A 71,876-nucleotide genomic window follows, 5' to 3' on the forward strand; every position below is an offset into this window, starting at 1 on the left:
ACTCCCTCCGGCAGATCGTTTGTTGTTTCAGACTCTGGCATCTGCAGTCTCTGCTGCCTCCAGGATGATTGAGTGGACGGGATTGCTCTGCTAGGTGCTAGCATTTACACAACAGGCCGAATGGCTTCCTCCAGCGCTGTAACAGTTCTCTTGTTTCACGCTGCTGGAGTAGAGAATAGGAAGGGTCCCGGAATGTCAGGATTGGGAGCTTTGCCCAGGAACGGTGAGGGCTCTCTGATCACACCGCTCCCCCGCGAATCCGTGGGTCAGTGGCTGGTACCTGGGCGACCCACGTGGCGCCTTCCTCCTCAGGCCATCCCGGCTGCATTTCACGCCCCACACTGCCCATGAGCCTGGGCTGTGCGGCTGCTGTGACGGAGATCGGTCCTGAGGATGGGTTTCTCGCCACTGGACGGAGGGATGGGAGGGACTGGAGGGACGGAGGGATGGGACTGGACGGAGGGGTGGGACTGGACGGAGGGATGGGACTGGACAGAGGGGTGGGACTGGACGGAGGGGTGGGACTGGACGGAGGGATGGGACTGGACAGAGGGGTGAGACTGGACGGAGGGATGGGACTGGAGGGAGGGGTGGGACTGGATGGAGGGATGGGACTGGAGGGATGGAGGGATGGGACTGGACGGAGGGGTAGGACGGGATGGAGGGATGGGACTGGACGGAGGGAGGGATGGGACTGGAGGGAGGGAGGGGTGGGACTGGACGGAGGGATGGGACTGGATGGAGGGATGGGACTGGAGGGATGGAGGGATGGGACTGGAGGGAGGGGTGGGACTGGACGGAGGGATGGGACTGGACGGAGGGAGGGATGGGACTGGAGGGAGGGAGGGGTGGGACTGGAGGGACGGAGGGGTGGGACTGGATGGAGGGATGGGACTGGAGGGACGGAGGGATGGGACTGGAGGGAGGGGTGGGACGGAGGGAGGGAGGGGTGGGACTGGACGGAGGGAGGGATGGGACTGGAGGGAGGGAGGGGTGGGACTGAAGGGACGGAGGGATGGGACTGGACAGGGGGCTGGGACTGGAGGGAGGGTTGGGACTGGAGGGAGGGAGGGATGGGACTGGACGGAGGGAGGGATGGGACTGGAGGGAGGGGTGGGACTGGAGGGATGGAGGGATGGGACTGGACGGAGGGGTGGGACTGGAGGGAGGGAGGGGTGGGACTGGACGGAGGGATGGGACTGGAGGGACGGAGGGATGGGACTGGATGGAGGGGTGGGACTGGAGGGAGGGAGGGGTGGGACTGGAGGGAGGGATGGGACTGGAGGGACGGAGGGATGGGACTGGAGGGAGGGATGGGACTGGAGGGAGGGAGGGGTGGGACTGGACGGAGGGAGGGATGGGACTGGAGGGAGGGAGGGGTGGGACTGGACGGAGGGATGGGACTGGAGGGACGGAGGGATGGGACTGGAGGGAGGGAGGGGTGGGACTGGACGGAGGGGTGGGACTGGAGGGACGGAGGGATGGGACTGGACGGAGGGGTGGGACTGGAGGGAGGGAGGGATGGGACTGGAGGGACGGAGGGATGGGACTGGAGGGAGGGATGGGACTGGAGGGAGGGAGGGGTGGGACTGGAGGGAGGGAGGGGTGGGACTGGACGGAGGGATGGGACTGAGGGAGGCGCGGTCGCCCATGCAGAGCGTCCCGAGCCTCATGACCACCCGGCTGAAGCAAAGGTACGACCCCTCTCCCGCGGCCCTGTGCCAAAGGACGGCGGCGGGATTAACGTGAAGGCGTCCCGCTGGAATCTGGAGCAGCTCACAGCTCACAGCCTGCTGTGGGGCCACATCTGAGAGAGGGAAGGAACTCCCAACCTCTTGGATCAAAAACCCCCGCGACAGGACTGAGAGCGGTGGGGTGCGGGGTTGGGGGGATGGCCAGTATAGAGAGAGCGAGAGGGACTATTGGTGATGGGTGGAGTGAGGGAAGGCAGGCAGGTAGAGCTGGGTGGGGAGGGGGAGGGGAGGAGAGCTGGGTGGGGAGGGGGAGGGGAGGGGAGGGGAGTAGAGGGGAGGAGAGCTGGGTGGGGAGGGGGAAGGGAGGGGAGGGGAGTAGAGGGGAGGAGAGCTGGGTGGGGAGGGGGAAGGGAGGGGAGGGGAGGAGAGGGGAGGAGAGGGGAGGAGAGCTGGGTGGGGAGGGGGTGGGGAGGGGAGGAGAGCTGGGTGCGGAGGAGCGCTGGGTGGGGAGGGGGAGGGGAGGGGAGGGGGAGGGGAGGAGAGCTGGGTGGGGAGGGGGTGGGGAGGGGGTGGGGAGGGGAGGAGAGCTGGGTGGGGAGGGGAGGGGAGGGGAGGGGAGGAGAGCTGGGTGGGGAGGGGGAGGGGAGGGGAGGGGAGGAGAGCTGGGTGGGGAGGGGGAGGGGAGGGGAGGGGAGGGGAGGAGAGCTGGGTGGGGAGGGGGTGGGGAGGGGAGGAGAGCTGGGTGGGGAGGGGGAGGGGAGGGGAGGGGAGGAGAGCTGGGAGGGGAGGGGAGGGGAGGAGAGCTGGGTGGGGAGGGGGTGGGGAGGGGAGGAGAGCTGGGTGGGGAGGGGGAGGGGAGGGGAGGAGAGCTGGGTGGGGAGGGGGTGGGGAGGGGAGGAGAGCTGGGTGGGGAGGGGGAAGGGAGGGGAGGGGAGGAGAGCTGGGTGGGGAGGGGGAGGGGAGGGGAGGGGAGGAGAGCTGCAGCTGGGAGGTTGAGGGCAGGTGAGTGGTAGGTGGAGGTAGACAACCAGGGAAGAAAATGGAGGATCTCTGGGAATCAGGGGCACCCATTCCCTGAAGGAAACCCCAGCCAGAGGGACATTAGCCTGGCCATTGTTGCAAACTTGGATCCTGATGGCGGGGTGAAGGGGTGAATCTCCACTCTCCGCTTATCAGCACCCACACCAAGTGGAACAGACTCCAGTTCCATAGCACGCACAGCAGCTGTGATCAGTTCTTGTTCCCCACTCTCGGCAGGTTTTATGCAATCCATTTGTAATTGTAAATTTCTCCCAGTGTGTAGAACCTGGGGGGGTTGGTGGCAATGTGGAGTGTAGGCGGCTGGGTGGGGTGGTGACCTTATAAACTCATGAGGGATTGTGATGAAGCAAATAGCTTCAGACAAGAGAATCCTCCAGTGATCTAAACGGATCTCCCCAAGATCAAGATGCACGACGTAGGAGAAGAAAGGTGGCCAGAACGGTCAGAAACACTTCCTGTAGCACCAGCGTCAACTCCTACATCCACCAGGGAGGCGGTCCCAGAACCTGAAACTGTTTCACAGTCACAAGTCTCTCCTGCCAAACAGAGGGTCAAGAAAGACATTATCCCACAAGAGTAAGACAGCCGCCTCAGAGATTAAATCTTTAGGCCTGACTGGGACAAATTATAATTTACAGTACTCTGCTGTGGATGTCTGTATATAGTATTTGTATTATACAATACACTGTGCATATAGTTGAAATGTATTCTCTATAGATTTGGCGTTTAAGCAGGGAGAACATAAGAACATAAGAAATAGGAGCAGTAGTCGGCCATCTGGCCCATCGAGCCTGCCCCGCCATTCAATACGATCATGGCTGATCTGGCCATGGACTCATCTCCACCTGCCTGCCTTTCCCCATAACCATTAATTCCCTTGCTATGCAAAAACCTATCCAACCTGGTCTTAAATATATTTACTGAGGTAGCCTCCGTTGCTTCATTGGGCAGAGAATTCCACAGATTCACCACTCTCTGGGGAAAGCAGTTCCTCCTCATCTCCATCCTAAACCTACTCCCCCGAATTTTGAGGCTATGTCCCCTAGTTCTAGTCTCTCCTAACAGCGGAAACAACGTTCCTGCCTCTATATCTTATCTACAAACAATCTGCTATCTTATCTATCCTCTTGTGTTAGGAGTGTTGTGTATTTAATATTTCAATAATATTTGAGCAATCTTGTAAATAAGTTGTTGCTTAAACATTTTTGTTTAAATAATTCATTACAAGTAACATGTATAAATAACTGAATTGCACATGTGTGGTGGTAGAGGCAAATTCATTAGAGATATTTGGATAGACTCATGGATGTGAGGAAGATGGAGGGATATGGACATGGTGTAGGTAGGAGGGATTAGTGTTTGGATGTTTTTGATTTGCTTTTTAACTGGTTCAGCATGACATTGTGGGCCGAATAGCCTGTCCTGTACTGCTCAATGTTCGATGTACCAATGAAAAGTATGTGCCTCGCTCAAAGTAAAGAACAAACTAAGACTCTCGTTTCAGACACTCTGTCTTTTCATTTTAATTAGTTTCATGTTTTGACATTACAAAAGGTAGCAGTCACAGTGGAGGAGTCTAAGAGCAGAGGACACAGGTTTAAGGTGTGAGGGATAACGTTTAAAGGGGATCTGAGGAGCAACTTTTTCACAAAGACGGTGGGCATACAGAACGAGCTGTCAGAAGAACTAACAGAGGTGGGAACGGTTACCCAAATACATGGATAGGAAAGGGTTAAGGGCATGTAAGCTAAATGGAGACAAACCTCAGGTCTGTATCCTGGTTGGTATGAATGAATTAGGTCAAAGTGCATGTTTTGTATAAATCTAGGATTCTAATGAAAAATGGGGTGATCAATTTCAGATTAGTGTAAATGGTATGAATTTATGGGCTGAAGAGCCTCTTTCCATGCTGAATATACTTTCTCCCCTCTCCCCCTCCATCCTCCCCACCCCTCTCTCCTTCCCCCTCTCTCTACACTCTCTCCCCCTCTATCCCCTCCCTGTCTCCCCTCCCCTTGTATCTTCCCCCTCCCTCCCATGTCTCTCTTTCTGCCTCTCTCCCCTTCTCGCTACCCCTCTCCCCAACACCTCTCTCTTCCCCTCCCCTTCTATCTTCCCCCTCTCTCTCCCTCTGTGACCACAATTCATGCCCACTTCTGTGACTTTTGCCACAATTATAATCTCACACTTTATCATTTACCTGTACAGCACTTTCCCTGCAGCTGTTACACTTTATTCTGTGTTGTTATTGGTTTTCCTTGTACTACCTCAACGCACTGTGCAATAATCTGATCTGTAGCCAAGAAGGTGGCGAATCTATGGAATTTGTTGCCACAGGCAGCAGTGCAGGCCAAGTCATTGTGTGTATTTAAGGCAGAGATTGATAGGTATCTGAGTAGCCAGGACATCAAAGGTTGTGGTGAGAAGGCGGGGGAGTGGGACTAAATGGGGGAATGGATTAGCTCATGATAAAATGGCAGAGCAGACTCGATGGGCCGAATGGCCGACTTCTGCTCCTTTGTCTTATGTATGAAGTCTCCAAGACAAGTTTTTCACTGTGCCTCAGTACACGTGACAATAGTAAACCAATTGCAATTCCAACAAACCTTTAAAGAACAGGTTTAATTTAGATTACGAAGACACGCAGTCCTTTTTTATTGTCATTTAGTAATGCATGCATTAAGAAATGATACAATATTTCCTCCGGTGTGATATCACAAAACACAGGACAGACCAAGACTGAAAAAACTAACAAAACCACATAATTATAACATATAGTTACAACAGTGTAACAATACCATAACTTGATGAAGTCCATGAGCACAGTAAAAAGTTCAAATTCTCTCAAATGTCCCACATCTCACGCAGACGGGAGAAGGAAGAAAAACTCTCCCTGCCATGCCGACCACAGTCCGACTCTGAGTCATCCGAAAACTTTGAGCCTCCGATCAGCTCTCCGACACCGAGTACTGAGCGCCATCTCTGTCCGAACGTTTCGACCTCAATCTCGGTCGCCAACAGCAGGCAAAGCCAGGGATTTTGAGGCCTTCCCTCCAGAAGATTCACGATCGCGCAGTAACGACAGCAGCGAACGGGCGTTTCAGAAATTTCTCCAGATGTTCCTCTGTGCTTTCACGTCCGTCTCCAACAAATCAGAATTTTCCACGGCCCCTATGTAACGGATATGGTATCATTTTCACCGGAGGGCTGCGCACGCAGTCAATGAAATGTCAAATGGAAGTCTAAGCACTGAGTTACGATGGTAATCCATCGTCATTGGATTTCGATGGACAACCGAAGATCAGGACGGAACAAACTGGGTAGAATCATGGGACATCAGTTGGGGAAAAGTGGATCAATTTTCATTGCTTAGATGGTGGGGAGAATTTGCCATAATTGCCATAAACCAATTTCTGGCAGGATCAATAAAACATATCTGCTATGAATTTGCTATAATTTCTCCCTGAGGGGATGAAGGAGACGGGTCAAGATCTCCCCCCATCACGAGAGACAGAGGGAGTTCCCACCTTCTCCCCATCCCAAAAATTGCGTGATTTATAAATTGGTAGCAGAGCAAGATCTTAAACTTGTACCACACTCTGTTCTAATCGGCCTTCCGTCTTTTACCTCCAGATGATTGAACATTATTGCCCAGAATAAATCCTACTTTTTATATAGTTGACGTGAAGTATCTCATGACTTGTTTCTCATTACGTAAAAATCATTCAGTTTAATTGATATTATCCATTTCCAAAACTGTTTGCTCATTTCAACATTTGCATATTTCCAGCAATTCACCAATCATTGAGTGAAAACGGAAAAGGCTTTGAATGGCTTATTCTATTGCCAATTTACACGCAAGTAGCATCACCGATATTTAATGGGACACTAACCTCACCTTTTTTGTGATTGTCTTCTGGTGACAGCTCTGACCAGCTGAATGGCGAGACCCTGTGGTGTGCGGATCAGCTGATGTCAAATGTTGCTGAGCTAGTTAAGCAATACACTAAACTTTAGACCCCAACCCGCGTTCCGTGGACCCCTTGCTTAATGGTATTGGCCCATGGCTTTAGAAAGGTTGGGAACCCCTGCGAGCGCAGGCGAACTGATGTCTTGCTGTCATTCGGAAACTCCTTGCCGAGTTTCGGCAGCGATTGTAGGTCCACTCTCGCCTAAGCTGGGCAGGAGTAGACCACCCGGTCACTCAAGTGGGCTCAACCATTGACTATGATCATCTCAGCTCGTCTTCTGTGTCAGTTTCCATAACCCTCAATTGCCTAAAACAAAACTTCAGTGACTGACTCTCCATTGTCTGGAGTACTGTATAGGATTACAATAGACAATAGGTGCAGGAGTAGGCCATTCAGCCCTTCGAGCCAGCACCGCCATTCACTGTGATCATGGCTGATCATCCACAATCAGTACCCTTTTCCTGCCTTCTCCCCATATCCCTTCACTCTGCTATCTTTAAGAGCTCTATCTCTTTTTTGAAAAAATCCAGAGAATTGGCCTCCACTGCCTTCTGGGGCAGAGCATTCCACAGAACCACAACCCTCTGTGTGAAAAAGTGATTACGGTGATTTCCCACCGGCCGTAGGAAGAAGTTGTTAAGTACCTCATATTGTAAATAGCCGGCTGCTAGTGTAGTGCCAGGCGCACCGGCGAGTGGGAGCGGTCCCGGGTTTGAATCCCGCCGGCTCCCTGCACGCTTTCCACACGCACTAGGTTCCGCGTCGAGCTACAGACAACAGGCAAAGGAAACGGCGCGGGTAGGACCACCACAAATAATCATTTGTAAATAACCGCCTCCTCACCTTGTAACTAAATCCCATCACATTCAAAGAGCACTTTGACAGCAGAACATATAGTAACATTTTTATTTTTTAAGAAAATACAAATTCACAGAAGCAACGTATTGATTTAAAAAAAAAGCAGTAAGATTTTTTTTGCTGAAGAAGACATCTTTCAGCACCCAATCAATCACCATACATATTTAATTCTTCCGCCACCCTCACAGCACGGCAGTTTTACTGTGGCGTGAACAACAATCTCAGTGCCTTAGTAAGTGTTTTAAAAGTGCAATTTAACAAATGAACATGTCTCAGCTGCTGATTGTGTGAAATTTGGGATTAAAGATAATTTGACAACAGGAAAGGAAAGAAGATCAAAAGGCAATGAAAACTCACGGTCAGTTATTACAGTTGGATTTACATTCACTGAAATGGCGGCGGAGGCGGACTTGCAAAAGGGAACTGAACAAATAATGGAATTGGAACAATGTGCACATATCTACCTGTAGTCAACCAGGAGACTAGCTCTGTCACATAGCCACCATGAACACATTGCCCTTGCAGATGCTGTGACAGTGCAGGATGGATGAGTTATAACAGCAGTGATGCCCCCACTGAATGAGAACCACCACCCTTTAACTGAAGAGAGAAACTCTCCTTGTGCTACCACACCACTACCTTTAAAGGTCTTTGACCCGAGGAGGTACTTCAGGACCAAGCACACTGATAGCTCTTCAGTTGCATGTAAACCAAACCAGGTAAGGACTAGATAGGTTTCCTCCCCAAATGCTCATTAGTGAATCTGAAGGATTAAATGACAATTCAATAGTTTTATGGCCATCATGACTAATTCCAAACATCTGTTTGAGTTTTCCTTAATTACTGTTTATTTCTTACTTGAAGTTTTCAGTGGCCACTGTGAAATTGGATCTTGCACGATTGGCTGAAGAGCCTGATTCTATACACCTGGATCAATAGTCCAAGCCCCCAGTCGCTAATCTGGTAACATGGACAGAGTGGATGTGGCAAAGTTGTTTCCCATGATGGGGGAGTCTAGTATGAGAGGGCATGGCTTAAGGATTCAAGGGCGCCCATTCAGAACAGAAATGCAAAGAAAATTTTTTAGTCAGAGGGTGGTGAGTCTATGGAATTTGTTGCCACGGGCAGCAGTGGAGGCCAAGTCACTGGGTGTATTTAAGGCAGAGATTGATAGGTATCTGAGTAGCCAGGGCATCAAAGGTTATGGTGAGAAGGCGGGGGAGTGGGACTAAATAGGAGAATGGATCAGCTCATGATAAAATGGCAGAGCAGACTCGATGGGCCAAATGGCCTACTTCTGCTCCTTTGTCTTATGGTCACTACGTTAACTACCGAGAGCAGGTGGCGATCACTCAGGCCCCAGCTGACTGCCACTTAGTACAATCACAGCTGAACTTCCGCAATATTTTCCTCACCGAACCCCTCCATTCTTTGAAAGTCTCACAGTCCGTCAACAGCAGCCTTAAATATTTTCAATAACTGAGACATCTGCAGTTCCCCAAGGTTAAAAAAAATCCAAAGTTCTTTCAGTAAATGTATTTCTCAGCTCATTCAAGAAGGTTCAAGGTTCACAAAATCCCAAAGATTGGCACCACTTCTCGACTGTCCAACAGATGAATCAATATCATGCAGTTACTGTTCAAATTCCTGGACTAGCAGCCAAGGTCTGGAACTTTGATCTAGAGACTCCAGTTAGAATCCAACCACATTAGCTGGGGAGGGAAGGGAAGGGTTTAAACTGTCATTAAATAAATGGGGAATTAAAATGGCTAGTTTCTGTAGTGGGAATGTGAAATAACCAGAGTGGTATAAAACCCTAGCCTACATGTGACCTCAGACTACCAAAACAATTGACCTCAGGCCTTAGTTCAGGGGTATTGACGGTTGGATAATTCCCAGTATTGCCAATGCTGTGAACAAGTTAAAAAGAAAAGCCCTCTCTGAACATTACATTGCACTAAATTGCCTTTGCTTCATGGGTATGCAAGTTCAATCCTCCCTCCATCAGCAGCCCTTTCCCATGGAAATCAAGGAGCTTGGATTCACTTGTGTAATGCTAAGTGTTGATGTCCTTGGGAATGACGACCATAACCAAAATGGTGGCTCCAGCACAGTCTCACCAATGCGATGTAGCCTAGCTCCTACCACAATAAATACTGAAGAGGAAAAGCTGTAGCTAAACCCAAGATAAAATGACATGGATGAATGGGGGATGGGGGGAGGCGTCTAATAAGCTGTCAATTTTAATGTGGAGCAGAGATTTCCCAAATCTTTAGTGCACCATTGGACCAATACGCTGTTCCCAACTCGGTGAGAATACCAGATGGGAATCATGCACACACTCAGTGAAGATCTCCAACTCCCCATTGCAGCAGTGTAGATTTCCAGAACCTACGTTAAGGCCTGGGGGTGGAATGCCCCCGGCCAGAGCTGCTCTCTGAATACAACACGAATACCATGGGGAGCTATTGCAAATAAAAAGATAGCAACAAATCCCAAATCCTGGAGCACAGTCCCAACCACTAGGTTGAAGTGGATAGAGGGGCACAGGAGGACATACAGGAATAAAAAAAAATAACAAGGAAAATGGCAGCTCAACTGAGAGCCTACAACTAGTATCGTAGACCAAGTTCGTGGCCAACTTCTCTGGCAAAGATAAACTAAGGTGAGACATAATATTTGTAAGTATGCAGGTCTCAGAGGCAGACATTGGAAGATGAATCCAAAATTGATGGTTATAAACACCAAAAATAAAATGAGGAACTGAGAAGGAACGAAACTTCCCCAGACAGAAGTGGAGTGGTGGAACTTGAAAGTACGTGGGCAGGGAGTAATGAAGACCTTGCGTTTAACAGCAACCAGAATTACATGAATGAAGTGAAGGTTTTGCGCACAGTGTTAAAAGAGTTCGAGTGGGAGGTACCGTACCCGGTGGTGACTCTGCCTCCAGCAAGACTAGCTGTTCCTGTGCTGAGAATGCTCACCCAGAGTATTCAAGGGCTGGAGTGCTTCACTCTGCCACATTTTAACTATTAGAAATGCAAACTTCTCGGTTTTTATCGATTTGTTCCAGGAGTGTGGATGTGTGGAAACACAGCACCATTTATTACCCATCACCAAGTGCTCCTGAACCGAGGGGTTATGAGTTAACCACTTAGGTGTCACGCTCCGGCTGTGCCGGGTAAGAAGAGCAGATTTCCTCTCTGGACATCACTAATGTACCAGGTGGGTTTGTATAACAGCTCAGTGGCATTACCGTCACTGTCAATGATATTAATTCAAAAACCAATGGATCCTGATGAAAGACCTCAGCTTGAAAAGTCAACTCCATAGATACTGCCTAACCCCTCTGAGTTCCTCCAGTATTTTGTGCGTATTGTTCTGATTTCCAGCATCTGCAGAATCTCTTATGGTAAAAATCAATATTTATTTATTTTGTTGAACTTAAGTTCCCAAGCTGCCACCGTAGGATATGAACTCGTAGCTCAAGCTCAATGTTGCAGAGGTCTGGCTGCCAATCCAGTAATTTGACCATGAGGCTACTGTCCTCTGGAATCTATTACCAAGTTTAGTTTCACTACTCGAGGGGCTTAGTTTTTCAAAGGTACAGTCCTGTTGACACAGGCTGACTATAATATTCCAGTGGAATCAGGATATCTGGTTTTGAGTGATCAGAAGATCCTTGTTAATAAATTGCATGCTGTTAAAGAACAAATATCATTCCATCCCAATTTTAACATGTTAAATGCTTCACCTACCATCCAGGATGAAGGATGAAGCAGCCTGCTTGATAAGAGCCCTATTATAGGTCTATGTCTGGAGACCGATCCATGTTGGGCTGAACAGCCTGCAACAGTGCTGCACACTTTTACCTGAGAGAATGGACAGTCAATGGCCAAGACATCCACACTGACTGTTTAACCCCTAGAGTACCAGAAACACCATAATTGAAGGAAAACTACATTAAAAAATAGACCATCAAGAGCCAACAGGATAAGTAATCCCTTCAGAATTTCCCACCTAAGCATAAAATATGCCCAATTTTCAATGAAATGCACAAAGAGTTAAAGACCAGATCCTCAACAGCGGTTAATGCTGTTTCATGGCGGCCAAGTACAGGCCTTGGGCCTCCTGTTGCCATGGTGATGGAGGCTCCTTCACAGCAGTAGTGGGTAGTCTCTGGGCCTTCTGTTTGGTTTGAACTGGTCTTCTGGATACACGTAGAGCATTACCACTCCGCTTGGGTTGATAGTGACAGTGAACTTGGTGTCAAGCTGCAGGCCGTGCTGGACGCGACCTGTGTACACGTCCTGTGCCTAAACATGGAGGAGACAAAACACGACAGATCAGGGCAACACAAACTGGAGGCGGTGCTTAAAGCTGTTCATTAGGCCCTGCTGAGGGAAAGAAATGTTTTCTAAAAACAGAAATAAAGTCTTGCATCAGTATTTTTAATCAAATGTCCCAAAGCAGCAGAGATACCCAGGTTCGATCCTGACCTCTGGCACAGTCTGTCTGGAGTTTACACAATCACCCTGGGTTCCCCTAGGTGCTATGGTTTTATCCCACACCCCAAAGATGTGAGGGTTGATAAGGTAATCAGCCACTGTAAGCTGCCCCGTGTGTAGGTGAGGGGAAGAATCTGGGGGAATGTGAGGAGCAGACAGGGCTAGTGCAAGTCAGGGGTTCCCAACTTTTTTTAATGCCATGGAGGCTTACTGTTAATGGAGAAGTCCATGGTCCCCAGGCTGGGAATCACATGTAAATGGTGATTGATAGTGGGCCACAAGGCCTGTTTCCAGCCATTCAATGACAGGTTAAGATTGATGAAGTATTTAAGAATGTAGTGAATGAATCTAACAAGATCAATGACTTGGAACATTTTATTAATCAATGCCTTCCTTACCACCAACTCAAACTACAAGTTAACCTTTCGGAAATCCTGCACTAGGGCCCCCAAATACCCTGCACCTCTGAATTTTAAATTCACTCCCCTTTTAGAAATAGTTTATGCCTTTATTCCTTCATTCGAAGTGCTGGACCATACACTTCCCCACTCTGTATTTGATCTGCCAAGTCTACGCCCATTTTCCTTATCTATCCAAGTTCCTCCGTAACCGTTTCCTCAATACTACCTGCCAATCACTGAAGTCAAGCTAACTGGCTTATAATTTTCTGTTTTTGCCTCCCTCCCAGAGTGGAGTGACATTTGGCATTCCTCCAGAATCATTTTACAATCTAGTGATTCTTGAATGATCAGTACTAATGCTGCCACAATCTCTTCAGCTACCTCAGTGGGGTGTAGTACATCTGGTTCAGGTGACATATCTACTGTCAGACCTTTCAGCTTTCCAAGCACTTTCTTCTTAGTAACAGTACCTACACTCACTTCTGACTCCTGACATTCTTGAATTTCTGACATGCTACTGGTGTCTTTCGCATTGCAGACTGATGCAAAATACTTAATTCAGCTCATCCACCATTTCTTTGTCCCTCATCGCTGTCTCTCCAGCAACATCTTCCAATGGTCCAATGTCCATTCTTGTGTCTCTTTCACTTATCAGAGAAAAAAAACTTTTGGTATCATCTTTTATATTTGGCTAGCTTACCTTTACCTTTCACCTGTTTTCATCATTTCTCTCCTTATTGCTTTTTAGCTGTTTTCTGCTGGTTTTAAAATGCTTCCCAATCTTATATCTTCCTAGTTGTATCATATGCTACACGCACAACACGCTGGAGGAGCTCAGCAGTTCGGGCAGCATCCGTGGAAACGCATAGTCAATGGTTCGGGCTGAGACGTTGACTGTTCATTTCCACGGATGCTGCCCGACCTGCTGAGTTCCTCCAGCGTGTTGCTTTGACCCCAGCATCTGCAGAATGTTTTGTGTTTATGTATCATATGCTCTCTCTTTTGCTTCTGTGCTGTCTTGTCAGCCACGTTTGTCTCATGTTCTCTTTAGAATGCTAATTCTTTGGGAAGAACTGATCCTCTGTCTTCTAAATTACTCCCGGAAACTCCAGCCATCGCTGCTATACTGTCATTCCTGTCAAGTGTCCCCTTCCAATCAACTTTGGCCGGCTCCTCTCTCATGCTTCTGTGCTTCCCTTTACTCTACTGTCAGACCAATACATCTGATTTTAGCTTCTCCCTCTCAAACCGTTGAGTGAATTCCCAAACAAACTTCATCCCATTCTTGAGCACCGGAGGTGGTGTGGTACAGCATCCAAGCTGGTGTCGGTGCTGCCCCCCGGTGTTCATGTGGCAGAAGACTGCAGATTTCTGCAGTGTTCATAGATTCAGGGTCTCAGGCTATATATATTTTTCGTGTGGCTGCATTTTACTGATATTTTATGTATCTTATATGTGCTATACGTGTCTTAGGCTGTGTGTGACTGTTACTGTGTTTTGTACCTTGGCCCTGGAGTAAATTGTTTTGTTTGGCTGCATTCATGGGTATTCATGTATGGTTGAGTGACTATTAAACTTGACTGTCTATATATTTCAGGTTAATAAAAAGGATTTAGAAAAGGTCAAGCTACATCATATGAAAGTGTTGAATAAATGGCCTCCAAGTCTCTTCAAATTTAACCAAAGGATCAAAAGTGACACTTCTGATTTTTTCTAAATTTAAACAAGATATAGTTTGGGAAAACCATTGAAATATAGTAGGGGGATTGATCTCTTTCCACTGCAATAAAATGGATCTTCTAGCCATTAATGTAACAAATGCAATCATCCAACGAGCTGAAGAGGTTAATTAACTATGTTCCGTCATTGGTAAACCAAAAATTGTGGTAATAGGATGAGGTTGTAAATCAATACACAAAATTGTTGAAATAATATCAAAGATATCTTTCCAAAATTTTTTCAAAAGAGGGCAAGACCAAAGCATATGAGTCAAAGAAGCTAATTCAGAATGATATCTGACACAAACAGGATTTATATGAGAGTAAAAACGAGCTGGTTTATCTTTAGACACGTGGGCCCTCTGTACCACCTTTTCCGAATCCCTTTTATTAACCTAAAATATATGGACAGAGGAGCGGAGTTAATGACATTAATGATTGTATTCAATGTAATATAATACATTTGCTTTGTTTAGTTCGGTTTTTGGTTCAGTTTAGTTTAGTTTCTTTTATTTTGGGTTTTTTTTCTTGATATTTTTTCATTTTTCTTTTTATCATGTTTAATTATATTAAGAGTTTGGGAGGCCCAATATACTTGTATTATCTGTAATTTTTACTTGCATATGTCAATTACCAATAATGTAACCCCAATCTCTTTGTATTAGTATTGTTGCTATGTTTATGAATTTGAAAATTAATAAAAAGATTAACAGAGTGGGTGACGTAGTAGCGGACGACAGAGTAGGGAGGCTTTGGCTCGAGAGGCTTCGGCGAGCAGAGGCTGAGGACGAGCCTGCTCCCAGTGAGGCAAGGCCAGGTAAGTTCTTTTATTTACTCTAATTAACTTAGGGAAGGAGGGAAAAGAGGAGAGCAGTAGTGATAGGGGATTCGATAGTTAGGGGGACAGATAAGAGGTTCTGTGGGAGAGATCAAGAATCCCGGATAGTCTGTTGCCTCCCTGGTGCCAGGGTCCGTGATATCTCAGATCAGGTTCTCAGTATTCTCAGGAAGGAGGGTGAGCAGCCAGATGTCGTGGTCCATGTGGGGACCAATGACATGGATAGGAAGAAGGAGGAGGTCCTGCAAAGAGAATTTAGGGAGTTAGGTGCAAAGTTGAAGGACAGGACCTCCAGGGTTGCAATCTCAGGATTGCTACCCATGCCACGTGCTAGTGAGGCTAGAAATAGGAAGATAATGCAGCTAAATATGTGGCTAAGGAGTTGGTGCAGGAGGGAGGGCTTCATTTTCTGGACAATTGGGCCTTGTTCCAGGGAAGGTGGGACCTGTTCCAACGGGACGGGTTGCACCTGAACTGGAGGGGGACTAACATCCTTGCGGGAAAGTTTCCTAGTGCTGCTCCGAGGGGTTTAAACTAGATTTGCAGGGGGAGGGGAACCAGAGTGTTAGAGCAGATAGTGAGATGGAGGAGGATAAAGGTCATGAGAGAACTGCAAGTATAGTGCATGGAGTAAAGCCAGATCTAACATATAAAGAGGCTTTGAGGAAAGGGAAACAGAATAAAGGGTGTAAAGGTAGTAAGGTAGAAGGGCTAGAGTGCGTGTACTTCAATGCAAGAAGCATCAAGAACAAGGTGATGAACTGAGAGCTTGGATACATACATGGAATTATGATGTAGTGGCCATTACAGAGACTTGGCTGACACCAGGGCAGGAATGGATTCACAATATTCCTGGATTTCAGTGCTTTAAAAGGGATAGAGAGGGAGGAAAAAGGGGAGGAGGGGTGGCATTACTGGTCAGGGATACTATTACAGCTACAGAAAGGGTGGGTAATGTAGCAGGATCCTCTTTTGAGTCAGTATGGGTGGAAGTCAGGAACAGGAAGGGAGCAGTTACTCTATTGGGAGTATTCTATAGGCACCCTGGTAGCAGCAGAGATACAGAGGAGCAGATTGGAAGGCAGATTTTGGAAAAGTGCAAAAATAACAGGGTTGTTATCATGAGTGACTTTAACTTCCCTAATATTGATTGGCACCTGATTAGTTCCAATGGTTTAGACGGGACAGAGTTTGTTAAGTGTGTCCAGGACGGATTCCTGTCACAGTATGTTGACAGGAAAACTAGCAGGAATGCCATACTAGATCTAGTATTAGGTAACGAACCAGGTCAGGTCACAGATCTCTCAGTGGGTGAGCATCTGGGGACAGTGACCACCGCTCCCTGGCCTTTTCCATTAACATGGAAAAGGACAGAGTCAGAGAGGACGGGACAATTTTTAATTGGGGAAGGGCAAATTATGAGGCTGTAAGGCTAGAACTTGCAGGTGTGAATTGGGACAATGTTTTTGCAGGGAAATGTATTAAGGACATGTGGTCGATGTTTAGGGATCTCTTGCAGGATGTTAGGGATAAATTTGTCCTGGTGAATGTAGCCTCCACGGCCACCCTCAGGGTCGCTCGGCTTGCTGTCGTCTAGGGAAACAGCCTCGGCCCCGGCAAACTGGGTAATTCGTTTGTGTGGATGCTGTGGGAGGTACCCACCCTGCCCAGCACCTCGTCCATCCTCTGTCTCACTCTCCCGCCTTCTGCTCCAAAACCCCGCGCATACAGTATCTTCAAATACACCAAAACCATAACTATCCCAATTGGTTAATAGCACTCTTATCACACTCAAACAAAAACAAGCCGCTAGTGCAAACTTTCACAACGTTTAACACAACAAAGCCGCATTCCCCAGATTAACATAACAAAGACGCCATTTTAATTAGCCTCCGCAGTAACATAAAAGTCGAAACCCCCTTACACTCTCCCCCCACCAAATAAAGTCATGTCCCTCATGACTTCTAAGTAACTCGCCAACCAGTCCCGCAGACACACAACACACACATACACAGATACACACAGTGACAGTGCTCCCCAAACAGTGGACCTTACTCCCGTCCCATGGGCGCTACATAGGCCAACCTATCTGGGAGCTTCTTAACCCTCCGAGACCTCCGTGCCCCCTCACCTAAACCCAAAAGGCTCAGACACTACTAGGGATACCTCGGGCCTGCTTGCCAATTCCTCTCTCACTCAGGCCACCACTACAGCTCGGAGCCCCCTGTTCCGTGTCCAGGGCCCCGCTTCTCCTCCTTCCTGATCCTGCCGTAACTCAGACTGCCCACAGCTAGCCCTCCCCACTACACCTGACTCAGTGGGAGAAGGGCCAAAGGTCTCTTCCCCAATCATGGAGAAGTTAGCAAAAGGCAGCATGTACCACATGTGCAGCACATCATCCTTTGAATCCATATCCTTCCTCATTCCCTCGATTGGTAGCTGCTGTTTGAGTTTCTCCAAACTGAAACATTTAGCCGGGGCTACCCCTTTAGCCTCCTGTAGTCGAGACGTCAGCTTCTTCAGGGACTCCTTCAACTCTCGCCACAGTCTCAGCAGTTCTGACTCACGCTTCTTGGTCATCTCAATCTGGGACACAGTTACCCCACCAGCTTCTTCCACCCTGACCTGAAAAGCAGCAGTTAAAGAATGTTCAGCCTCCGGTTGTTTCTTCCTGAGGGCATCTCCCAGGTCAACTTTCAGTTTTTCCATTTCATTTAAACTTGCAATAGTCACCTTCAGGTTCCTTTCAAACATCCGCCTCCCTTTTCCCAGATCTGTCCTCCATTTCTTTACCTCCTCGGGAGTGTAGTCAAACTCCCCTCCCTGGGCTCTCGGTTTTCTGTTGATCTTAGTCAGAACACTTCCTTGATCTTCCCCAACTTGCAAGTCTTCCAATCTGTTCTGAATCGACGTCTTGAGTTTCTGTTGATCCCTTCGAAGGTGGGTCATTGTTTCTTCTCGCTGGATTAATTCATCAGTACATGACCGCAGTGCGGTGCAAATCCCCTCTCTTCCCTGTGTCTCATTCAGGTTGATGACCTGGGTTTCCATCCCCAGGTCCACCACCATCTGTCCCAACACCAGGAAGTTCAACTGGTATGTCAGGTCATTTTCCTCACATTGCACCAAACTCCTCCGGCCAAAAACTCCTCCACATTTGACACTTCGCTTCAGTCGCCCGGGCTCAGCCACTCGCCTCGCCTCATAGTCCCCCCAGGCGAATCCAAGCTCTAGGCGGTCATCCACATACGTCAAAACTCCACACACCTTCACTTCCCCCATGGTCTTCCTCATGCCCCGCGGGAAGGATGCAGGGGCTCCGGATATGCCCTTGGGCATCTTTTCGGATCGGAAGAATCCTAGGGAACTAGTAACGGCCATCTTCAGCTCAACAGCTGCACTCCTCGGGATCTGGCAACATCCACCCCTCAGATGCAGCACATTAAACCACATCGCATAATCCACACACACGCTGCCTTCATCTTCCACGCCGCTAGGGTCCAGTTGCCGCGACCTCTCTCTCACTGAGGTGTCTTCAGCGGTCAACTCCCCTCCCTCGTGGTAGTTCGGAGCATCTACTAAGAGGGTCTCACCCTCAGCTACTTTCCCCAAGCCCTACCACCGCTGGGTCTCGTTTAAATTCGGTACCGGCTCAAGGCTGCTACACACGTCCTCAGAAGCAACTCGACAGGCTGGGTGCCCAGACGATGCCCCCATGAACTCCAGGGTCATTAACCAATCATCGTCTTCTGGATAACTACTGCCACTAGTACCCAAAGTCTCCGGTGCCTTTGCGGTTGTCAAGGATAAATGCTTCAGACACCGGTTGTAAAACGAACTGTACAACAACTTGATCTGTGCCCCGGGGTCAAGGATAGCTTTAGCATCGCTTCCCTCTATCCATAACGACACCCTGGGGCGTGGCCCCTCTAAGCCTTCAGGAATAGAGTCTTCTTTCGGAAGTACATTGGTACATTGCTGGGAACGTGCTTCCCCAGAGACCCCAAGCCGTTCCCCCACTGGGCCTCCACTAAGTTTCCTGACACCTCTCTGATCAGCTGAACCACTGAAGGAGGGGCTGATCCCCTGAAATGATCCCCCTGGCACTGCAAGCAATTTAGCCGCCCTCCTAGCCAGAGAAGACACACTGAAAACTTTCCCCCCTCTTTCAAATAACTGACAGCTGTCACTACGGTGTAAGTGAACCTGACAGCTCTAACACTGTCACCAGCCTGCCTACTCAAACCTTCAACCAATCCCTGTCGCTCTCCCTCAACTGAGCCTGCCACTCATCTAACAACTGAAAGATCCGCTCCACCCACGTCTCGCACGTCTCCACCCCTCTTGGGGTGGACACTATCCCAAGTGCCAGGCGGAGCCTGCCAGAGCTAGAACATTTATTCGCAGACCCTACCTCCAAATCAGACCACTCTTCCCTCTCTCTCCCAACCGCATGGGCAGCCCCAAGTGCCACCTCCAACTCGTCAATGCCAGCCTGAACTCGAACAAAGACCTCACCCACCACGCATACAGCAATCACCAGCAAATAACCCACAGAGACACACATTACAGATTTAAACAGGGCACCCACACAGCATACCAGCAGACTCAATCCCGGACGAGCCCCCACAATGTAGACCCCCTGGCCACCCTCAGGGTCGCTCGGCTTGCTGTCGTTAGGGAAACAGCCTCAGCCCCGGCAAACTGGGTAATTCGTTTGTGTGGATGCTGTGTGAGGTACCCCACCCCGCCCAGCACCTCGTCCATCCTCTGTCTCGCTCCCCCGCCTTCTGCCCCAAAACCCCGCACATACAGTATCTTCAAATACACCAAAACCATAACAACTATCCCAATTGGTTAATAGCACTCTCTTATCACACTCTAAAGCAAAAACAAGCTCCTAGCGCAAACTTTCTCAGCGTTTAACACAACAAAGCCGCATTCCCCAGATTAACATAACAAAGACGTCATTTTAATTAGCTTCCGCAGTAACATAAAAGTCGAAACCCCCTTACATGAGGAAGATGAGGAATGGTAGGGTGACAAGTGCGGTGGAGAATCTAGTCAGGTGGAAGAAGGCAGCATACATGAGGATTAGTGAGCAAGGATCAGATGGGTCTATTGAGGAATATAGGGTAGCAAGAAAGAAGCTTAAGAAGGGGCTGAGAAGAGCAAGAAGGGGGCATGAGAAAGCCTTGGCGAGTAGGGTAAAGGAAAATCCCAAGGCATTCTTCAATTATGTGAAGAACAAAAGGATGACAGGAGTGAAGATAGGGCTGTTTAGAGATAAAGATGGGAAGATGTGCCTGGAGGCTGGAAGTGAGCGAGGTCCTCAATGAATACTTCTCTTCGGTATTCACCAATCAGAGGGAACTTGATGATGGTGAGGACAATATGAGTGAAGTTGATGTTCTGGAACATGTTGATTTTAAGGGAGAGGAGGTGTTGGAGTTGTTAAAATATATTAGAACAGATAAGTCCCCGGGGCCTGACGGAATATTCCCCAGGCTGCTCCACGAGGTGAGGGAAGAGATTGCTGAGCCTCTGGCTAGGATCTTTATGTCCTTGTTGTCCATGGGAATGGTACCGGAGAATTGTAGGGAGGCGAATGTTGTCCCTTTGTTCAAAAAAGGTAGTAGGGATAGTCCGGGTAATTATAGATCAGTGAGCCTTACATCTGTGGTGGGAAAGCTGTTGGAAAAGATTCTTAGAGATAGGATCTATAGGCATTTAGAGAATCATGGTCTGATCAGGGATAGTCAGCATGGCTTTATGAAGGGCAGATCATGTCTAACAAGCCTGATAGAGTTCTTTGAGGAGGTGACCAGGCATATAGATGTGGGTAGTGCAATGGATGTGATCGACATGGATTTTAGTAAGGCATTTGACAAGGTTCCACACGGTAGGCTTATTCAGAAAGTCAGAAGGCATGGGATCCAGGGAAGTTTGACCAGGTGGATTCATAATTGGCTTGCCTGCAGAAGGCAGAGGGTCATGGTGGATGGAGTACATTCAGATTGGAGGGATGTGACTAGTGGTGTCCCACAGGGATCGGTTCTGGGACCTCTACTTTTCATGATTTTTATTAACGACCTGGATGTGGGGTAGAAGGGTGGGTTGGCAAGTTTGCAGATGACACAGAGGTTGGTGGTGTTGTGGATAGAGTAGAGGATTGCAGAAGAGACATTGATATGATGCAGAAATACCTAACAGTTCAGCATCCAATATGTAAAGAAAATTACGTAAATATTTTTGTAAGAAATATCTAAGTTGGAGATATTGTAAAAAGTGTGAGTATGAAAGAGAATATCTATCAACTAATTGTTCAAAGGACATCAGTCTACCTTCTTTAAATAAATCCAAAAAAGAATTAATACCTTTATTTTTCCAAAGTAAAAAAATTGGATCACTCAAAGAAGGCTTTAAAAAGTAGTTTCGATAAATTAAACTACAAAGCTTAAACTTTTTAGGATTAAAAAAATTGCAGAACGGAAGCCAAGTTTGTAAAGAATGCTTAATCACAGGATACAAGTTTAAATTAGCAACTTTAGTTAATTGTATAGGCAAAGCAGCTCCCAATAAAAAAGGCATCCGTTAGTCCTGAGAGACCATGGATCTGCGCCTGGAAAGTCTTCACTCTCCAGGGCGCAGGCCTGGGCAAGGTTGTATGGAAGACCAGCAGTTGCCCATGCTGCAAGTCTCCCCTCTCCATGACACCAATGTTGTCCAAGGGAAGGGCATTAGGACCCATACAGCTTGGCACCATGTCATCGCAGAGCAATGTGTGATTAAGTGCCTTGCTCAAGGACACAACACGTTCCCTCGGCTGGGGCTCGAACTCACAACCTTCAGGTCACTAGTCTAATGCCTTAGCTACTTGGCCACGTGACGAAGTTAAATAAAGCTGTTTCACAGCTTTCAATTCCAAATCTACCCAGATAGGCCGATCCTTCTTATCAACCCAATATAACCAAAAGGACATGTATCACACATTAACAGCCCAGTAATACATTCTTAAATTAGGCAAAGCGAGACCTCCATCCTTTTTCAATTTTTGTAAATGACATTTACTAATTCTTGGTCTTTTATTTTTCCAGATAAAAGATAAAATAATAGAATCAATCCGGTCAAAAAACTTCTTAGTCAAAAAAACAGGGATATTCTGAAATAGATATTTACAACAGAAGATTGGACGCGGATTCTGAAGCTGGTTAATTCTTCTTCTGTCTGTGCTAGTCATTCACTGATTCAATTTAAAATTGTATATCGTTACCATTTGACGAAGGAGAGATTGTCTAAAATATTTCCTAATGTTGATAGTTATTGTGATAGATGTAAAACTGAGACAGCTACACTGACACACATGTTTTGGTCTTGCTCTATACTGGAACAGTTCTGGAAGTCAGTTTTTTCGACAATTTCTAAAGCACTTAAAATTAATTTACAACCTAACAAATTTACTGTGTTTTTTGAATAATTCCTCACAATATCCATGGTATCTCTGTGTCTGACCAACATGTTATTGCATTTGTTACATTGATAGCTAGGAGGGCCATTTTGTTGAAGTGGAAGGATACATCAGCTCCCACTTTGTCACAATGGTTCTCTCAAGTGATGCTATGTCTTAGTTTGGAGAAAATTAAAAGTCGAACCTTTGAACCTATGTTTGATTTTGAGAAAAGACGGGGTTCATTTGCTCATTATTATCATTTGAGTTAATTGATGGATTCTCCACGATCTAATTGTAAATTTTTTTTGGTACTGTTTTTTTGCTGGCAGTTTGATGTTTATCTTTAGAAGCTTTATGTACGACGCATGGCTCTGGGGTTGAACACCTAATGGGATTTTTCTTTTTCCCCCACTTTTCTTGCTTAGTAGGGTTTTTTTCCCCATCACAAAATTTTTTCAATCTTTATATAATGTTTTCTTTTCTTGAGACATTGTAAGTGTTGTTTACTTCGATGTACTCGTGTTTATTTTGGAAAAAAATAAGAAGATTTGAAAAGAAAGAAGATAAGATGCAGAAGTGGGCTGAGAAGTGGCAGTTGGAGTTCAACCTGGAGAAGTGTGAGGTCGTAAACTTTGGAAGGACAAACTCCAAGGCAGAGTACAAAGTAAATGGCAGGATACTTGGAAGTGTGGAGGAGCAGAGGGATCTGGGGGTACATGTCCACAGATCCCTGAAAGTTGCCTCACAGGTGGATATGGTAGTTAAGAAAGCTTATGGGGTGTTAGCTTTCATAAGTCGAGGGATAGAGTTTAAGAATCGCGAGGTAATGTTGCAGCTCTATAAAACTCTGGTTAGGCCAATTTGGAGTACTGTGTCCAGTTCTGGTCGCCTCACTATAGGAAGGATGTGGAAGCATTGGAAAGGGTACAGAGGAGATTTACCAGGATGCTGTCTGGTTTAGAGAGTATGGATTATGATCAGAGATTAAGGGAGCTAGGGCTTTACTCTTTGGAGAGAAGGAGGAGAAAGGAGACATGATAGAGGTATACCAGATATTAAGAGGAATAGATAAGAGTAGATAGCCAGCGCCTCTTCCCCAGGGCACCACTGCTCAATACAAGAGGACATGGCTTTAAGGTAAGGGGTATGAAGTTCAAGGGGGATATTAGAGGAAGGTTTTTTACTCAGAGAGTGGTTGGTGCGTGGAATGCACTGCCTGCGTCAGTGGTGGAGGCAGATACATTAGTGAAATTTAAGAGAGTACTAGACAGGTATATAGAGGAATTTAAGGTGGGGGGGTTATATGGAAGGCAGGGTTTAAGGGTCGGCACAACATTGTGGGCCAAAGGGCCTGTACTGTGCTGTACTATTCTATGTTCTATTAAAAAAAGACTATTAAACTTGAACCTCCCATTCCTTTCTCCCTTACATTTATCCAGCTTCCCCTTTCATGTACCAATTGCACTCTGTCTCAATTAATTCACATGCTAGAAAGACTCAAATGGGGAAGGAAAAAAATGGGGAATTTCACCAGAATTCCCCATTGGATTTAATAGTTTAGTAGTTCCAGTTAATATTGGAGAATGTATACAATAAATAACCTGAAATTCTTGTTCTTCGCAGACATCCACAAAAAACAGAAGAGTACCCCCCAAAGAATGACAATAAGTTAGAACCCCAAAGTCCTCCTTCTCTCCCGTCCCACGCACAAGCAGCAGCAAAGTATTGACCCTCTCTCCCCCCCAATTCAGCAAAAAGCATCAGCATCCTCCACCCACCAAGCAAACAAAAGCACAGCCCCCAAGAAAGACCATGATTTGCAGTTCAACTAAAGCTAATCGTTCAGCCAGCAATTTGACAAGCCACAGGCCATCTTCAGTTATCAACTCTAGTTTTGGACTATTCCGTACATCACACCAATCAAATTTTCAGAAAGCATTAAGTCACCTCAGCCCCCTCTTTCTGGAAAGTGCTCCTGTTTGTGGGATCTTCCACAGCACCCCCTCGAATGTGAGCTGACCATTTGAACTTTAATTTGCACCTATCTCCTTCGCCGAATCATTTTCAGCCTACAGAGAGGTAGCCCCCACTCACCGAGAACACCTTTGGGGCCGTGACGTTGAGCTGGATCAGAGACGTGGTATACCGGTAAGGCATGTCAGTGCGCTGGCTGAAGAAAGCGAACGCCATGGTTGAGGAGGACAACACTCGCATCCAGACTTGAATACTATTCTTCTCCTGGCGCAGAAAGTGTGGGAAATATAACACAGACATTAAAAACACAGCAAGTTGATACTTGCTGAAATAGACAGACATGCTAATGATACATTATTAGCCAAATCAACTTCAGGCTGATTACAAAACTCACTTATTGTTGGATGTCAAGCCAACCCTTTCTTAGTTTCACATAAACTGTGTCTCCTCTTCCCTCAGTCTGCCCAATAGTTACAGAAGTTTCTGGATTTCCACATCAATTCACCACAAGGCTTTGAATAGGGCAAATAACCAATCTTGTATGGTAATTGTTACTGCAGAGAGGTTATCTTCCCTGACCCAAAAAAAAGATAATCATTGAAGCAGCAGAGTTCCCTAACTTTAGGCTGACTGTCTCAACAGAGTTTTAAATATGGAAGTGAGAGGGGCCCTTCTCATCAAATCCTTCCTGTATAGTCAGAGTCTCTCCCAACACATGCAGCCTTTGAGGAAATGAATATCCAGCTCGTTGTGGACTTGTGTTTGCGAAGGTCTGGAAAAGGTTCGCAAGGGTTGTCAAAGTTTACCCTGAGCAGCTGCGTAACAGGGGACTCTGTGATCCAAGGTGGGGGATGTTTCCTGAGGCAAACATCAAAAGTGCTGCTGGAAACTCAGTGAAAGACACATTTTGGTCTGCTCTAAGCTTGCTGGTCTTCCAGTGCAAACTGATACTGCCGACTGGCACAAACCAGGGAGCAGGAGTGTGTGCTGAGGGACACAGTGAAGCTCGCTGCAGTCACCATCGAGGCTCTGTGAAGGAGCACCTACAGTCACTGGTCACTGAGGGGCCAGGCCCTGCATTTACCGTACATATTCTTGAAGAAAAATGTTCACTATTGTTTTAGGTTTGGCTCATACTCAATGGATGAATTTATCAAAACATATGAAATTGTGGAAGGAAGTTGGTAAAGTAGATGTTGACAGAATTTCTCCCCTGATAAGGATAGTGGACAGACTGTATGCCAAGCTCTTGCACCTATTTCTTTTAAGTTTATGCAAGAATAGAGCAATGGCCGGAAGTTTATTTAGTTGTAGTGAGAAAAGATTCAAGCAATTTGAGTTTCCTCAGCAGGTTCATAAAGCCGTTGGAGATGAAAGTCATCCCAACAAGTTATTGTAATCGTGCAAAACCCACAAACCCACTGTCCTGTGACGCACATAAACATGATCACATGATGTACAAACACATGCCCCTCATTACAAACACAGGCCTCCACCCCCTACCCTTGCTGCAGCACACACACACTTCCACAGCCTCTAACCAATCACAGACATTGACCTGTGATTTTTCAATCCATGTAGTTTAATAGCACCTGGACTTCACATATTTTGGTTGCCTGGAGGGCCCCAATCTTACATTGTCTACTTTGGTACTGAGTCCAAACCCCACTACCCTTCGTATGTTCATATTTCCTTGCAAAGACCATTGAATCAACGTCAGCTCGCATTCCCCCACTAACCTCTCCATTAACTATTTTCTCTCCTATGCCTGTCACCAGTCTTACCCTTTACTCCATTGATTACCTGCATTATCATACGGCCCTGAATTCCCAGTGGATCTTGACTAATCTTGATCAGCAGCTTGTTCTGTAGGATCTCAACATCTGACCTGGAGATTGTCCGCAGGTCATTAGACATGAAGAGGGGAGCTGCAAGAATGGCCCAAAGGGCCATCTGTGACTTGGACTCCTCAATGCTCAGGCCAAAGTCGCCAATGATTAACTGGAGAGAGGATTAAATAAAACAAGAGGATGAGATTAGTGCACTACTATGACAATCAACCTGCATTCTTTTAAATAGGCTTTACTTGTCACCTGTACATCGAAATATCAAAGCATTCAGTGAAAGTGTCATTTGTGTCAATGACCAACAAAGTCCAATAATAAAATCTTCCCATGATGCTGCCCAAAATATATGGACTCAGGCAATCCCAATATGCAGAAGGTAAAATATTTCAAAAGGGGTAGAAAGAAATAGGGAGTTTTGCAGAGGAAATCTCAATTGGTGTCCAGACAGTTCACCAATTATGGGAGATGGAAAAGCCTGAGCTGGAAGAACACAGAAATATCAGGAAGGGATGAGAGAGGTAGCAAGGGAAAGGTCAAGGAGGGATCTGAAAACAAGAATGAGAATTTAAATTTAAGTTGCTGAGGGACTGCGAAACGGGTACATTGGTAACTGCAGGAATGATAGGCAATAGGGACAGTTGCAGGAAAGCAACATCCATCAACAGGGGCCCCCACCACCCAGGTCATGCTCTCTTCTCGCTGCTGCCATCAGGAAGGTGTGCAGGAGCCTCAGGAACCTCACCACAAGGTTCAGGAACAGTTATTACCTCTCAACCATCAGGCTCTTGAACCAAAGGGGATAACTTCACTTGCCCCATCATTGAACTGTTCCCATATCCTATGGACTCACTTTCAAGGACTCCTCATCTCATGTTCTAATATTTACTACTTGCTTATTTATTATTATTCCTTTCTTTTTGTATTTGCACGGTTTGATGTCTTGTGCACACTGGCTGAATGCCCAAGCTGGTGCGGTCTTTCATTGATTCTGTTATGGTTATTATTCTATTGTGGATTTATTGAATAGGCCCACAAGAAAATGAATCTCAAGATTGTATATGGTGACATATATGTACTGTGATAATAAATTTACTTTGAACTTTGATAGGACACAAGTTTTGATTTAGCTCAACTGAAAGGACACTATAAATTGGAAGATCAATGAGTTCATTGGAATAACCAACACCAGAGTAACAAGAAAAGTTTCAGAAGTTGGGCTTGAGCAGAGACTATGCTAGAATATTTCATAGAAAATGCTGGGATCTTTTTGATCAATAGAATACACGGTCAGGAGCTTTGCATAGAGTCCGAGACTCTGCAGCAAAGTCAGAACAGTTTGGCTCAGACTCGGGCTATGATATCAGAAGGAGACCAAGGGTGTGATTGGGACCAAATGAACATTTACTGATTGAACGTTCCTTGAGATACCCCATGCAAGAAAGCACAAAAGACAATAGTCCAAATGAATAATGTTTCTGTTAGAAATGTTGCCCCGTTGATGTTTCATCTTATTAGTCAAGTTTCCCAGATTCCTTGGGGAAACGTCTTAACCTCCTGCTGACGTTCAGAAGAACCAGCAAGGAGATTTTCAATATTTCCACTGTGTGTTCCATTAATTATTAGCCCCCTGCTACCCCCTCCGCCATGTCTCACCTGTACTCACTTCTCCTATTTCATATCCAAAATTTGCTTTTAGATGCTAGTGGGACTTGGTCAATTTTGGCTCATCTACCCATATCAGGCCTTGAAGGTGGTGCTGAGTTGCCATAGAGAACTACTGAAGTGACAGATGCTGCAGAAACGGAATCCCATCACCTGCTGGCTATAGGACTATGTAGTCAACAGCTGGCACATGCATGTCGGTATAAGGCAGCAGTTCCCAATACCATTAACGGGTCTATGGACCCCAAGTTAGGAACCCCTGGTATAAGGGCACAAAGAAGCTCATGCTAAGGCAAAGTGTACTTCTTAAAATCTAATTTCACAACTTCAAGACAACTCTAGGAAGCCTATCGTCTCAACTTCGAAACTGCAGCAATGAGATACCGCATAATACAACAGCCAAGCACTTGATTTACTGCCCCTCATACAAGCCATATTCCTGGCAACGCAACACTGCCTTAGAACTGGAATGAGACGTCAGCCCACAATTTTGTGAAGGGAAGTCAGCAGTTCCCATTAAAGTTATGGATTCAGAACTGTCCAAGGAAAATATAACAAAGGGTGTGGAAACTGTAAAGTGCCTGTAGCCCATAAACCTGAATCTTTTAATCTGAAGGGCAGATTGGCCCCATGAGGGGAAGGCGCAGAGCGATGAAGCAGTGTCCACATACCATGTCTGGGTCGTTCCATCTCCCTGGGCCGGCCGCCGGCTGCAGGACATCTTGGTGCTTCCCGTACCAGTTGATGATGCTCTGAACGCTCTCCCATGAATCGCTGATGTCGTAATAGTTCCTCCAGAGATTGCAGATCTCCCCCAGCAGAGTGTAGTTCACCTGCAGGAAACCGATTCGGATAAAGAGTCAGAAGTGAAGTCCCAGCCGCCAGTGACAGCTCTTCATTCTACAGAAATAGATCCACTAAAACCTGAATCATAGTGCAAAATGGTGGTGGGGGGGCGGTCGGAGTATACAGAAAGGATTTTATATAAGCATCCGTTACTCTCGTGAGACCATGGATTTGCACCTTGGAAGGTTTCCAGGGCGCAGGCCTGGGCAAGGTTGTATGGAAGACCGGCAGTTGCCCATGCTGCAAGTCTCCCCTCTCCACGCCACCGATGTTGTCCAAGGGAAGGGCACTAGGGCCAATACAGCTTGGCACCGGTGTCATCGCAGAGCAATGTGTGGTTAAGTGCCTTGCTCAAGGACACAACACGCTGCCTCAGCCAAGGCTCGAACTAGTGACCTTCAGATCACTAGACAAATGCCTTAACCACTTGGCCATGCGCCAACACGTGAAGAAAGGATATGACAACAGTAAAAAGGAGCACAAGTGTGCATTGTGTATTTAATATTTAAGTAATAGTTGAGTAACCTTGTAAAAATATTGTTCAAGCATTCTTGTTCACTTAAATAATTTATTACAGATTATATCTACAAATACGTGAATTGCATATGCCATCAGGCTACCACATGATACGTGCGCTTGAAGTAAACTCGAAGTTAGACCCGTAACTCGGACCCCCGTGTCTTCCTTTGAATTAGTTTAATGTTTTGAAGTTAGCAAACATAACAGTGCACAGTGTCGTTCAGAATATGCCAAAGTGCTTTTAAGCCCCAGATGTGCCTCTTGAAGGGTTATCAAACCAGACTCCCGTCCATGGACTCTGTCTGCGCTTCTTGCTGCCACCTTCAGGGAGGGTGGGGTCCTTAACTAATCAAGCACCTCACCCATCCCAGACACTGTCTTCCCCAAACCCCCCACCCCATCGGCCAAAAGATACAAAAGTCTGTCAATGCATGCTACCATGCACAAGGAAAGTTTCTATCCCGTTGTTATAATACTATTGAATAGCCACTTAGTACAATAGGATGGACTCGTGACCTCACAGCCTGCCTCCGCGTGGACTTGTATTTTATTGTCTGCCTACATAGCACTTAGCTTTTCTGAAATGGACTCTTCCTACCTTAGACCATGAACTTATCAATCACCCCTCGTAAATCCTTTAATATAACGAGCAACAACAGAGCAGTGCTATCATTTCCATTCTTTATTTACCTGGAGCACTGCAAATTATTCTCTCCCACACTACCCTTCAATTTCCCTTTGATTCTTTTTGCATTTAACTACACCAAGGAATAATTTACAATACCTAATTAACCTACCAGCACATCTTTGGGTTTTAGGAAGAAACATGTACAATCACAGTGCGAATAATAATGATGAACTGGTAAAAATTGGCAAAATAGTGGCAGGTAGGTAGAATTTAATCCTGAAAAAATGGGAGGCGTTACATTTAGGAAAGAGACTAGGATATACACAATAGTAGGACCCTAGAACTACTGAGAACCCTGTTGTCCATGTCCAAGGGAGGCAGCAGCACAGGTGGATAAGGCAGTTAAGAAGGCACATGGGACGGTTGCCTTCTTTAAGCCAAGGCAGAGAATAAATGATCAAATGAACAATATATAAAACATCTGGAATACTGGCTGTTCTGGCTGGCACACCACAAAAGCATGTTCAAAGTAAATTTATTATCAGAGTACATATACTGTGTGTAACCATATACAACCCTGAGATTCATTTTCAATAAGAGTAATAACCATAACAAAATCAATGAAAGACCAAACTAACTTGGGCATTCAACCACTGTGCAAAAGACAAAAAACTGTGCAAACACAAAAATAAAGAAGTAATAAATAATAATAAATAAACAACAATTATCGAGAGCATGAGATTAAGAGTCCTTGAAAGTGAGTCCATAGATTATAGGAATATTTCAATGATGGAGCAAGTGAAGTTATCCCTTTTGGTTCAAGAGCTTAATGGTTGAGGATTAATAACTGTTCCTGAACCTGGTGGTGAGAATCCTGAGGATCCTGTACTTTCTTCCCGAGGGCAACAGTGAGAACAGAGCATGTAACACCTCTCACTTTTCAGGATTAAATTCTATCTGTTACTGCTTTGCCAATTTATCCCTGATGAATGGATACTGCTTTCCTCAGGGTGCAGAGGAGACTCAGCATGTTGTTGTTTGGGAATGGTGCATTTGAATTATGAAGTAAGATGGGACAGGTTCGGTGTGTTTTTCTTGGAACGGAGAAGGTCAAGGTGGAATCTGATTGTGTTACACAAACTTGGGTGTGGCGTAGATAGGGTAGATAGTAAGAAACTTTTCCCCTTAGCAGAAGTAGCAGTAGATTTAAGGTATGGGATAGGAGATTTAGAGAGTATTTGAAGTAAGATTCTTTCACCTAGGGGGTGACTGAAATCTGGAACATATTGCTTGAAGGGGGCAGAGGAGGCAGAATACTCCAGTAAAATGTGTGCAGACACTAGCCTGCAGAGTGAGGTTGAACACATAAGAAAATAGTAGACAACCAGGCCCCTCAAGCCTGCCCTGCAGACAGTAGGCATTCAGTCCAACTGAATTCTCTTCCCCTTAATTGCATAAACCCGGAACCTACCAGCCTTCTCCTTCCCACCCTCTCCCCACCTTCCTTATAGGGCCTCTGCCCCTTCCCTCTACAGTCCTGACGAAGGGTTCCGGCCCGAAACGTCGACTCATCGTTTCCTCGGATGCTGCCCGACCTGCTGAGTTCCTCCAGTATGTTGTGAGTGTTGCTTAAACTAAACCACTCTACAGATTTTAAACCACAGCCCAGGCTTCCTATTGGGGTTGGCTTCCATTTATTCATTTTCAGGTTGGGGGTGTCACTGGTAACATCAGCATTTACACCCCATTCCCAGGTGCTCTTGAGAAGGGTGAGGTGAGTCACTTTCTTGCATGCCTTCTGCTCCCACAATGCTTTTGGGTAGGGAGCTTCAGGATTTAGACTCAGTGATGAAGAAGGAACAGTGAGATATTTTCAAGGCAGAGGGGATTAAGAACAGATGCAATAGAGGTACATTAAATTATAAGGGTATAGCTAGGGTAGATTGCAGGAACATTTCCCATATCAGAGGGAGATGAAACTGGAGGATGTAAGTTTAGGGTACGGATGAAAAGATTGAGAGAGGTTTTGAGGGATCCTTCTTAAATCAGAGAGTGTGAATATTTGGAACGCACTGCCTGAGGAACCGGTTGAAACTGAATCATTGACAGCATTTAAGTGTTTACCTGAATTGCTGAGTGATGGAATAAATGTGGAAGTGATTATTCAGTCCATACTGTCAGCACGGACAATTGGACCAAATGGCCTGTTTCCATGTTGTACAATTCTATGAAAATAGCAGAGTAGCAGAACCATCAATCTCTCAGGTAAGAGAATCTTATTGCTGTCATTGTCAAATTTTGCACCCTGCAGCGACATTCTACCAAAGGCTACTTTCGTGTCACATCTGCAAGTCACTCAAGGCTGCTTAAAGTTAGAAAATAACTACAGAATCTCATTGAGCATTGACGTTTGGACCCTGACAGTATACATATTCAGGCTTAACATGCAAGTCTCTTCTCCCTACAGGACAAGAGGTTAAGGAGCAATGTAAAGGAGCACTTGAAAATTACAAGAGGGAAAATTAAAGAAACATTTCCACTTATGGCTGATCCAAAACAAGAGATCACAAGGGATGGTAGCACAACACTTTATAGTACAGGCAAACAGGGTCCAATTCCCGCCGCTGCTTGCAAGGAGTTTGTACGTTCCCCCCGTGACCGCGTGGGTTTCCTCCGGGTGCTCTGGTCTCCTCCCACAGTCCAAAGACGTACTGGTTGGTAGGTTAGTTGGTCGTTGTAAATTGTCCCATGATTAGGCTAGGATTAAAATGGGGGATTGCTGGGCATTGTGGCTCAAAGGGCCTATTCTACACTCTATCGCAATTAAAAAATAATACAAGAGGGGAAAATTGTCCAGTTCACAAAGAGTATCCCATCAGTCTCAACCTCTAAAAATGTCACTGAATAGGGGTGGGTGATAAACACCAAAGGGTTAGGTTGAGGGAACTGGATGGAAGGAGGAGTATAAATGCCAGCCAGGACAAATGGTCATATTCTCTGTGATAAACTCTTTGGCCACAAGAATCAAGATATCTGTTGAACCACTCATCTTGAATTTCTGTTCTTTTTCTATCCCAAGTGAGCTGAGGATGCTGTGACATTACCCGAGGTGGTAAACCTCCTTCGTACGCTGGCCAGCTACAGGAGAAGGCAATCGGACGCCCTGTGGCATTCAGCGCCTTTGACATCAGTGGGTAACCTAGAAAAGGAAGAGCGACAGAATTTTAAAAAGGAATCATCCCTCATCCTTCTCCATTCCTTCAGCTCCTCTAAACACTCCTGATTCCCAATTGCTGACACAAGTAGCAGGACGCAGATTGTCATCACCATTGCTTTGAGAACTGGGTCTTTGGTGTAGTTCATGTTATGTGTGTTTCTGGTCACTCCCTTTTTATTTGCTACTTTGTGCCATTTTGATTAGGGTGTACTGGTTCTGTAGCCTGCAGTCAATGAATAACACAGCACTAAATTGAAATTGACTGAACTAAACAACATTCCTAGGCTGTTTCAATGACTCTGTGTTTGACATTTAATATTCTGTTTTTCGCTCTTTCTTTTGTTGTTTGCTCGATTTGTTCTTTTTTTGCGCATTGAGTGTTTGTTGTTTCTTTTGAAAAGGTTCTCAGTGTTTCTTTGTTTAGTGGCTGTCTGTGGGAAGATGAAACTCAGGGCTGTATACTGCGTAAGTCGATAATAAATGTACTTTGAACTTTGGCCTGGACAGGGAATCCATAAAAGCTCATTAACTGCCTGCCTCTGCGTGTGGAGGGATCTCATCTTGAATCGCATCAGGGTTTATTAATCAGCACTACTGCAGCACCTTCACAATTTCAGCCAATGAATACTTTGGAAATGTAGTCATTGTTGTTAAAGAAGGAAGTGCAACAGTGATTCAATCCCACTAGCCACAACTCTGAAAGTAACTAGGTATTGTATTTTTGGCAATTCTGGCCAAGGGGTAAACACGACAGGACACCAGAGACAACACTACTATTATTGTGTCAGAAACCTGGATTCAATCCTAACCTCCTGTGCTTTGTGTGGTGTTTGCACATTCTTTGTGACTGTATAGATTTCTTCCAGGTGATCTTGTTGCTTCCCACAATCCAAACACTGGCCACTGTAAATTTCCTTTAGCTTGTAGGTGAGTGATACCATGTGGGAGAAGCTGCTGAGGATGCAGGGGGAAGGAGAAGATGGCGGCATGACGCAGCGCGCGCGGCCTCTCCGGTGATGAATATCTGTAATCTATCAAGTAGGAGGCTGTGCACAATTCTGATTTGATGGAGGCCGACGTAAGGGCACAGAGGAATACCTGGTGAAATTTCTGAAATGCCTGCTTTGCTGCCGCTGCTACTGTGTGATCCGAAATCTCCGGAGGGGAAGACCCTGAGACCTCGGCTTTGTCTGTTGCTCGGCGGCCGGGACAGGGTCAAAGCGCTCGGCAGAGATGGTGCTCGGTGCTCGGTGTCGGAGGGCTGGACAGAGGCTCCAAGTTTTCGGACAGACTGAGAGTCGGACTGTGGTCGGGTGCTTCCAGGATGCTGCATCGGCAAGTTTGCGGCGCTGGAAGCTCACGGCAGGGAGAGTTTCTTCCTTCTACCATCTGCGTGAGATGTTGGGGCTATCAGGACTTTGAGACTTTTTTTTTTACCATGCCCATGGTCTGCTCTTTATCAAATTACGGTATTGCTTTGCACTGTTGTAACTATAGCTTATAATTATGTGGTTTTTGTCAGTTTTAGTCTTGGTCTGTCTTGTGTTTCTGTGATATCATACCGGAAGAACATTGTATCATTTTATAATGCATGCATTTCTAAACGACAATAAATGAGGACTGAGTGTCCTCATAATCTAATCTAAAATAAAAAGTGGACTAACACAGGATTAATGGAAATGGGTGGTGCTAGTTGTTGGCTGCTGGAAACCCAGTGAGCCAAAGGACCTATTTCCGTGCTGTATCTCTCCAAGACTCTACAATTCCCTTCCGAACACAGAGCTACAGACATTGGCATGCTGGAGCTGACCAATCAATACCTTTCCTAAGAACAGCTTAAATATCCATCATACATTGGCTTACAAATCAAGTGCGAGTCAGACAGTTAGATTTCTGATGCTTGGAGAACATTTCATTGAAACTCTCAAGAAAATAAATGAGTTGCAGACTGGTTATTCATAAATAATGATGGAAGTAGTAAAGAAAAAGCAACTGTTTCTAGTGATACGAGAGTCAAAGGGAAAAGGGTAATGAGAAAATGGGAAAAAAAATGAGGGAAGAAACAGGCAATGAGTAAGAACCCAGGTGAAGAAATGGGAATTATTTTATACTGTGAGTTAATGTGATCAAGAATGTACTTTGCAGTACAGAAAGGAGCAGATTCATGAACAGCTTTTTTCCTACAGCCATCAGATTCTTGGAATGTCCAGTACTATTAAGATCTTAAGAGCAGAGTTAGCTATTTGGGCCATCATGTCTGCTCCACCATTCCATTATGGCTGATTTTTCTCCCCCCTCAAGCCCATTCTCCTGCCTTCCTTCTGTAACACCTACCTCCTTACTCATCAAGAACCTATCAATTTCTGCCTTAAATACTCCCAGTGACTTGGCCTCCACAGCCTTCTGTGGCAAAGAATTCCACAGGTTCCCCACCCTCTGGCTGAAGAAATTGCTCCGTATCTCAGATTTGAAGGAATATCTCCTCACTGAGGCTGTGCTCTCAGACCCTAGGCGCTCCTATGAATGTAAATATTCTCTCCACATCCACTCTATTTGGACCTTTCAATATTAAGTAGTTTTAGGCTGGGGTATCTACCTCCACAACAGAACACTACGACAACTTCTTGCATTACACTGGACATGTTTTTGATTATGTCTATTCCTGCACTAATGGTTTGCTTTGCAGATTTATATCACATCATTGAAGTACAATTTATAGGAGTATACAATTAGAAGGTATACAATTTATACCTTATGTTTCATCTGGGTAACCTCCAATCTGATGGTATTAATATCAATTTCTCCTTCTGGTGAACAAATTCAAGCCCCCCTTCCTCTAATCCCCACTCTGACCTTTCACTTCTCACCTGTCTATTACATCCTGTCAGGTCCCCTCCTCCTTCCCTTTCTCTTATTATCCACTCTCCTCTCCTACCAAATTCTTTCTTCTCCAGCCTTTGACCTATCCCACCCACCTGTCCTCACCTATCACCTTCCAGCTAGCCTCTTTCCCCTCCCCCAACCTTTTCACTGAGGCATCTTCCATCTTCCCCCCGCCCCCCTTCTCAGTCCTGAAGAAGGGTCTCGGCCCGAAACGTTGATTCTTTACTCTTTTCCATAGACACTGCCTGACCTGCTGAGTTCCTCCAGCATTTTGTGTGAGTTGCTCTGGATTTCCGGCATCTGCAGACCTTCTCGTGTTTGTTATATTGTGTGTTGTTCGGACCTTTGTGCCAGTGATGATACTGCAAGTTCTTCATCGTGCACATGACATTAAACTTGACTGAACTTGACTTGAACTTTCAAAGAGGTATCGGCAAATACTTAGAGGAAAATATTTGCAGGGAAAGAGTAGAAAAATGGGTTCACACGAGGAAATCTGCAGATGCTGGAAATTCAAGCAACACACATCAAAGTTCCTGGTGAATGCAGCAGGCCAGGCAGCATCTCTAGGAAGAGGTACAGTCGACGTTTTGGGCCGAGACCCTTCGTCAGGACTAAATGAAAGAAGAGCTAGTAAGAGATTTGAAAGTGGGAGGGGGGAGGGGGAGATCCAAAATGATAGAAGACAGGAGGGGGAGGGATGGAGCCAAGAGCTGGACAGTTGATTGGCAAAAGGGATATGAGAGGATCATGGGACAGGAGGCCCAGGGAGAAGGAAAAGGGGGGGGGGGAACCCAGAGGATGGGCAAGGGGTATAGTGAGAGGGACAGAGGGAGAAAAAGGAAAGAAAGAGAGAAAGAATGTGTGTATATAAATAAATAAATAACAAATGGGGTACGAGGGGGAGGTGGGGCACTAGCAAAAGTTTGAGAAGTCAATGTTCATGCCATCAGGCTGGAGGCTACCCAGACGGAATATAAGGTGTTGTTCCTCCAACCTGAGTGTGGCTTCATCTTTACAGTAGAGGAGGCCGTGGATAGACATATCAGAATGGGAATGGGATGTGGAATTAAAATGTGTGGCCACTGGGAGATCCTGCTTTCTCTGGCAGACAGAGCATAGGTGTTCAGCGAAACGATCTCCCAGTCTGCGTTGGGTCTCGTTAATATATAGAAGGCCACATCGGGAGCACCGGACACAGTATATCACCCCAGCCGACTCACAGGTGAAGTGTCGCCTTACCTGGAAGGACTGTCTGGGGCCCTGAATGGTGGTAAGGGAGGAAGTGTAAGGGCATGGGTTCTATTGTTTTGTTTTACAAAGAGCCAGTACAAGTTCTAGTCATACTGTCAATCACCAGTTTTATAATCACATACATCCAGTTGGGAAATACAACTTCCAAACTAAACAGTCTTGCTGGGCCTTGTCACTTCCCTCAGAGAAGCCGCTGGGTCCCGATGCTCTCAGAGGTGTTATCGAAATTCTGAGATTTATGGATAGTACTGTAGTCCACATTGGCCTCTTTCAGTTTAATGTTTTTTATTCGTGTTCTCACCCATTCCTTCTTGACGCCAATTGGCTGGCTGGGGGTCTGGGTGATCTGTTAGTTCTTGTGCAAGGGAGGGGTTGGGGGTGTTTTTATTTCTTTTTCTTTTCATGCGGGGGGGGGGATTGATGTCTTTCTTTCAACTACGTCTGTGGTTTTCTGTATTCTGTGGCTATCTGGAGAAGACACATCTCAGAGTTGTATTCTGTATACATACTTTAATAAAAAGAACCTTTGAACCTTTAATTCCTCAGTTGATTGAATCAATGGCCTCTTTGAGGTCAGGATGGAAATTCAGTGAATTCTATAGCTTTGAATATTCATTCTCTTCACCAAACAAAGCAGCAAGCAGCCAACCAGCTGCTCCAAGCCTTACCCACAGCCTTGTCGGAAGAGTTTGAGTAGCAGCCGTCCAGCTTCAGCATGTCCACTCCCCAGGAGGCAAAGGTATGGGCATCCAACTCAACCTTGTCCACTGTGGTGCCTGGGTAGCCACCACACGTGTACTTGCCTAGGTCCGCGTAAATGCCAAGTTTCAGACCTTTAGAATGGACCTTTAACAAGACAAATGCTTGATTTATTTTAAGACATCTAAAAACTGCCGAAATCTAAAATTAAAAAACAGAAAATGTTGGAAACACTTCACAGGTCTTCAACCTCCTCTGCTATTCCAATAAGGCTAGACAGCAGCTCATGAGACACACTTTGTCTTCCAACCAGGCAGATCACAACCTTCCACACTCAATACCAAATGTCCTGTCTTTTGTTGGTGCAGACTCTGTGGGCTAAAAGGCCTGTGTCCATGCTACACCTCTCTCTGACTCTAAATTGCTGATTTATTTTCAAGCAACCACCCATGATTTCAGATGGTCCACGAGATGCAACAGCCTCTCCAGACCCACCCCTCAGGACCCTTACACATTTCAATCAAGTCCACTCTTTATAAAATCCTGCAGATACACGCCCAGCCTGTTCCATCCTCTCCTCATAAGCCCACCTGCCCTTTTCAAGCAAGTATTAATTCAACAAATCCTCTCTGAATAACTTCTAATACTAATGTCTGGCAACAGACTCCAGGAAGAATGTCAAACACTTGGAGAGGGTACCTCAAAATGAAACCAGGGATGAGTGGCATCTAGACTAGAGTGGTTGGGGATGATCTTATTATAGTTGAGTATGTTGTGGAGGCGGGCGGGGGGGGGGAGGTCCTTACTTAAATATATTGTATTGAACTGACAACATAAAATCAGCAAAACAACAAGATGAAAAGAATCTCATAGAATCAAATTAGTCAGTTGGCCTATCGGGTTTATGCCTTGGAGGAGCAATCCTGTCAGTCTCATTTCTCCATGGCTCTGCAAATTATCCTTCGTCTTTCCAATTTCCTTTCGAAGTTCTGATTTATCCTTTCCACTACATTTAGGCAACAAATTCCAGGATTCATATTCTTTACATCACAGGAGGCAGCCAGTTGCCCATGAACCCAATGCTGGCTCTCAGACTTACTTACTGTCCATTATGACACTGATGTTTAGGGCAGCAATGAAGTCCTCCATCTCCATTTCTTCACTGTAGTCGCAGCTTCCACTTTCCTCAGTTTTCACTACTCTTGGTCATGCAAGTCCTGGGTGGAAACTCAGGAATACCGTCACATTCAAATGTACAAGGATTCTTCATTGCCGTTTCCGTAACAATTTTGTTTTGCCAGTCAATGTTGTTAGCCCTGAGCTGAACCCCCAAATCTGGAGGACCAGTGGCTACCTTTAGACTGTCCTCTATCCTTTGATTTGTCTGGCTAAAGAAATTTCTTATCTCTGTTCTAAAAGAACGCCTCTCTATTCTGAGACTGTCCTCTGGTCTTAGACTCTGCCACCATAAGAAACATCTTCTCCACATCCACTCTATCAAGGCCTTTCACCATTCGATAGGTTTCAATTAGGTCACCCCTCATTCTTCTGAATTCCAGTGAATACAAGCCCAGACCCATCAAACACTCTTCATATGACAAACCATTCAATCCTGGGATCATTTTCGTGAACCTTTGTTGAACCCTCTCCAGTTTCAGCACATCCTTTCTAAGATAAGGGGCTCAAAACTGCTCACAATACTCCAAGTGAGGCCTCACCAGTGCTTTATGAAATCTCAACATTACATCCTTGCTTTTATATTCTAGTCCTCTTGAAAGGAATGCTAACATCGTATCTGCCATCCTCACCACAGACTCAACCTGCACATTAACCTTTAGGGAATCCTACACAAGAACTCCCAAGTCCCTCCGTGCCTCAGATTTTCATATTTTCTCTCCATTTAGAAAATAGTCAACCCATTCATTTCTTCTACCAATATGCATGACCATACACTTTCTGACACTGTATTCCATCTGCCACTTGTTTGTCCCTTCTCCTAATCTAGGTCCTTCTGTAGCCTCTCTACTTCCTCAAAACTACCTGCCCGTCCACGTATCTTCATATCATCTGCAAACATTACAACAAAGCCACCATTCTAACATCCAAATCATTGACACATAACATAAAAAGAATCGGTCCCAACACAGACCCCTGTGGAACACCAGCCGTCACTGGCAGCCAACCAGAAAAGGCTCCCTTTATTCCCACTCTTTGCCTCCTGCCAGTAAGCCACTACTTTATCCATGCTAAAATCTTTTCTGTAATACCATGAGCTCGTAACTTGTTAAGCAACCCCACGTGTGGTACGTTGTCAAAGGCCTTCTGAAAATCCAAATATACAACATCAACCGATTCTGCTTTGTCTATCCTGCTTGTTGTTATTTCTTCAAAGAATTCCAATTGTCAGGCAAGATTTTCCCCTGAGGAAACCATGCTAACTATGGCTTATTTTATCATGTGCCCCCAAGTACACCGAGGCCACACTCTTAACAATCAACTCCAACATCTTCTCAACCACTGAGGTCAGACTAACTACCTATAATTTTCTTTCTACTGCCCCTCTCCCTTCTTGAAAAGTGGAGTAACATTTGCAATTTTTCAGTTTTCAGGAACCATTCCAGAATCTAGTGATTCTTGAAAGATCACTACTAATGCCTCCACAATCCTTCAACCACCCCTTCCAGAACCATGGGGTGTACACCATCTGGTCCATGTGACTTAACCTCCTTCAGACCCTTCAGTTTCCCAAGAACCTTCTCTCTAGTAATGGTAACTTCACACACTTCATGACCCCTGACACCTGGAACTTCCACCATACTGCTCATATCTTCCACAGTGAAGACTGACGCAAAATACTTATTTAGTTCATCTGACATTTCCTTGTCTCCCATTACTACTTCACCAGCATCATTTTCCAGCAGTCAGTATCCATTCTTGCCTTCCTTTTACACTTCATGTATCTAAAGAAACGTTTGCTATCCTCTTTAATATTTTTGGGTAACTGACTTCTGTATTCCATTTTTACCTTCTTAATGACTTTTTTTTAATTGCCTTCTGTTGGTATTTTAAAGCTTCCCCAACCTTGTTGTAGTTTGGAGACTTCCGTGCCTCAATGACCCGGAGGGCTATGTTGTCTGGAGTCAGGGCTTTACGCTTTGGCTCTTGGTAGGGTCACCCATGCCAAACAGGTCAAAGGGTAGAGGACAGACTCAAGAGTAGCCCCCAGATCTCCAGTTTCTGGGGTTCAGCTCAGGACCAACAGCCCTGACTGGTCAAACAAAATTGTTACAGAAACAGCAATGTTCTCAGTCCAACATCTGAGTGTTACAGTGTTCCTGAGTCCACAACTGGGACTTGCATGAGAGCCAGGAGTGACAACCAGGAGAAAGCTACTGACATGATGAAGGAAGCTCTGAACACCACCAGTGATGGAAGACCTTCATCGCTGCCCTAAATGCCAGGGGCGTAACAGAAAGTGGCGAATATACAATTTGAACTTGATATTCTAGTCTCAGTAGCAGTGGTCTTGAAGACACCAGACTGCTGCAAAATCTCCTCTGGTTCACTAACAATTGTCAGGGGGAAAAAAATCTGCCACACTTACTCAAGATTATCCTCTACGTGACTTCCAAGTACCGATTTGGTTGCCTTTTATCTGTCTGGTTAAGAGCAACAAAAGAAGTTCTAACCAGCACTGCCCATAATACAGCAACAGATGCAGAAGGAATCCTACTTCTGCAGAAACCAGAACCTGACACTGCAGAAGGAAATCAACACTGCGACCAATTCCCACCGCATTCTGACTCATTCACCACACAAATCAGTCATGGGGCTAGTAGTTACACGACCAAGCACAACTGCAACACTATGCTTACCGTCTTGCAACACCCCCCTGCACAAACCCTCACCTCTTCAGGGTTTGACCGGTATAGTCATTGCCACATACGGCACTGGAGAATCAGGATAGAAAGAAGGAGTTAACATATAGACTCACGTATTGTGCCAAAGCTTTAATTCCACTGGGGAATCGATCAGGATCAGGAACCAGCCGTCCCTGAGAGTCCCTCTTCTTTGCCGCCCAGCAATCATCGATGTTCACGTACTCGTAGCCAAGCTCCTTCCAGCCATCTTCTGCCAACCGATCGGCCATGTCCATGAACAAGCTCTCACTGTTCACAGAGGGCACAGGGTTAAAACTTAGAATACTGTGTACTGATCTGGTCTTAGAAGGAGTTCAACAAAGGTTCTACAGATTGATTTCTGGAATGGAGGAGGGGAGGGAGATGAGTCCCATAAGGAGAGAGTAAACAAACGAAGCCTATTCTCTGGAGAGATGAAGAATGAAAGGTGATATCATTGATATAGTAGGTGATCTTTTTTTAATGTATTGCACTGCCCTGCTGCTGCAAAACAACAAATTTCATGATATACTGTATAAACCTGATTCTGAAAGGTGCACAGTTCTTATAGAACTTGATAGGATAGATACAACCCCGTTTGGATGGTTATAATTGGGGTTCATGTTTGAGCAAGGAATCTCTAGAATCAAGAACATTGGGAACATTTGAAATAAGGTCAACTTAAGTGCCATACAAATTAGAATGGATTGATGGGAAAAAAGGCCAATAACACTAATGAAATGTCATGGCCCAAAACGCTGATTGTCCAAAAATGCTGCCTGGCCTGTTGAGTTCCTCCAGCATTTTGTACGTGTTGCAGTGGAACAGAAACAGGCTACTATTAAGAGCAGGGAAATGTTTTGATTAAAAGGCATAGCTGGCTGGATCAGAGATAAATAAATGGGAGGCTGGAATATATCTTAATTAAAGGAGACAAGCCAAGACACCATAAAAGGGCAAAAAGGGCAAGACCATAAATCACAGCACCTTGTGGGGGGGGGGAGGAGGGAGGCACAGTTGCTGTTTGGCAAAGGAACTTCCATTTGTCAAACAGTTAAGTGACAACCCCTGAAGAAATGAAACAAAGATCAAATAGCACAAATTAAAGTGGGTTACTGATGAGATTGTAAATTCTGTATGAAACTATTGTAACACAAATACTATAAATTGTTGGAATTTTTTTTTAAGAATCAGTATTGAACTCTCACTAGAAGAGCTCCCCAGTATACACTGTAATCGGGTCTGAATAAATTTGTTTGAGAAACTCAACGCTGTTTTACAAGAGATTTCCTTTGTGTGCTGTCCTGATCTAAGCTGTAATTAAGAGGCAACTGGGCACCGTGTGAAAGTCAGATTCAGGGTCAAGGTTTAGTTGAGATGGGAAGAAACCACCTTACCGTAAGGATGGTGAGTCTTAGGAATTCTTTACAAAGTGGGCTGCGGTGGCTCAGTCATTGAATACTCTCAAAACACAGGTCTAAGTTTTTTGAGTATTAAAGGAATAAAGACATATAGGATCAGTGCAGGACAGTGGTGCTGGGTGACATCAGATGGCAGGTGCGACATGGACATCAAAAGAAGAATAGGGATGGCAAAAGACACCTTTACGAGAATGTGGTTTTTGAGGAGGATGCAAAGAATATCATGAACGAAACGAATATCTAATGAAGACGTCATGAGCAGAGCAAACACAAAAAGAGAAATAAAGTATGAGATCATGAAAAGGCAACGTAACTTCATTGGACATGTGATTAGGAAAGAGGAGTTAGAATGCACAGTAATTATGGGAAAGATTGAAGGGAAGAAAGCAAGAGGAAGACAAAGACAAATGATGATGAAGACAGCAGCCAGAGAACTGGAAATGAATACCAATGAATTGATCCACTTGACCCGAAACAGGAGTGTGTGGGCCATGGCAGTCAAAGCCATGGGCACGGCACCTGATGATGATGATGATGATTCAAATGGCCCAGTCCTGCCTCTGTTTCAGAAGCTCTTTTCTTCTTAAGTTACCAAGTTTCATCAGAGCATGACCTCAGAAGCTCTGAGGTCACAAAATCCATTCCCCAACACGAGTCAATGCCACTGGGAATAGGACCCTGAGAAGAGCCAAGGATCCACCCACCATCAGGAACCTGGCGAGAGATAATATCCACACACACAAAAAAAAGGTCCCTTTGTGAAAGGGAATGTCAGCAAGTAAGGATGCGGCTGACTGTCAGTGCTCCAGTGCTCCAGACCAGGAGAGCTTGGTGAGCACTCACCTCCCTGGAGATGGGAGTTTGGCAACAGCTGGCATCACCAACAAAGGGATCTTGACTACAGTCAGCACCCTCAGTGAACTGTCCATCCACCAGGACCCCACAGGCATCTATTCTCCTGGTAATGGGACGGTGTACAAGACCTTGTCATGAACCTCAGTGGTGAAGAATTTCCACATTCATCCAGCGAATCCTACTCAACTCCTCACTGAGATTTCCTGTGACACGTCTCAGTGCCTGGGAGTAACTGGCCTCACCTGATGCAGTTTTTGGGGTCCGTGGCGCAGTCAATGTTGCAGCGAAACCGTTCCCATGCCAGCCAGCCCATGGGAGGGGTCCTCATGAGGCCATTGTCCAGGGATAGAGCGAAATGGGCAAGCAGCACAAGAGGGAAAACCAGCAGCTCCATCACTCACAGCCTTCAGCAACCTGTATAGTTAACAGAAAGAGAATGATGTAGCAGTGAGGCACGGAGCTCTGTCCCTCAGCTAACTCTGATGAGGACCTTTGCAAACTAGTCCTATGTGTCTGCAACTCATCTCCCATCTTCCCTATCCAATTTCCTTTTGAAAGTTTTTATTGCATCTTTCCTCCCCCAATGTTCTTTTAGACAGCCCACTTCAGAACGCACCTCCCTGCACAAAACCTTTCTCAGCTCAGCCCTGGTTCATATACCAACTGTCCAAAATCAGTCCCTACTTATTACTAACTGTCAGTCCATGGCCTCCTCTACTGCCGCGATGAGGCCACATTCAGGTTGGAGGAGCAACACTTTATATTCCGTCTGGGTATCCTCCAACCTGATGGCATGAACATTGACTTCTCAATCTTCCGGTAATGCGCCCCCACCCCCCACTTCACCATTCCCCATTCCTGTTTCCCTATCTCGCCTCATCTGGTACTCCTCCTCCTTCCTTATTTCTCCACAGTCTTCTGTCCTCTCCTATCAGACTCCCCCTTCTCCAGTCCTGTATCTCTTTCACCAATCAACTTCCCAGCTCTTTACTTCACCCCTCCCCCTCTCCCAGTTTCACCTCTCACCTTGGACTTTTTCTTCCTCTTCCCCCCCTCCCCCACCTTCTTACTCTGACTCCTCTTCTTTTTTTCCCAGTCCTGAAGAAGGGTCTCAGCCAGAAATGTCGATTGTTTACTCTTTTCCACAGATGCTGCCTGGCCTGCTGAGTTGCTCCAGCTTTTTTGTGCGTCCTGCTAGTGAAACAGTTTCTCCTCATTTACTTCACATAAAGCACTCAAAATCTCAGGTACAAAATTGAGGAGGATTGCTGTTATGAAACAGCTGCGTTACAAGAAACGATTGAGCATACACTCTCTGAAGAGTTTAAGAATGGACGATGATCACACCGAAATATTCAGGACCCTGCGTCTGGAGGGCTTAGGAGACAGGGGCAGAGGATGGTGATCCACAGGGTGGGTGCTATGAGGATGTCTACCTTGGTAAGTGAGCATAAGGGGTCAATTGATAACGAGGAGGAGTTTGTCCTCTCCAAACAAAAAGAAGCAAAACTTTGGAATTCTCTGCAAGTAAATGCAGATAATTAAAGGCCCTCAACCCTAATGCCAGGTAGAAAAAGCCAAACTATAGGTTGCATTTCAAACTTTTTGGGAAGCAATCAGAGTTCCCCTCCCCACACCATCCTTTCCATCCGGCCTATTGTACTTCCTGATCGCCAGTTCCTAAAATCAACCCAACAGGAAATAGCCTTACTTGTTGGAAGAAGGAAGATGAAACTGGGCTATATCCCTACTCCTACTCCTCAGATAGGTACATTTACCCATTCCTCAGATCGAGATCCACAACATTCTTCAGTGGGAGGGAGAGCAGCCAGAGGTCACGGTCCACGCTCATGCCAATGACCTGAATAAGGTGGGTGGTAGGTCCTGGAAAGTGAGTTCAGGGAGTTAGGTGCTAAGTTAAAGGACAGGACCACCAGGGTTGTGATCTCAGCTTTGCTACTTGTGCCACGTGCCACTGAGACCAGAAATAGGAAGATTATACAGTTGAACACATGGATAATGAGTTGGTGCAGGAGGGAGGGCTTCAGATTTTTGGATCATTGAGGTCTCTTTCAGGGAAGGTGATAACTGTGCAGAAAGGACGACTAGCACCAGAACTGGAGGGGGGACTAATATTCTATTTGGAAGGTTTGCTACTGCTGCACTGGGGGTGGGGGGGGGGGGGCTCATTTAAATCAGAGTTACAGGAGGATGGGAACAGAGCACCAGAACAGGTAGTGGACTGGTTGTGGAGAAAGATGTTGTTAAGCCTACCTAAAGTTGAGCAGATATTCTGAGCTCTGTATATTTCAATGCAATGTAAGAAAGGCAGACAAGCTTAGGGCATGGATCAGCATGTAGAATTATGACAACGATTGTAGCCGTTAGTGAGACCTGGTTACAGAAGGGGCAGGACTGGCAGCTCAACATTCCGGGGTTCTGTCAGGACAGACTGGAGAGCTTGAATAGTGACGCTTTAAGGGCAGAACTGAGGAATAAGAAAGGTATGACCACGTTAATGTGATTATATTATAGACCACCCAACAGTCCACGGGACTTAGAGGAGCAAATTTGTAGAGAGATCGCAGACTGTTGCAAGAACTATACGTTATGTTAGTAGGTGATTTTAACTTTCCACATAATGACTGGGACTCCCAATCTGTAAAAGAGCTGGATAGGAAAGAATTTGTCGAATGTATTCAGAAAAGTTTCCTTAATCTGTATAGAAGTCCCAACTAGAAAGAATGCAATACTAGATCTCCTATTAGGAAATGAGACGGGGCAGGTGGTAGAAGTTTGTGTAGGAGAACACTTTGCACCTAGTAATCAAAATGTCGTTAGTTCCAAGGTAATTTTGGAAAAGGATTGGACTGGTCCATGGGTTGGCATTCTAAATTGGAGAAAGGCCAATTTTGATGTTATCAGAAAGAATCTGGTGAGTATGAATTGGGACAGGCTGTGTTCTGGCAAAGGTATACTTGGTAAGTGGGAGGCCTTCAAGTGAAATTTTGAGAGTACGGAGCTTATATGTTCTGGTCAAAGTAAATTTCATGCTACAGATGATCTGTGAACGAACCATCCAGGTACAAAAAGACATCTACCTATGTTTCATTGACTATACAAAGGCTTTTGACACTGTCAGACAGCAAGATCTTCTGGAAATGCTTCAAGACCTTGACATGGATGGGAAAGATATACGTTTCTTAAGAAACTTGTACTGGGACCAGACAGCATCCATCAGAATAGAAGGAGAAGTGAGTGAGTATGTGAATATCATGAGAGGAGTCAGGCAAGGTTGTGTCTTTTCGCCAGACTTATTCAACCTGTAGAGTGAAAATATCTTGAGAAGTATCAAAGATATCAAAGAATTTGCAATTGGAGGCCGTAATATACATAACATCAGATATGCTGATGACATCGTACTAATAGCTGACTCAGAAACAAAACTTCAAGAACTACTCACTATAGTGGCAGCAGAAAGTAATCGCAGAAGCCTCTCAATCAACACCAAGACGACAGAAAGCATGGTCATCTCCAGAAAGACAAACATCCCACAAAGTGTGATCAAGATCGGAAATACAAACATCAAACAAGTCAACAAATTCAAATATCTTGGCAGCCTGATAACAAGTGACGGCAGGTGCAACACAGATATCAAATACAGAATAGCAATGGCGAAAGAAGCTTTCCAAAAAATGAAGATCATATTAACAGACAGAAAGATGAGCACGTACACTAAAAACAGAATACTGCAGTGCTACATTTATTCTATCCTGACTTATGGAAGTGAATGCTGGACCATTTCTCCAGCAATGGAAAAGAGACAAGAAACAGCTGAATTATGGTTCAATAGGAGAATGTTAAAAATATCATGGACCACACACACATCAAATGAAGAAGTTCTCAGAAGAACCCAAGCAGTTCGATCACTCATACCAACAATAAGAGAAAGACAACTCAGATTCCTAGGATACATCATGCGGAAAGATGAACTAGAAAATCTCATACTCTCTGGAAAGATTGAGGGGAGCAAACCTAGAGGAAGACCTCGGCTTATGTACGTCAAAAGCCTAGCCAGGTGGCTACACATCGAGGAAATGGAAGTCATCCAAAAAACGAAGGATAGATCTATATGGAAAACCATGGTCAACAAAGTCCGCATCGGACACGGTACCTAGACAGACAGTCAAAGTAAAAGTCAAGAATAACAGATTTATGAAACCTTGGTTTTCAAGAGAGATTGAGGCCCTGGTTATGAAAGGAGAGGTGCATTGCAGTGAGAGGCAGGCAGAAACAAATGAGGTATTTGAGTATAAAAATGCAAGAGGACACATCAGAAGGAAATCAGGAGGGCTAAAAGAGGTTGCTCTAGCAGTCAAACTGTAGAAGAATCCCAAAGGCTTCTACCAATATACAATTGGCCCTCCTTATCCGCGGGTTCCGCATGCGCAGATTCAACCAACCGCGGATCGGGAAAACCCGGAAGTTTTCTCTCCAGCACTCGTTGTTTGAGCACATACAGACTATTTTTTCTTGTCATTATTCCCTAAACAACATCGTATAACAACTATTTACATAGCATTTACATCGTATTAGGTATAAGTAATCTAGAGATGATTTAAAAGTACAGGCAGTCCCCGGGTTATGAACGAGTTCCATTCCTGAGTCCGCCTTTAAGTCAGAACAGGTACATCCGGTATTATTTAGCATGAGTTAGTCAAATGTTTGCCTAAGTATATAGTATATATTTTACCTTTCTATGCATATAAAACACTTAAGAAACGTACGTATTTCAATAATTAAACCACAGCGTTGCTTAGTAATAATTGTAGCTTTCATCGGGCAGGGCCTTTCACATGTGCCATTAAAATTGTTCCGATCGTTGACCGACTGTAGCCTAACGCTTTTCCAATGACCGATGGCGTTTCACCTCTTTCCGATCGCTTTATTATTTCCACTTTATTTTCAATCGTGATCGTGATTATTTTCGTGAACAGAAACACTGCGGATTCAGAGCTCCGCCGCCGGGTCCTAATGTCCACCGCACCAAGACTGGTTAAATAAGGTCCAAGGTTCTGCTGGGTCCTAAAGACCACCGCACTGGGCAGGTTGAATAAGGGACTTGAGCATCCGCGTTTTTTGGTATCCGCGAGGGGTCCCAGAACCAATCCCCCGCGGATAAGGAGGGCCGACTGTATTAAGCGCAAAAGGATTGCAAAGGACAAAATTAGTCCTCCAGAAGATCAGATTGGTAATCTATGCATGGAGCCAAAAGAGATGGGGGAGATCTTAAAACTGATTTTTTTTTTGCATCTGTATTTACTCAGGAGACGGACACAGAGTCTATAGATGCGAGGCAATGCAGCAGCAAGGACATGGACCCTGTACAGATTACAGAGGAGGAGGTGTTTGCTGTCTTGAGGCAAATTACGATAGATAAATCCCCAGGAGCTGACAAGGTGTTCCCTCGGACCTTATTGGGGGGGGGGGGAGAAGGCTAGTGCACAAATTGCAGGGGCTTTGGCAAAGATATTTAAAACATCACTAGTCATGGGTGAGACACCATAGGATTGGAGGATGGATAATGTTGTTCCATTGTTTAAGAGAGGCTCTAAGAATAAGCCAGGAAATTATAGGCCGGTGAATTTGACAGCAGTAGTGGGAAAGTATTCTAAGGGACAGGATATATATAAGTATCTGGATAGACAGGGACTGATTAGAGATAGTGAAAAACATGGCTTTGTGCATGGTAATTTGTGTCTAACCAACCTTATAGAGTTTTTCAAGGAAAACGTGGCCAAGTGGTTAAGGCATTCATCTAGTGATCTGAAGGTTGCTAGTTCGAGCCTCAGCTGTGGCAGCATGTTTGTGTCCTTGAGCAAGGCACTTAACCACACATTGCTCTAGTGTGTGTGTGTGAGGAGTGGCGCCCCACACAGACTTCCAATCTGCGCCTTGTAAGGCACGAAAATTTCCGACACAGGCCTCTCATGGTCTGAGTTGACGTTCCCCTCCCCGCCCCCCCCCCAAGGAAGATACCAGGAAAGCTGATGAAGGCAAAGCAGTGGATGTTGTCTACATGGACTTTAGGAAGGACTTTGACAAGGTCCCACATGGGAGGTTAGTCAAAAAGGTTCAATCTCTTGACATTCAAGATGAGGTAGTAAATTGGATTAGACAATGGCTTCAAGAGAGCTAGAAAGTGGTTGTAGTTGGTTGCCTCTGTGAGTGGAGGCCTGTGACTAGTGGTGTGCTGCAGGGATCGGAGCTGGATATGTTGTTGTTTGTCATCTATATCAATGATCTGGATAATAACGTGGTAAACTGGATCAGCAAATCGATGATTGAGGGGTATAGTGGACAGTGAGGAAGACTGTCAAAGCTCGCAGAGGGTTCTGGACCAGCTCAAAAAATGGGCAGATGGAATTTAATGCCGACAAATTTTGCACTTTGGGAGGACCAACCAGGGTAGGTCTTCCACAGTGAGTGGTAGGCCACTGAGGAATGTGGTAGAGCAGAGGGATCTGGGAATACAGACCAATAATTCATTGAAAGTGGCGTCACAAGTAGATAGGATCGTAAAGAAAGCTTTTGGAACATTGACCTTCATAAATCAATGTGCTGAGTACAGGAGTTGGGATGTTATGTCGAAGTTGCATAAGACATTGGTGAGGTCAAAGTTGGTCACCTGCCTACAGAAAAGATGTAAGTAAGATTGAAAGAGTGCAGAGAAAATTTACAAGGATGCTGCCGGGACTTGAGGACCTGAGTTATAGGGAACAGCTGAATAGGTTAGTACTTTATTCCCTAGAACATAGTAGAAGATTGAGGGCAGATTTGATAGAGACATACAAAATTATGAGGGGTACAGACAGGGTAAATGCAAGCAGGCTTTTTCCACTGAGGTTGGGTGAGACTAGAACTAGAGGTCATAGGTTAAGGGTAAAAGGTGAAATGTTTAAGGGGAACATGAGGGGAAACGTCTTCACTCAGAGTGTGGAATGAGCTGCCATTGCAAGTGGTGGATGTGAGGTCAGCTTCAACATTTAAGAGAAGTTTGGATAGGTACATGGATGGGAGGGGTATGGAGGGGTCCAGGTGCAAGTTGATAGGACTAGGCAGATTAATGGTTCGGCATGGACTCGACGGACCGAATGACCTGTTTCTGTGCTGTCATGTTCTATGACTATATTTCATATCATACCTAGTCTCCCTGACCCTCGCCCCACTTACCAAGCTGGCCATACAATAGCTGGCAATGGGCTACACACGCCTCACCGTCACCCCAGCTGAGAGAAATTTATTTTCCTTCTTCCCAAACACCCCCATAGCCCGTCCACCAAAGCAACCGAGTTCCAAAGCTCAAACGAGCTCATACACTGTTCTAACCCAAACACACATCACAGCCACTGGCAAGAAGTTCTGCTATTGTTGCTAACGCTTCTTTGCCTTCCCGTTTGCCCATCTCTGCCACCATTCACTAACACTTAGTATCTATCTCTCTCTCCATCGCGATGTGCATGATCGTTCTACCGCCGCCCCCTTCCAATATTCTCTCCATTTCCCACCCTGCCTCCCTCTCTCCCATTGCTCGTGCTTCATTCATCATCCTCTCTTCCTCTGCCAACGATCCCTTCCTCCACTACCTCCTTTCCCCACCCCTCCTGTTTCCCTCTGCCACTTTTAGCAATCTCCCTCCCTCTTGCCCCCGTTGCCACTTACTTACCCACCACCGATCCTTGCTCAGTTGCAGTCCAGGAGTTAGAGTTGAAACCCCAGGATCAGCTGACTCGTGTCACCTGACAACAAACCTCAACCTTCGTTCGCACCTCCCATGTCACAGGCGCGCTCCCGGTAGTTCGCGCCAAGGTCGAGAGCGAGAGCAGCCAAAGCTCCCGCGACACTGCCACCTGCAGTTCGCCTCTGGCGTAACCTCTTCCGTGCCACATCGACTGCCCCCACACCCAGTCCGGGCCTTGTTTAAGTATAAATTCGATATTTTATATATTCATCGTTTACATTACAGGAGGTGCAGTGCCGACCTAACGAGTGATTGCGATTCCCATCTCCCATGGATACGTAGGCACGAAATAGAAACGTGAACATTTATGAAGGGAAATTACTTAATTTACAAATAATGAGAAAAATGGATCATTTTAAAGCAAGGATTGAAAACTGTCGTGCATCTGCGTTCGATTACCCATATCCTTAGTTTTGACTCATGCAATGTCATTCATAATTCAAATAATTTCAGATCAGAAATAACTTAGAATCATCGAATTAAAGTGCTAGGAGTCATTCTGGCCATCGATGTCATATAAAACCCTGTAATACAGATCATTTATTCCCAATCCCACGTTCATTTCCTCAAGTACCTTTCCAATTCTCATGTGAAAGCATTGCTTCAATGATTTCAGCAACATTATAGGCAGCAAGTATTAGATTATTACCGAACAAAAGATTTGTCCTGAGGAAGGGTCTCGGCCCAAAACCTCAGATGCACTCCTTGCCATATACAAACAACAAAAAACCTGCAGATGCTGGAAATCCAGCAGTTTGTATGTCTTGCTACTTTCCATAGATGCTGCCTGGCCTGCAGAGTTCCTCCAGCATTGTGTGCGTGCGTGCGTGTGTGTTGCAAAAGATTTCCTCTTGCATTGCATCTGCTTCTTTTGCCCTTCAGTTTGAATCCGTGCTCCTTGCCTTTGAATCATTTGTTAATTAGACCACTTTCCTTCTGATTACCTCTCTTTCTGTCACCCTCCTCCCTTCGTCTGATTTTCCAGCCTAACAGTCCCGGAGCTATTCCAATAAATCTCAAAAGAATTTGCAACTAATTAAGTCTTTTTTAAAGTGTAATCAGTGACAATAGGGTTTGTGTGCAATCCATCTGTTGTGGGAGTAAACCACTTGGCCCTTCGATTTAGATCTTAACACTATCGTTCACTTTTGTTCTACACATTCCAGTTGCCTTTTTAAGTAAATATCGATCACCAACTATTACCGACCCTTTAACGCAGTTTGGTTTGGAGGTCCCTACTGTGTTGATTCCGGCGCCATAGCAACCAGTTGCCATGAGAACCCAGTCAAAGGCGGGGAGATGCCTTTAAAAAATGCGTGACGTCAGCAGTGAGCAACGTCCGCTTTCCTTCCACAGACATGGCGGCTTTTGGGCGGTCTCTGTTCGGTCTCAGAAACACCCTAAGGGTCGGGGTAACCCGGGGCTTGTTGAACCCCCAGATCAAACCTGGGAGGCAGCTGGATTCGGCCCGAAACATGCTGGTGACAAAATCGGGAGCCATTTTACCCAAACCTGAAAAGGTAAGGTCGGCTCTTAGGCCGGTGAATGGCAGACATTTTATTGACGGCGCTCTGCACCAATCAGCGGGCAGAGTGCGATGATTGACATGTGCCTTGCCCATTGACGAACAAGGAGGGCAGACACGGAATGCTGGAATCTATGGAGGGGCATAAACTGTGAACGTGTCGGGCCGAGTATGCTGCCCGACCCGCTGAGTGTTCCAGCATTTTCTGTTCATATTTTATTTCAGTATTTCAATGAATGACTGCTGGCTTTGAAGACCGATTTAATTATCCTGTTCTGATCCATATTTTAAGTTGTCAGCTTCATGGGAACATGGAGTCAGGATTTGGCTGTGCGCTTCCTGGGACTGTTGGGTGCATTCAGCGAAATCAGGGCTGACCCGATCTCCTCTTCTTCTCCCGTGTCCTATCTGCTTTTAAAGCTTTTTTTAAAAAACTCCCAACAATACTCTCAGCTTGCCTTTCAACAAATGCTGCCTAACCCGCTGAGTGGTTCCAGAAGTTTCTATTTTTATTTGAGATGTTCACCAACTGCAGGTCTTATTTTCTTATCTGTTTTCCATTACCCTTGACTCCGTTTATAGTCCAGAAATCCATCCTTTATCTTGAATCTACTTAATGACATTTATTTCTTCATGGGATGTGAATGCTGTGTTTCCTGGGAGGGTGTGATATGATGCTGTGGCTTTCTGAGACCAGATATGGCTGGCTGTGTGAACATCAGATGAGGGAGACTGTGCAGGTTTGGGTCGTGAACATCACCTCGCGGGCTGATGCTGGCATGCAGAGCTGGTAGAAGTGGATGAATATTAAAATAAAGTTTTACTTTCCTTCCTGCAGATTTCCTTTGGTCTTTTGAAAGTCTTCATTGTGGTTATTCCTTTTCTATACATGGGCACGTTGATCAGCAAGAACTTTGCCTCGCTGCTGGAGGAACATGATATCTTTGTCCCAGCTGATGACGACGATGATGATTGACTCAGGGTAAAGGAGCATGCAAGTACATATGTGTCACCACACATGACAGAAGTGTTCAAAATCATTAAGGTCTAAAGTAAGGTGAATGCCAGCTGCTACTTCAAAATTAATCCATCTATGAGGACACAGGGCCATAGGTGGAGATCAGTTTCAGGAAACATTTCTTTACGCAGCCAGTTGTGGACACATGGAACAATCTACCTATTTTTGTAGTTAAGAGTAGTACCTTAGAGACTTCTAAATCTAAACTCCATATAACCATATAACAATTACAGCATGGAAACAGACCATCTTGGCCCTTCTAGTCCGTGCCGAACACTTACTCTCTCCTAGTCCCACCGACCTGCACTCAGCTCATAACCCTCCATTCCTTTCTTGTCCATATAACTATCCAATTTTTTTAACTTAATAGTTATTTCAACACACTATGTGAGTAGGAACTTTGCAAGTTTTGATGGGCCAAATGGCTTGTTCTTGTCAAAAACTTCCTGATGTTCGAGTTAAATATATGTCCCTGAGGTTCATTTTCTAGCAGGCATTCACAGTAAATACAAAGAAACACAATGGAATCAATGAAAAACCACACACAAGACAGACAACTAATGTGCAAATACAAAAAGAAAATAATAATTAATAAATATCGATCATATTAGACAAAGAGACCTTGAAAGTGAGTCCATAGGTTATGGAAACAGTTGAGTGATGGGGTGAGTGCAGTTACCCTCTTTGTTTCAAGAGCCTGATGGTTGAGGGGGAGTAACTGTTCCTGAACCTGGTGGTGGGGCAAGTGTTCGGTCTGCAGCTGAGTAGTGTATTCTGGATCCCACTGATACGGAGACATTTCATGGCTGCTTCTGTGAAGCCTCTTGAGATGTTCTTGTGTGTGACTGGTATAAAGATCCACACCATGGCCTCTCCTGATTGTAGGTGTTGACAGGAAACAGGAGTGAACTGTAGTATCTCAAAGTTACTCCAGGCACCCACGCTGGAGAATAAAGGCTGACTGGCAGCTCACTGCTAGGGAGTTTTGTAACTCTTGTCCACGTGGAATCCAGCTGTCATGAGGATGACTTGCAGGGCTATCTAAAGAAAGAACTGCTGTCCTTGAAAACTGTTCCCTGTCACTGCCGGGAGGGAGCCACCAATGTGGAAAGGCAAAATTTTACCATGTATCTTGGCAAATTGAAGTTACCGGCTCAGTGGGTAGTGCTCCTGCCTCTAAATCAGAAGGTGGTGGGTTCAAATCCCACTCATTATTTCCTGTCAGTGCTGACGAGTTACGCACAAAACTTTTAAACCATGGTTCGGCCTGACCGCGATGGAAAACGTTTCATGACCTATGTGAAGAGAAGCAAGAACATTTTTCTCCCTGAAGCACTAGCTAATATTTATCTAGTATCACTAGATTTTAAAAATAAGTTTATTATTTGGGATTTGTGGGAGTTTGCTGTGCAGATCCAATTGGAACTGTTGTTCCTCTGGGTTCTGAGAGCATACTTTAGTAGATATAGTGCAAGACCAAATTGTTTGCCATTTTGGAAGGTGGGTGGGGGTAGAGCTGCACAGGGGACACACTGATTAAGAACATCAAGTCTTCTTCCCTTCCTGACGAAGGGTTCCGGCCCGAAACATTGACTGATCGTTTCCACGGATGCTGCCCGACCTGCTGAGTTCCTCCAGCGTGTTGTGAGAGTTGCTTTGACCCCAGCATCTGCAGAGTATTTTGTGTTTATAAGTCTTCTTCCCTGAATAGCATTAATGAGCAAGTTGGATTTTACAACCCATCTGCCTTCCAATTCTAAATCTGCTCCTGATTCTGGGTGGTTCTTCCGGGGATGATCTTGGTTCTGAATAGAGGGATGTGAACACAACGTCAGTGTGTTTGGTGACTGATAACAATCGGCTGCAGATGCTCCAGTATTAGTCTGCTCCCAAACCTCCATGCCCCTAAGACTGCAGGGGGAATTAAACACTCAGCAGAAAGAGGCAGTGAAGATGGTGTCATCTTTCTCCCTTCTTGTTTTTCAGGTTTCAGTTCTGTGCACAAGCTGGTCTCGTTTGATTGAAATCCATGGGAGCCATTAGCTGTACATATTGTTCCTGTAACTAAATCGATCGCCCAAATCTCTCGGACTGAAGAGACAACTTCGCTGAAGAGAGGAGCAATCAAACATGACCATATTTTGCATGTGTTGCACATAGTATGTGTGTGGGGTGGGGTTTGGATCAAGTGGGTATAGGGGAGACAATTAACACTCATTAGAATTCGGATCACTCTCAGAAAACTTAGTTAGATTAACACTTATTTAGACAAGGACTTCTTATGTTTGAATTGTATTTCTACTTCCAACAGTACAAAACCCAGGCTGGACTTCAGCATATGTAAATGTCCTGTTGCACTAAAACTGTTGGTTTTGCTTCAGAACTAGAATTGGATGGTGTTGGTGCTCTGTGGATGCCTTTGAATTATAGTTTCACCATAAATAGGAAGGCATGCTAAATGCCTGCTATATGTTGGTTGAAGTAACCCAACAGTTGTCAGCAGTGGGTCAGGGATTAAACACATCTTACTGGTTGTTCAAACTTATAATTTGCAGTTTGGAATCAGCAACAGGGCCATTGGTGGTTTGGAACAGAGGGCTTGAACTCTATATTGGTTAAGGGATGTATAATTTCCACAACTAATCAAACAAGAAAAGGTACTTCCTTGAAACAAGTAACTGAAATTTAGAAACATAGAGCAGAGTGAAACATGATCAGTAGTGAATTATTTGGCCCAGAACTAAGATCATTGCGACCAGTAACACAGAGAAATTAATGTAAAGGAAAATGGAACGAGATTCAGGCTGGTTGTGTGCATCTGGACTTTCGCATTGGTTGGGAATGTGTGATATGCTGCCGGTGGGTGTGCACATCTGGTGTGTAACTGGCTGCCTGCTGTTTGCTTTATTTTGTGCATGATGTGTGGGATTAAATGCTTCAGCCACATTACCTCTGGTTTAAAGATTTGCCGGTGTCTTTGATGGAATGTGTTTCTGTCACCCACAGCAATAAAACTGGTTAAATCTGACCAAACAACTTGTGTTTTTCTGCATATTACTGGGTGAGCTTCATTTTGACAAATGGTTTAGCAGATTTATATATTGTGTGGCCTTAATATCTATTTCTCCCAACGCTAGGACGTTGAGCTCGATACAGGCTAACATGAATGCTTATTGTGAACGTTGGCGCACTCTCCCAAATACAGCAGGCTTTTGTTTGTGGTTTTTTTACCTGTGCAGGTTCCTCCATTCATCTTGTTAAATCCCATTTTTCTTTCTCAATACCAGTCCTATGATCTGTGTGAGTAGGTAGCTGATTCTGAAAACTTGCTTGGACAGTAGATTTGTCCACAAAATTGCTCAGAAACATCCCTTTCCATTGTTACCAAGAGCTTTTTTATTCTTTCCCACTCTGCCCCTGCCCCCTTTAATACTGTCAAATGTGGACCTTCCCTCTATAGATGCTTTATTCAGGAACTGAAGAGTTTGTATAATACAGAGTCATCGAAAGCTACACCACAGAAGCAGGCCCTTCATCCCATCCAGTCCGTGCTGAACCACTTAAACTGCCTAGTCCCACTGACTTTACACGCAGACCACAGCCTTCCATACCACTCCCATCCATGTACTTATCCAAACTTACTTTTTGTTATATACAGCATGCTATAGGCCCTTCCAGCTCTTTGAGCCACGCAACCCAGCAAAACCCCCGATTCAATCCAAGCCTAACCACGGGACAATTTACAATGATAGATAGATAGACATACTTTATTGATCCTGAGGGAAATTGGGTTTCATTACAGTTGCACCAACCAAGAATAGAGTATAAATATAACAATATAAAACCATAAATAATTAAATAATAATATGTAAATTGTGCCAGATGGAAATAAGTCCAGGAGCAGCCTATTGGCTCAGGGTGTCTGACCCTCCAAGGGAGGGGTTGTAAAGTTTGATGGCCACAGGACAATTAACCTACCAACCAGTACATCTTTGGACTGTGGGAGGAAACTGGAGCACCCGGAGGAAACCCATGTGGTCACGGGGAGAACATACCAACTCCTTACAGGTAGTGGTGGGAATTAAACCCAGGTCACCTGTACTGTAAAGCGTTGTGCTAACCACTATACAGTAGTAAATCAAAATTGCATCCTGCACTTGTGCTGGCAGTCCGTACCACACTCTGAGTGAAGAAGTTTCCTCTCGTATCGAGAAGTAGCTGAGAACACAGGATACAGCAATGGTTACAGGAGCAGACAACTTCCCATCCGTACCACTGAAGACCTGAACACCACAAATACTCATGCCTGTTCCAGTGCAGTTACAGGTTTCTGTCAGATAATTGTCCCACAATCTCGTGGACACAAGCTGTCGGACAAATCCAATAATGACTGCCCAAACAGTCAAAATCATTAAAGCGATGGAAGCCAGTTGTAAACACAAAATACTCTGCAGCTGCTGGGGTCAAAGCAACACTCACAACACACTGGAGGAACTCAGCAGGTTGGGCAGCATCCGTGGAAATGATCAGTCAACATTTTTGTCCGGACTGAAGAGGGAAGGGGCAGAGGCCCTATAAAGGTGGGGGGAGGTTCCGCCTCCTTCTACTACCCATTGTGTTTTCCCCTATTCCTTCTTCACCTTTCCTGCCTATCACCTCCCCCACCCCTTTATCTTTCCCCTTACTGGTTTTTCACCTGGAACCTACCAGCCTTCTCCTTCCCACCCTCCCCCCACCTTCTTTATAGGGCCTCTGCCCCTTCCCTCTACAGTCCTGGCAAAGGGTTCCGGCCCAAAACGTTGACTGCTGGTTTCCACGGAAGCTGTCCGACCTGCCGAGTTGCTCCAGCGTGTTGTGGGTGTAGCATGGAAGCCAGTTAACAGTGCTCTCACATGCCACTTAGGCAATGGCCAGATTAGGTTTGGTTTAATATTATTACTGTCACACGTACTGCGGTAGAGTGAAAAGCTTTCATCTATGTACCATCCTTACGGAACACATTACACTGAGGTAGTAAAGGAGAAGCGATGCAGAATATAGTGTGCAGTTAGAAAGAGCAGTGCAGCCAGGCAAGGTGATGGTGAGCTAGATTGGAAGATCAAGAGTTCATCCTTTAGCATGTGAGAGGACAATTCAAGAATCATAACAGCAGGAGAGAAGCTGTCCTTGAGTCTGATGGTTTGTGATCTCAGGCTTCTGTATCTTCTGCCCGACACACCAGTCCTCAGAGGAGGAAAGAGTGAGCAGCTTCAAGTTCCTGGGTGTCAATATCTCTGAGGATCTAACCTGGACCCAACATATTGATGCAGCTACAAAGAAGACACAACAGTGGCTATATTTCATCAGGAATTTGAGCAGATTTGGTATGTCGCCTGAAACACACAAATTTCTGCAGATGTAGCGTAGAGAGCATTGTAACTGGTTGTATTACCATCTGGTTCGGGGATGGGGGCGGGGGCTACTGCACAGGATCAAATTAAGCTACAGAGAGTTGTAAACGTAAAAAGCTCCATCATGGGCACTATCCTACATAGTAACCAGGACGTGTTCAAGGAGCGATGCCTCAGAAAGGCGGCATCCATCATTAAGGACCCTCTTCACCTAGGGGATGCCTTCTTCTCATTGCTATCACCGGGAAGGAGGTGTAGAAGCCTGAAGGCATAAACCCAACAATTAATCATTCAGCTTTTTCCCTTCTGCCATCCGATTTCTGAATGAACATTAAACTCATGAACACTACCTCACTACTTATTTATTTCTATTTTTGCACTATTTAATATATATACTTACTGTAGTTCAGTATTTTTCCCTGTTAGTATGCCTTGCATTATACTGCTGTCGCAAAGTTAACAAATCTCACGACATATGCCGGTAATATTAGACCCTGATTCTGACAGGAGAGAGGAGAGGAGAGAATGACTGGGGTGAGAGGGGGTCCTTGATCCAACTGGCTGTTTTCTCGAGGCAGTGGGAAGTGTAGACGGAGTCAAGAGGGAAGGTTTGTTTGTATGGTGGTCTAGCCTGCGTCCACTACTCTGCATTTCTCAAAGTTGCTGGTGAACGCAGCAGGCCAAGCAGCATCTATAGGAAGAGGCGCAGTCGACGTTTCAGGCCGAGACCCTTCGTCAGGACTAACTGAAGGAAGAGTGAGTAAGGGATTTGAAAGCTGGAGGGGGAGGGGGAGATGCAAAATGATAGGAGAAGACAGGAGGGGGAGGGATAGAGCCGAGAGCTGGACAGGTGATAGGCAAAAGGGGATATGAGAGGATCATGGGACAGGAGGTCCGGGAAGAAAGACGGTGGGGGGGAGGGGGTGACCCAGAGGATGGGCAAGAGGTATATTCAGAGGGACAGAGGGAGAAAAAGGAGAGTGAGAGAAAGAATGTGTGCATAAAAATGAGTCACAGCTGGGGTACGAGGGGGAGGTGGGGCCTAGCGGAAGTTAGAGAAGTCAATGTTCATGCCATCAGGTCTATAGTCGAGGGATAGAGTTTAAGAGTCGCAAGGTAATGATGCAGCTCTATAAAACTCTGGTTAGGCCACACTTGGAGTACTGTGTCCAGTTCTGGTCGCTTCACTATAGGAAGGATGTGGAAGCATTGGAAAGGGTACAGAGGAGATTTACCAGGATGCTGCCTGGTTTAGAGAGTATGCATTATGATCAGAGATTAAGGGATCTAGGGCTTTACTCTTTGGAGAGGTGGATGAGAGGAGGCATGATAGAGGTACACAAGATATTCAGAGGAATAGAGTGGATAGCCAGTGCCTCTTCCCCACAGCACCACTGCTCAATACAAGAGGACATGGCTTTAAGGTAAAGGGTGGGAAGTTCAAGGGCGATATTAGAGGAAGGATTTTTATTCAAGAGAGTGGTTGGTATGTGGAATGCACTGCCTGAGTCAGTGGTGGAGGCAGATACGCTAGTGAAATTTAAGACACTACTGGACAGGTATATGAAGGAATTTGAGGTGGGGGGGTATATGGGAGGCAGGGTTTGAGGGTCGGCACAACATTGTGGGCCGAAGGGTCTGTACCGTGATGTACTATTCTATGTTCTATGTTAATTGTCGTTTAAGCATCAGAATTAGGTTTATGTAGTGAAACTTGTTTCATGCTGGCAGTACAGCACAAGACAATGAAATTACTGTAAGTTGCAACAAGAAATAAAATATAAAGAAGGAATAGTGAGATCATGTTCATGGGCCATTCAGAAATCTGATGGTGGAGGGGAAAAAACTGTCTTTGAAGTACTGAGTATGCATCTTCAGGCTACTGTACCTCTTCCCTGATGACGGTTAAAAGAAGGACATGTCCTGGATGGTGAGGGTCCTTTGTGATTGATACCATCTCTCTGAGACAGTGCCTCTTGAAGATGTGCTCGCTGATAGGAAGGCTTGTGCCTGAGATGGACCTGTCTGAGTCTACAACTCTCTTTCGATGATCTGCATTTACCCTCCAGAGTTTAATTTCAAGATCAAGGGTCTCCCATTTCAGAATGGGGTGAGGAGGGTTGTGAATACTTGGAATATTCTACTCCTGAGAGCCATGGGAATAGAGTCACTGAGTATATTGAAGGCAGAGATCGATTTTGGGGCTAAATGGTGGTGAAAACGAAGAGTGAAGCTGACACTAAAGATCAGATCAGCCGTGGGCTTACTGAAGGCAGGGCTATCTAAGTGCACTTGTAATGTGAACAAGGCACTGGAGAGACAAGCTAGTGGATATAGAAATTTATTCAGCACAACAAGCAGCTATTTGAGACACTCTCAGAAGAGGAGGACTGCTTGACACAATATTAAATTACATTTTATATGCTAAAGATCAAAGGTAACAGGACAATTCTACCGTTAAAATGTATCTACAATGCTTCCTTTGAACTACATATAGTTTTCAAACACATCCTCCTTCATACTCACACTGACACCCAAAATGAATGTTAATCCCCACTGACATCAAGTGAATGGGTAGTTTGTAATCAACCCCAATCTGCAGCACCAGGGAGGCTCTTGTTCAGAGCTGCATTTTAAATTCAATCTATGATCCACATTCAAATCTGAAGATTGGTTGCTACCGAAATTAATACCAGCTATATACCCTTACTCCAGAATACACCCTAACAGGGCAGAGTCCTGCTCTTATGAAATATGTCCTTGTGAGAAAAACAGATGTTTGAGGGACAACAGATGCAGCAGGTTTAAAATGAGATTAGGAATGGAGAGAAGAGTTGATCTAAGATACTCTGGTGTGAAGTACCACGAAATTGTGAACCAACCTTTTGGAAGCCAGACTCAGACCCAGATTAATGGGGAATTACCTGGGGATACATGAGCTCACTGGCTGGAAAACAATGAATTTGTGTCCAAATAACAACATGAGACACCTCTAGGGAAAGAGACTAAACCCATCAGATTTATTACTTTTGAATATCTTTATTTTACAATAGACACACTGCCTCATTATTTACACATCGTGGCCCGCATAGAATCTAGATAGGAAATCGGTAGGTCGAGGAGTCTCTGTCTCATGGAAGTAACGCATGATGTGTGTCCGCTGCTTCCAAACTTTTATCGTTTCTTCAAGATCCATTTTACCCTGGAAATGGAAAAACCAACAGGGCAAGAAATTAGGGGAGTATGAACGACCAAAGATGGGGTGATAAAGTAAATGGAACTGTGACTAAATCAGAAGTGTGGACAATGCAAAAGTCACTTGCAAGTTCTGATACAACAGCAGAAAACTCTGAAAATATTTAGGTCAGGCAAAGGAAAAAGCAGAGTCAGCATTTTAGGTTGCTAACCTCTCTTCAAAACTGACAGGAGTTAGAAATCAAACATGTTTAACCTCCAGAGAATTTGGAGAGGATATGGGGAACGTCTGTGATCAAGCACAGATGGGAAACCCCTCAACCTGAAACATCAGCTGTTTCTTTTTCCACAGATTCTGCCTGAGCTGCACTTTGTTGTTATTTCTATAGAAGTTTAACTTACCTGCTTCAGAATTCTGTTATTCCAGCTATAAATTCCACTGCTTGGTTTCTGTTTACTATTAACCTACAGTTTTACTTTTAATGATATATGAATCTACCCTAAAGGTCTCTATGGGATTTTGCTTCATTATCTCATTTTCCACTTTATTGGCATGCATATTTATAAAAGAAATAAGCCTCACAAAACCATATTAATTTATTCACAATCTCGGCAAAATATTGGCTGATTAGCTAATTGGACAGCAGCTGCTAATAAAAGGAAGGCGAGTGCAAGTGGGATGGCTGAGTGTAGGGGTGGGATTTTAAGGCTCTGGCTTGAGAGGCTTCGGCAAGAAGCCTTTTTAAACTACTCAGATGGACTAATTGCTGAGTAATTGAGACTTAAGCAAGGTTACTGAAAACGTGGCTGACAATAAAACTACAACTAATTAAATAAAGTAAGGATGCAGTTGAGGTTGCACGTGGGAGCTGGTGGACCCCAATGTAGTTCCTGTTTACAATGTCTACAGCTTGAGGAACTCAAGCTCTAAATTGATCACCTGGAATCTGAGCTTCAAACACTGTGACACACCATGGAAGGGTAGAGTTACCTGGATACTGTGTTTCAGGGGGCAGTCATACTGTGTATGTTTCAAATTCTGACTAAGGTCAACATCAAGAGGGTGTGACTGTGAGTGAGGCAGGTAGGGGAATTCAAGAGGTAGTACTGGAGGAGCCTCAGCCCTTGAGCTAGACTAACAGGATTCTTACTTCCTGTGTGGGTGAGAGCGGGGGCTACAGGAAGGATGAGCAACCTAATGGTAGCCTGTGATTCAGGGAGCCATTTGAAAGGGGAGAGAGAAGAGAAATATAGTTGTACTTGGGTATCATATCGTCAAGGTAATTGTCTATTGCAAGGATCAAGAATCCTGACAACTGTGCTGTCTGCCTGGTGTCCATCTGCAGCAGATCTCACATGAATCTGACCTACAGAGGAATTTCCAGTGGGAGGAGAATGAGCCAGTTGTCATGGTTTATGTGGGTACCAGGAAGAACAAGCAAAGAGGTTCTGCTAATGAAATTTGAACAGCCATGGACTATGTTAAAAAGCAGAACCAAAGAGATACTAATCTCTAGATTGCTACCCGAGCCATGTGGTTCATTTAGATTAGAGAGTTAAATGTGGTGGCTCAAAGACTGGTGTGGGAGAAGTGGATTTGAACTCATGAGACATTGGCACCACTACTGGGAGAGGGAACTGTTCCGATAAGGTGGGCTCCACCTGAACCAGGGTCCTGGCAGAATCACAATACTAGGGCCGTGAATAGGGTTTTAAACTAAATAGTAGGGGAGTGGATTCAACAGATTGGAAATTATGGATAAACTAAAAGGGAAGGAGAGCATAGGAGAGGTTATTAAAGTCTCCAGAATAAAAAATAGTTTAGAATGGGTTAAGAACTATCAGGCAACTTGGAGAAGAGGGGAGTTGAATACAGGACAGAAGGTGTTGTATTTGAATGCACGCTGTATATGAAACAAGATGCAAGAGCTTATAGCACAGTTAGAAATTAGCAGATACAACATTGTGGGCATCACAGTCACAGCTGAAAGAAGATCACAGTTGGGAGCTAAACATCCAAGGATACGTATCCTAACAACAAGACAGACGGGGGCCGATGGGATGGGGTGGGGTAGCCTTGTTGGTTAAAGAATTAAATCAAAACAAATTCATAGCAAGAAGTGTCATAGGACCCAAAGAGCTAGGATCCTCGTAGGTAGAGTTAAGAAATCGCAAGAGTAACAAGAAGTAGAATAGGCATGTAAGAAAGGTATTGCTGCAGTGGTCATGGGGGCACTTCAATATACAGGTAGACTGGGAAGTTCAAGAGAAATAACTTGCAGAAGGTCTATCAGAATGCTTTTTGGAGCAGCATGTGGTGGATCCCATGAACAGAAAGGCAATTCTGGGTTTAATATTATGCTCTGAAACAAATTGATTAGGGAACTCAAGGTAAAGGAATCTTTAAGAGGCAGTGATCATAGCAGGATGAATTTCCTCCTGCAGTTTGAGAGGGAGAAGCTAAAATTGGTATTACAGTTGAGTAAAATGAACTACAAAGGCATGAGAGAGGAGTTGGCCAAAGAAGATCCTAGCAAGAATGATGGTAGAGCAGCAATGCATGATAAGAGATTCTGGGAGTAATCTGGAAGACAAGATCATTTCATCACAAAGAAACAGCAGTGTTCTAAAGGGAGGATGAGGCAACCATGGCTGACAAGGAAAGTCACAGACAGCCTGAAAAAAGAGTGCATACGATATTGCAAAAGTTAGTAGGAAGCATGAGGATTGGGAAGCTTTTAAAAACCAAAGAAGGTGACTAAAAAAGCAATGAAGGGAAAAAAGATGAAAAATGAAGATCAGCTAGTAACGAGGATACAAAAACTTTCTCAGGTATATAAAGAGTAAAAGAGAGACAAGTGGACATCGGACTACTGGAAAAGTAGTAACGGAGAATAAAGAAATGGCAGTTAAACTGAATAAGCATTTTGCATCAGTCTTCACTGAGAAAGACACCAGCAACATGCCATAAATTTGAGAATATCAGGGGCAAAAGTGAGCGTAGTCGCTATCACTAAGTGGAAGGTGCTTTGGAAGTTAAGGTCTGAAGGTGAATAAGCCACCAGGACTGGACAGACTACACGTCAGGGTTCTGAAGAGATTGTGGAGACGTCAGTAGTGATCTTTCAATAATTATTTGAGTCAGGAAAATTACAAATGTACTCCATACTTTAAAAAGGGAAGGAGGCAAAAGCCAGGAAATTACAGATGATTTTTGAAATGAGGAGAGAATTCAGAAATCTGAGGTGCAGGACTAAAGGTTAACTTGCAGACCGAGTGAGTAGTAAGGAAGTCAAGTGCAATGTTAGCATTTATACTCTAGTTCTCTTGAAATTAAAGTAATATGGTAATGTTGTGGATTGATAATGATTGGTCAGACCACACTGGGATATAACAAGCAGTTCTGGGCCCCATATCTGAGGAAGGATGGAAGGAAAGGGTTCCCAACCCTTTCTATCCCATGGACCCCTACCATTAACCGAAGGGTCCATGGACCCCAGTCCAAAGGATGTTTTTGAGAATGATCCTGGGGATGAAAGGAGCTTTTGCTGTCTCTGGGCCTGTACTGAATGTAGTTTAGAAGGATGGCTGGTGGAGTGTGATGGACGGGGGTGGAATCTCATTGAAACCTACTAAATATTGAAAGGCATGAATATAATGGACATGGAGAGGATATTTCCAGTAGCAGAAAGGTAAAGGACAAGATAGCACAGCCTCAGAAAAAAGGCATGTGTCTTTACAACAAATGAGGAGCAATTTCTTTAGCTAGAGGATGGCAGACAGCCGTGGAGGCCAAGCCATTGGAGATATTTAAAGCAGAGGTTAATAGATCCTTGATTAGTAAAGGTGCTAAAGGTTACAGACAGAAAGCAGGAGAATGGGGCTGAGGGAAAAATAAATCAGCCATGACTGAATGCCAGAGAATACTCGAAGGGCAGAATGGCCTATTTCTACCCCTAAGGCTATGTCTTATGGTCTTGTATTGTCTAAGTGTTCCTCAATATCAACATACACCCCAACTGAAATTTGTATTCTTATGCCAAATCCAAGTCACTATATGTAATTAGATCGTGTTAACCTCAGCACTGATCCCTGTGGGCATTGTTAACTATTTTAACCTTAAGCATAAAATGAGGAGTAAAGTAGTAGGCAAAACTAAAGGCGAGTGAGCATTTGTCTGACCTGAACCTGGACAGAAATAGTTCAGAGTGAAAAGCTAAAAACAGCGGAGCTTCATCTGACTCAAAAGAAATTGGTTGCTCTTCTATTAATCGCCAAATTCCTGTACCTTAATCACCAGAATGTCGATAACCCTGGGGTCGGTGACGTGGGCGTTTCTCATAAACATCTCCCGCACTTTATCGCGTCCTTGTTTGACTGTGATATCGAGATGGAACTTCTGTACTGCAGAGGAGACACAATACCAACCATCAAGCAGTGATCAAACGTTGCTGGGTTCCACCTCACTCTCACAAGGCACAGAAATGTCATTTGGCCCAACTGATTAAAGTCGGAATATACAGTTTTCAAAAGATTCTTCCTATCCTAACACAACCTGAACAGCTATTATCCTTTTTTCTGGGACTTGTGGCTTAACATAACTCAGCATATTGAGCAACAGTTCCAGCTTGGTTATTGGTCAATCAGCTCATGACAACTGTAGAGAAAAAATGTCATCCCATGGTTCAAATGTGTCAGTACCAGGCTGTCCTCACACTTGCAAAGAGTATCTGGCTCTCTCTCCCCACAGATCTTGCTTTCAGACGTCAAGCACAGGCTGCCTCGAGAAAAAGCGTGCTAGGACTGCAGTTCCACTGTATTACAATTCTGCAAGAATATGTCACTGGATGCAAGATGATCTGAGACATTGTAAAACTCTGAAAACTGCAACAGAAACCCCAATTAACATCAGCCAAAGCTCGGCAGGCAGCATTGCCAACCATCTTCGTACCGTTAAGTTTAGGATCTATCCCAGGGACTGAGGCACACAATTCAAAGTTCAAGGTAAATTTATTATTCAAGTACATATGTCACCATATGCAACCCTGAGATTCATTTTCTTGCAGGCATACTCAATAAATCCATAAAATGATACCCATAATAGAATCAATGAAAGACCACACCAACTTTGGCATTCTACCAGACTGCAAAAGACAACAAACTGTGCCAATGCGAAAGTAATAATAATAATAAGAAGAAGAAGAAGAAGAAGCAATAAATATCAAGAACATGAGATAAAGAGTTCTTGAAAGTGAGTCTATAGGTTGTGAGAACAGTTCAGTGATGAGGCAAGTGAAGTTGAGTGCTTATCCTCTTTAAGAGACTGACGGTTGAGAGGTCATAACAGTTCCTGAACCTGGTGGTGAGTCCTGAGGCTCCTGTACCTTCTTCCTGATGGCAGCAAAGAGAGAGCATAGCCTGGGTAGTGGAGTCCCTGTTGATGGATGCTGCTTTCCTGCGACAACACTCCATGTAGATGTCCACAATGGTGGAGAGGGTTTTTACCTGTGATGGACTGGGCCGTATCCACTACTTTTTGTAGGATTTTCCTTTTAAGAGCATTAGCTGTGATGAAAACAGTCAATATACTCTCCACCATACATCTACAGAAGTTTATCAAAGTTTTAGGTGTCATGCCAAATCTTTGCAAATTCCAAACATAGTAGAGGCGCAGCATGCTTTCTTCATAATTGCACTTACATGCTGGACGCAGGACAGGTCCTGTAAAATAATGACAGAGGAATTATAGGACACCGACCCCCTCCACCTCTGATACTCCAATGAGGACCGGTTCATGGACCTCCAGTTCCCTCCTCCTGAAGTCCATAATCATCTCCTTGGTCTTGGTCAAACTGACCCATCAGTAAATTAATGAGGAAGTGAGAGAGCCACATGTTAAACCAACAATCACCTTCCTTTCCAAGTGAATTCAAGATACACCGGGTCGAAGAACAAATGAGTTCAGACAAAGTCCTGGTTCCTCAGGCAACACCTTGCGCCAGATTATTTGGTGATTATATAATTGCTGTTTGAGATCTTGCTGTGCAAAAACTGGCCTCTACATTTTCTTCGTTAAGATGCAATACAAATGGAAATGTGTAAGTGTGATATGAGAAGCAGGGGGAAGAAGAAGATTTCATGAAAATGTAATCTATCTGTGTGCCTGCAGCCCAAGAAAGGAAACCTCTGGATCTAATCCTGGGCAACAAAGCAGGAAACTTAATGGAAACAACGATATTATCTGACATAAAGTGGAAAAGGAAATGGAAGCACAAATACACTCGACTGGGAGGGGGATCTGGCCAGACACTGGAATCAAAATATATTGTGCTTCAAGTATTAAACAGTGGAAGCTCAGCTGTTCTGAGGGGCAGAATAACCTCCTGCAGGGGGCTGAGGTAGATAAGATAAAATTAGTTTTATATGTCCCAGGTACATTAAAACATACAGTGAAATGCGTTGTTTGTGTCAAATCGAATCAGTAAGGATTGTCCTGGGCAGCCGCTTTGGGCGCCAAATAGCGTGCCAAGTACGTAGCATAGGGAGCTGCATCGATGTTTCCAGCGCTTTAGCTCTGGAATGACTGAAGATAGAGAATAAAATGATAAGAAAAAGGTTGATGGTAATTTGTTCCACGATAGTGCAGAAAGCCCCGAGGTTATCAGGCAGGGAAGTCAGATAGATCAGGGGTCCCCAACCTTTTTTGCACTGTGGACCGGTTTAATATTGACAATATTCTTGTGGACCGGCCAACCGGGGGGGGGGTTGTTCAAGTAGGGTTAAACTCACCTCAACATGTCTTTCACAGTTCGGGTTGCCAATTTTCTCACTCCCAAATAAGGGACAAAAGTAGCCGTCAAATCCCGGGACACTTTACCCCCGGAAAGACTACCATGACCATGAAGCCTTGTGCGGGCACCCGTGTGCGCATGTGTGGCATGTGCTTTTGATGTGCACATGCGCGTACGTGCTGACTTTTCCCCCCACAAATCGATTTTGCCTTCATCTTCCCGACTATACTGTACATACATTATTTCTACTTCATATAGGCTGTGTATTTATCATATCATTCCTGCTTTTACTATGTTAGTGTTATTTATTTTCAGTTTTATGTGTTATTTGATATGATTTCTTAGGTTATTTTTTCGGTCTGGGAACGCTCAAAAAATTTTCCCATATAAATTAATGGTAATTGCTTCTTCGCTTCACGCCATTCTGGCTTACCAACGGTTTCATAGGAACGCTCTACCTCAGTGGGGGAAAATACAGGACAAGGGCGGTCCCGTATTGGACAAACCAATTTAGCCCAATATACAGGATGTCCCGGCTAATACGGGACAGTTGGCAACCCTATGTTCAAGTTCAACAGTGCGTGACAGGGAAAGAGGAAAGGTGCAGCTGACTCATATCATTTCCTCACGGCCCAGTAGCACACGCTTTGTGGCCCGGTGGTTGGGGACCATTGAGATAGATCATGATTCAGTTGAATGGCAGAGTAGGCTGGATGGGTTGTACAATTAGCTACTGCAGCTAGATGTTAAGTATTTAAAAATGTGTATGTGTGCACCCAAGAATGAGATCAATGCTGTAAATGGTCGGTCTAACAATTTATGTCCTGAGGGGAAGGTGCATTTCGACGGCACCGCTGTCGCACAGAGGGGGAGATGCGTTTTGGACAGTACTTTGTGGTGGTATTCTGAGTGGCAGAGCTCTAGCAAATCCCCACCGTCTGTCTGTGCTCTTGCAGCAATGAACCACGCACACAGCTCTGAGAAGAGGCTGCCCGTGAGGGTGGAGGTCAGGGGTGCACGTGGACAATCAGTGCAGGCCGTTGCAGGGGACCAACAGCACTTGCTCCACAGGTGGATAGGTTACCCGGAGCCTACAGCCTTTCCGTCAGACACGGCGGAAGCCAGGTGCTCCCTGCTCTGTTTGGCCGCACACCTCTCCTCACCCCAAACGGGCAGCACAGCAACTGCCTCACCGCTCCAGCCGCTTGGATTCAGTCCCAACCTCCGGTTCTGTCTGTGGTGAGTTCGCATGCTTCTCCAGCTTCCAGCTTCCCAGCTCCCCAGCTCCAGGGATGGGGTTCCTCTTGTCTGAGGAGTAGATTGAAGAGGTGGTGGGAGGGGAGAGAGAACCACAAGGTGGTAGGTGAAACCTGAACAGGGAGGGATGAAGTAAAGAGCCAGGAAGTTGACTGGTGGAAGAGATACAAGGATGGAGAAGGGGGAAGTCTGGTAGAAGTGGACAGAAGACCATGGAAGAAAGAAAAGGAGGAGGAGCACCAGAGGGAGGTGATGGGCAGGCAAGCATTATACTGTTCACTTTATAACTTGCATAGTACATACACATCACCTGTTACTTTATTTGAGGCATTATTACTTTATGTGTGAATGATATGCACTGTGTTGTACACCTCGGCCTGAAGGAACGTTGTTTCATTTGGTGGTATACGTGTAAATGGTTGAATGACAATAAACTGATCTTGAACTTGAGTCTGAAGAGGATTTAACACAGTAGAGATACCTTGCTCCAACTTTATGGGGTACTCCAGCGATCACATCTGGAACATCCTGACCCAGCTTACAAACACCCATCTATTGTACAGCTTATACTGATAAACAATCAGACAGCAGCTGCTACAGGAAACCACGTGGGAACTCTCCACTCATGGCAGCACTTCCGATTTGTGAACCGGTTAGGTTATGAGCAGTTCAAATGAACAAAATCCTGCAGAAACCTGGAGAGGGCCTGTATACTC

The 71,876-nt window shown here is 45.1% G+C and overlaps 3 protein-coding genes across 3 annotated transcripts in view; 1 reads left to right on the plus strand and 2 right to left on the minus strand.

Moving 5' to 3' along the window:
• Nucleotides 1-7,597: 7,597 nt before the first annotated feature.
• Nucleotides 7,598-52,044, minus strand: naga (N-acetylgalactosaminidase, alpha). The gene is made up of 9 exons (XM_063062649.1): nt 51,910-52,044; nt 44,426-44,597; nt 42,003-42,177; nt 37,978-38,155; nt 33,060-33,154; nt 28,634-28,795; nt 26,257-26,454; nt 24,574-24,717; nt 7,598-11,880 (listed from the first exon to the last, which is right to left on the minus strand). Exons 2-9 carry the CDS (start codon nt 44,575-44,577, stop codon nt 11,722-11,724), a joined length of 1,263 nt encoding a protein of 420 aa, XP_062918719.1. The 5' UTR covers nt 44,578-44,597; nt 51,910-52,044; the 3' UTR covers nt 7,598-11,721.
• A 1,268-nt stretch (nt 52,045-53,312) lies between these two features.
• smdt1b (single-pass membrane protein with aspartate-rich tail 1b) lies at nt 53,313-57,576 on the plus strand. The gene is made up of 3 exons (XM_063063354.1): nt 53,313-53,504; nt 54,348-54,491; nt 56,514-57,576. Exons 1-2 carry the CDS (start codon nt 53,343-53,345, stop codon nt 54,483-54,485), a joined length of 300 nt encoding a protein of 99 aa, XP_062919424.1. The 5' UTR covers nt 53,313-53,342; the 3' UTR covers nt 54,486-54,491; nt 56,514-57,576.
• Nucleotides 57,577-62,908: 5,332 nt separating this feature from the next.
• The window catches only part of ndufa6 (NADH:ubiquinone oxidoreductase subunit A6), an 11,475-nt gene continuing 2,507 nt past the window's right edge, over nt 62,909-71,876 (minus strand). The window contains exons 2-3 of the mRNA XM_063063355.1: nt 67,401-67,516; nt 62,909-63,119 (exon numbers count right to left, since the gene is read on the minus strand). Coding sequence (XP_062919425.1) covers nt 62,988-63,119; nt 67,401-67,516 — 248 coding nt within the window. The 3' untranslated portion in view covers nt 62,909-62,987. The remainder of the gene's footprint in view (nt 63,120-67,400; nt 67,517-71,876) is intronic.

This window comes from Mobula hypostoma, chromosome 11, assembly GCF_963921235.1.
Source record: "Mobula hypostoma chromosome 11, sMobHyp1.1, whole genome shotgun sequence".
Lineage (NCBI taxonomy): Eukaryota > Metazoa > Chordata > Chondrichthyes > Myliobatiformes > Myliobatidae > Mobula > Mobula hypostoma.

Excerpts from the sequence above, each read along its gene's own strand:
- naga (XM_063062649.1), bottom strand. The coding sequence starts at position 44,577 with ATGGAGCTGCTGGTTTTCCCTCTTGTGCTGCTTGCCCATTTCGCTCTA. Across the intron at positions 38,156-42,002 it reads TTAAAGCTTTGGCACAATAC|GTCCATTCTAAAGGTCTGAA; the intron begins GTGAGTCTATAT and ends GTCTTGTTAAAG. Across the intron at positions 24,718-26,256 it reads AGGGCCGTATGATAATGCAG|GAGAAGAATAGTATTCAAGT; the intron begins GTAATCAATGGA and ends TTTCTGCGCCAG.
- smdt1b (XM_063063354.1), top strand. The coding sequence starts at position 53,343 with ATGGCGGCTTTTGGGCGGTCTCTGTTCGGTCTCAGAAACACCCTAAGG. Across the intron at positions 53,505-54,347 it reads TTTTACCCAAACCTGAAAAG|ATTTCCTTTGGTCTTTTGAA; the intron begins GTAAGGTCGGCT and ends TCCTTCCTGCAG.